At 56.1% G+C, this 69,054-nt stretch overlaps 3 protein-coding genes across 5 annotated transcripts; all 3 read right to left on the bottom strand.

Annotated features, from left to right (window-relative positions):
- Positions 1-29,361: 29,361 nt before the first annotated feature.
- On the bottom strand, positions 29,362-29,637 carry SMIM41 (small integral membrane protein 41; the record flags this gene model as incomplete). Its single annotated transcript, XM_080811802.1, has 1 exon — positions 29,362-29,637. The coding sequence occupies one exon, from the start codon at positions 29,635-29,637 to the stop codon at positions 29,362-29,364; it is 276 nt and encodes a 91-aa protein (XP_080667928.1).
- A 1,893-nt stretch (positions 29,638-31,530) lies between these two features.
- Positions 31,531-37,642, bottom strand: ATG101 (autophagy related 101). Of its 2 annotated transcripts, none has more exons than XM_080811644.1 (4): positions 37,517-37,642; positions 37,131-37,236; positions 34,085-34,337; positions 31,531-32,232 (listed from the first exon to the last, which is right to left on the bottom strand). In XM_080811644.1, exons 3-4 carry the CDS (start codon positions 34,334-34,336, stop codon positions 31,828-31,830), a joined length of 657 nt encoding a protein of 218 aa, XP_080667770.1. In that variant the 5' UTR covers position 34,337; positions 37,131-37,236; positions 37,517-37,642; the 3' UTR covers positions 31,531-31,827. The 2 variants fall into 2 exon arrangements, with proteins under 2 accessions (XP_080667770.1, XP_080667771.1); XM_080811645.1 differs by having other exon boundaries at positions 34,085-34,424; positions 37,517-37,638.
- Positions 37,643-46,819: 9,177 nt separating this feature from the next.
- Positions 46,820-61,895, bottom strand: NR4A1 (nuclear receptor subfamily 4 group A member 1). 2 transcript variants are annotated; one of them, XM_080811603.1, is made up of 7 exons: positions 61,697-61,895; positions 50,860-51,737; positions 49,956-50,085; positions 49,483-49,634; positions 48,930-49,132; positions 48,657-48,835; positions 46,820-47,666 (listed from the first exon to the last, which is right to left on the bottom strand). In XM_080811603.1, exons 2-7 carry the CDS (start codon positions 51,733-51,735, stop codon positions 47,410-47,412), a joined length of 1,797 nt encoding a protein of 598 aa, XP_080667729.1. In that variant the 5' UTR covers positions 51,736-51,737; positions 61,697-61,895; the 3' UTR covers positions 46,820-47,409. The 2 variants fall into 2 exon arrangements, with proteins under 2 accessions (XP_080667729.1, XP_080667730.1); XM_080811604.1 differs by lacking the exon at positions 61,697-61,895 and adding an exon at positions 54,573-54,686.
- Between the last annotated feature and the right edge of the window lie 7,159 nt (positions 61,896-69,054).

Genomic DNA, 69,054 nt, shown 5'->3' with positions numbered 1-69,054 from the left:
GGCAGGTCAGCAAGCTGAGGGAGGCCAACCCACCTGGAGACTGACCAGAACTGTTCTGGAGCCTCAGCTTTCTTGGAACAGTGAGGGTTGGCCCTTGCCTAGGGAGCCAAACAGTGGCAGGGAAGGAAGGTCCTGGGCTTGGGGAAGGTGTCAGAGACTGTGACCCAGAGTGGCTGGTGTGGCCCAGTCTTCTTAAGTGCCTGTAAGTGAAGGGACACTCCATAGGGCTTAGGATCCCCAGGAGCTGATTCATAGCCTCTAGTGCCCCCTCCCCCATGGCACAGAAGAGGAAACAGGCTCAGAAAGGAGCAGTCACTAGCCAAGGTCACACAGCAGCCTCTCTGACGCTGGACTGCCCCTTCTGCCTCCCCGCTCCCACGTGGGGAGGGCCAGGCCTCCCCCATGCCAGGTGCCCACCCCACTCTTGGCCCCCAGAGTCCTGGCTGGTAGCAGGGGCTCCCTGAGCTGAGGGGGTGGGGCAGGAGGACACCGTCAGGCTCCAGGCCAGACCTGGGATACCCACCCCAAGCGTAAGCAGCCCATCTGCAGGGTGGGGCAGGGAGGCCTGGAGGCAGGGAGGCGCCGGTCCTCTCCACCTGGCGGACCATGTTTGTTACCTTATAAGGCGCTTTCTCCTCTCCCTCAAACAGCTCCTGACAGAGAACTGGGTGGGGCTGTGGGTGGAGGGGGTGGGTCCTGCTCTTAGAACTGCACCCTATTGACATCCCAACCCCCCACTCCCCCCACCTCTGGAGCACCCTCTGGGGCCTGCAGCCCCCAAGGCAGCCCCTGGTCTCTGTTGGAGAATATCCATCCGCTCCCCTACAGGTGGTCTCTGAGGACCCGAGCCCAGCCTGGAGACAGGACCCACGGGTTCTCTGCTTCCCCCCTGGGGGAGGGGGCTGTCCCTCAACCTGCACTGCTTGCCCCTCACACCTGATTTACAGCCAGCTGGCTGTCCTCCCCGCTCCCATCCACACAGGACAGGCATGTCCACGCCTGTGGGCAAGGGCCAGCGGTCACATAGAAACCACACTTCCTGTCCTTCCCTGGGAATGGGGAAGTTTGGCTCCCCAAAGAGGGAGCTGGGCCCCAGGGCCCTCTGCCCCTTGCCCAGAGAAAGCAGTTGGGCACTGCCCAGGGGTCCAGCGGGGCATGTCTGTCTCCACTCAAAGCTATGGAAGGGCTTAGAACCGAGGCCCGGTGGCTGGGAGGGGCTACTTGCTTGCCCCGACCCTGTGGGAGCCCCGCCTGAGGCTGATGGAGAGGTGGTATTGAAGGGGTACTCATGATGAGCTGCCCTGAAGCAGGGGGGAGGCAGGCCATCATCACAGATGCGCCCACACCTGGCACAGGGCAGGCCACCGTGAACACCTGGTGAGGAGGCTTGGGAAAGGCTGGCCACTGACTTGCCTCCTTAGCCTCCCACAGCCCCAGCTCCTTCATCTGTAGTGGGAATAATCATTTCCTCCACCCAGAGCTGTTTTCCGGGTCCCTTGGGTTGACAGTCTGTATAGTAGCACATAGTGACCTGCAAATGTTCTTGATCCGGCAGCTGGGGAAGGGGCAGTGTGCCCCTCGGGGTCTTGGGCTGTGGCTATTGGGGCCAGATCCCATTCCAGCTCCTCCAGGGCTCTAACTGGAGGGAGCTCCAGAGGCACAGGGCCCTTGGTCAGCATGGAGCCCCTTGGGAAGTGCCCACAGCACCACTGAGGGAAAGGCCCCGGGGAGAGGGCCACTGCACTGGCTGTGCATGGGGGGGGGGGGGGTGTTCGTGTGTGTGTGTGTGTGTGTGTGTGTCTCTCTCTCTCTCTCTCTCTCTCTCTCTCTGGGGAGACTCCAAGCCAGCTGGGCCACACCCCAGTGACTCACAGCTGCTTTGCGCACACCCTCCCAGGCCAGGGGGAGAACAAAGCCACCAGCTCAAGTCCCCGGCATCCAGCCTGAGTCACACACAGACACACCCAGCCACCCAGCCACCCAGCCAGGTGCCACCACACCTCCCGAACCAGACCCACCCCCAGGGACCTACAGTGGTGGGGCAGAAGCCTCACCCCGACCACCTGGTCCATGGCCCTGGTCCAGGCGACTGATTCTCAGGAGCCGAGCCTAGGGAAGCCCGGGGCTTTCTGGCCCAGACTGGACCACCAGCCCACCACTAGGCCCCCAGCCTCCCACTCAGTCCAGGTGGCAGAGTACAGCCCCTAAGGCGCCACAAGCCTGAGGCTCAGGAGGCTGGCTAGGCTCAGGGAGGGCTACACAGTTCAGGGGAGTGGCCACGGGACCTGGGCAGTCTGGGTTGGAGGCATACTGTGGACATAACCCTAACCCTGGGCTCCCAAGTCTGGCGTGGACATGTGTGGGAAACCATGACAAGGTGAGACAGCCCGGCCCCCGGGTAGCACTGTGGTTAAGGCCAAGGGAGGAGCAGGCAGAGCTCTCACCCCACCCCCGGACCTGGAAGGGAGGGTGGTCGGGAGAGGAGCTAGCACTATGAAGACCCGCAGCCAGCCAGGACTCAAAGACGCCAAGGTCTCTGACGAGCATCTTGGGAGAAAGAGGAGGCAGGAAGGCAGGCAGCCAGCAGAACAGGCTGGCAGCGCGTCGCCCTAAACCCAGGCCTGCTTCAGTGTGAAATGGGGCCCCTGTGTCAGCAGCTACCAGGCCTTAGAGAGTTCGGGGCTCAGTGGCAGAATGCTGCTCCCCCAGGCCCTGGCCTGGCTCAGAGGCTACAGGGGGACCTGCCACTATGGGGGCCAGAGGACCCAGTCATGGCTGAGAGTGGCCCACTGAGAAGGGAGAAGACAGACCCAGCAGGGGCACCACAAGGCGGACAACCAGCTCCCCAAGACTCTCGAGAGGTTCTAGCCAAGCCTAACCCTAACGTGGCAGCCCAACGCTGTCCCCCCTTTGGCCTAACCCCAAACTGTGCCTCATGTGACCGTGTGCCTGCCCAGCCTCACCCCTGAACCCATCTCCAGACCTGACATTTCACTAACCCAAACCAGACTCCCAGACCCAAACCACACCCTAACTCTACCCTAAATCCCAATCTGGGTGCTTTCCCACGGCCAAAGCCTCTCCATCCCAAACCACCAATGTGACCCGCACCCACCTTTCAGACCAGACTTTTCTGCCCACAGCTGGGCCTCAGCCCTGCCTCAGCCCTAAACCCATAACATTCCTCCAAACCCTGCTTTCACGGGCCCTCCCTCATCCGAACCCCCAGTCCACATCCCAGTAGCACCCTACACGTGCCTCTTTCCTCCCCCTAAGCCTCCCCTAAGCTCACCACCAACCCGCTTCTACCCCAGCTGTCCATAGTGCCACCAGCCCATGTCCCCCACCCGATGACCAGGGACTTCTACGGGATCAGGCCTGCCTACCAGAGCAGTGGCTCAGATCCCACCTGGCCAGATGGCCAGCTGAGGTGGTAGGGCAGGGGCTGGAGTCAGGACCCCCTCGACCAGGATCGAGCATCAGGCCCTCTGCCAGCACCACCAGCCCCTGCAGCTGGCCGGCCCCTGCAAAGACTTGTGTGGGGATCATTCAGGTCCTGGGCCTGCCCCGGCCTGCCTCTACTCCTGGCGGTGGAGGGTTGGGGGGCAACTCAGAGCAGTCCAGTGCCTACCCAGGTCAGGAAGGCACTGCAGCACAGCCCCTGGCCCCCTGGGGTAGGGTACCAGCACCTCCAGGGTGGGGGAGTCAAACCCAAGCCCCTGGAACTTGTGCCCACAACTCCCAGTGGGGAGACCCGGCCCCTCTCCCAGCACCCCCATTCCCCGCCCCTGGTCTGGAGGCCCAGCAGGCTTCCTTCAAGGCCCTCCCTGTGCCATCTGGGGAAGGGGGAGCAGAGCTGGGTGGTGGCACCCCCCCCCCCACCCCGGCCCAGGCTACATTCCTGGCAAGCCAGAACTCGCCACTCAGGATAAACAAGCAAGCTCAGGGCCCTCCTCCGCCTGCCCTCCCAGCCTCCACTGGGCCGCTCCAGCCCGCTGAGACCTCTCCCTCAGCTCCCCTTGCTGCTGCAGGACTCCCCGTGACCCCTCGTTGGCCAGGTGCAAGCACCCCCAGACCATCAGGCCTGCCTCCTCTCGCCCCTGTCCCCAGCCCTGGACCCACAGCAGCAGGGAGAATGGAGTAGGTCCTTTCCTTAGCCTGCCAGCTGCCCCCCAGAAAGGCCGGCCCATGGAGTGGAAGAGTCAGGAGCTGCAGCACCACGTGCCCTCATCCACGGTATAAGGGTGACCCAGAGAGGTCACAACCAATTCCATATCACCCAGTAGAGTCAGGGCCTGGACTCCCTTGCCCCACCTCGGGCCTCAGCCAGTCCAGGCCAGAAGCCTGGATAAACCAGTGAGGCATCTGGAGGCAGTGGGAGCTAGAGAGAGGCTGGGGACTCAGGGTAATACAGGGCCAGGCCCAGACTGGGGGCCAGGAAGTCCTTCCAGTCATCTAACCCAATTCCTCGCAGTCCAAAGGGAGAAGGAGCTCTCCTTCCTCTCCATCCATCAACACTCAGCTGAATCCAGGCCCAGGCACCTCTGGCCTGATGACCCCTCTGCCCCACTCCCAGCTGGGGTCCCTCCCTGGCTCTGGCCCTGCCCCTCCCCACTCCAGCCCCAGAGCTGAGCAGAGGAATCTAGCCCTCCCTGCTCCAGGGGCCCAGGCTGCCCGGTCTTCCCAAAGCTCAGTGCTATCACGGTGCCACGGCCCCCCACCCCAGACACTTCTTGCGATCTACCGCCTGTGGAATTCACAGCAGGACTCACCACTAGCAGCCAAGGACCCCCATGACATCTCAACCCCCTCCCCCAGCAACCTGACCCCCACTGCTCTCCAACCACACCCTGCCCCAGCCACACAGGGCCCCTGAGGCTCTCCAGGGGACCCTGCTGATTCAGCCTCTGGGCCCAGCCTCAATTAGACCTCAAAGCCCACCCTCCAAAGAACTGAGGTCCTGCCCCAAGCAGATGTGGAGATGGCATCCCCTGGGAAAGGGACAGGAGGGGTGACAGAACCAAGGCAACACTTTCACCTAAGTCCTTATAACCCTACCATGGGGTCCCCAGGCCCCCCAAGTACAGCCAGGACCCCAAGTTTCCTCCATTGCAACCGACTAGGCAACTGATGCCCGGTTCCAAGCTCCCCCAACACACACACACACACACACACACACACACACTCCCAGCCGCATGCACAAACCCAGCACTCACACTCCCACACCCCCTCACCCCTGCCCCCACTCCTGGCCTCTGCTGCTGTCAACACCCAGACTAGCCAGACCAGCTGGGCCGGCTCAGACAGAGAGACAGAGACAGAGAGACTCCAGACACTCCCCGCACCCACCTGGCGCTGGGATGCAGGGATTCTGTGGGGCAGGAGCGCCCCCAGCTGACCAGTGTGGGACACGCAGGAGACGGGGACCCGATCCAGGCCCCAGGCTGGAAAGGAGTCCCTTGTGCCCCAGGACCCTTGCCCAAACGCCATTTCTTGACCTTCTAGGGCACCCAAGGCCAAATCAGAGGAGGTGGTCCAGGAGCAGAGGAAGGTAAAGAGTTGGCCTGGGAACCACATAAGCACAGACATTCAGGAGAGGAACAGTAGGCCAGAGGTCAGTGGGGGTGTCTGGAGCATGGTTTTCAGCCTTGGACTTGGTGATGGATTAGGCCAGGCTGGAGAAGGAAGAGTCAAATATGATTCCCAGGTTCCTGGGACCGGGTGGATAGTGAAACCTAGACTGGAGCCACAGGTGAGAACAGGTGGGAGCGGGGGCAGCCGAAGGGCTTGTCTTGAACCCGTTGGCCTTGAGGGAGCAGAGCAACATCCAGCAGAGACCAACAGGAGGTGGACAGAAGCTCTGGAGCATCTGTGGAGGTGGCATGGAAGGAGGGATTCTGTTCCAGTACTGTTCCCCTCTCTGGCTTCTGACCCGAACCTTGGGCAACTCTGTTCTCAAAATGGGCTTGGTGTGGAGAAGTAGCTTCTAAGGGCCCTTCCTACCCTGTACTTGCCATTCCCCAGGCCTCAGTCCCCTGCAGAGCCCTCCTGAGAACACACTGGGGACACAGATAATGTTGTCTCCCATTTATTGAGCACATACTAAGGCTCTGTACTGAGATGGCCTCCCCAGCCTGTGCGGAAAAGTGACCACTTCCACGTCACTGCCCAAATCAGAGGGCTCCTGAGCCCCACCTGTGTGTTGCAGGGCCTCATGCTGTCCCTTGAAAGTCCCCCCAATTACTTCCAGTCCCAGCCAGAGTCAAGGGTCCACCCACACACACCCCCACACGCACTCGAGCTCATCCATTCCTGGGTATTGACAGGGAGGGTAAAGGCCTGGAGCTGCCTCTCCCCTTCTTTCCCCCTCTTCCTACCCGCCTCCACCGGTGATGAGGGAACCTGCCCCTCCTATTACCCTCTGGCCTTCCCAGCCCCTCCTGCCTCACTCACTGTCTCAAGAGGGTGCTGGCCCAGCAATAGTTAATCAACATCCCACTTAGAAATACCACCACCAGCAGCGTCTGGGGGGCCCAGACTCTGGGTTTCTGCTCAGGTCATGATCTCAGGGTCATGAGATCAAGCCCCGAACTGGGCTCCGCACTCAGCAGGGAATCTAGTTGAGATTCTTTCTGAGCTTCTCCCTCTGCTCCTATGCCCCCCACCCCCGAGGTCATGTGCTCACTAGCTCTCAGATGAGTAAATAAGATCTTAAAAAAGAAAAGACAAGACAAGAAAAGAAAAGAAATACAGCCACCGGACAAGGCTGCCCAGAGCAGGTGCCCTCCACCTGCACACCTCCAGTGCCCCGGAGCTCACTCTCTTTCCAGGAAGCCCATACCATGTGTGGACAGCTCAGACGGTCCACCAGCCCCTCACCCGCCTCTCTGTAAGTCCCCACCTGGAATTCTGCTCTGAAGCCACATGGAACACAGAACCTTGCTCCTCCGTGAGATGGGAGCCGCTGGGGAGAGAAACATCTGCGACTTGCCAGGCACTTGGGGTGCAGAGGCGAGCAGCCAGCTATAGCCCCTGCCCTCAGAGGGTGTGACAGGTGTCCCTGCACTACACACAGAAAAGGAAAAGAACAGAGCAAATTTTATTTGAGCACGTGCTATGTGCCAGACCCTGTTCCAAGCACTTTATGTGAAGTCATTTAATTATCCTAAAAGCCCTCTTATTATCTTCACCTATGCAATTGGCCCCAAGTCCTGCAGACACAATGCTGGGCCAGGATTTGAGTCAAAGGAGCAGGCAGCTGGAATTAGCAACTACCTCTGTAATAAGTGTTGGCCAGAGTTCCACTTCTCTCTTTAAAGGGTTCTTCTCTTCATCATTTCTGAAGGACAGAATTTGCCTGTACTCCCCAGAAAAGCCTGTGCGGTGAGAAGGGGGCACCGCCCAGTGGCCCCATCTAGAGGCAGAAATGTGCATTGCAGCAGTGTGAGTGCAGTAGAGAGGGGGGCCAGCACATAGGGACCCGTGAAGACAATTGCAGACAAAAGTCTTATAACGCCAGGGCCGACTCCTTCCCCCACCATGTGTGTGTGCCGTTCAGAGCTGTGATTACTGCACACCTGATCTGCTTCATACAGCTCCCAATCAGGAGACCACTCCCTGTAGAACTGTCACTAAAACGTCATGGTTTCTTCAGAGGTCCCAAGTTATTTTGAGTATGAATACAGGTGACTTCAAGAGCCCTGAAAGCTGGGCTCCTGGGTGGCTCAGTCAGTTAAGCATCCACCTCCCACTCAGGTCGGGGTCCAACTCCCTGCTCCGCAGGGGTCTGCTTCTCCCTCTGCCTCTCTCTCTCTCTCTCTCTCTCGGTCTCTCATGAATAAAGAAAGAAAGAAAAGAAAAAGAAGAAAATTAAAAATGAAACAAATATATTTTTTTTTGAAACAAATATTTTAAAAGGCGGGGGCACCTGGGTGGCTCAGTTGTTAAGCAGCTGCCTTGGGCTCGGGTCATGATCCCAGAGTCCTGGGATCAAGGCTCGCATTGGGCTCCCTGCTTAGCAGGGAGCCTGCTTCTCCCACTGCCTCTGCTGCTCCCCCTGCTTGTGCTCTCTCCCTCTCTCTCTCCCAAATAAATACATAAAATCTTAAAAAAAAAAAAAAAATTGAAAGCTGAGTATCTGCCAGAGGGCTCCATACAGTCCCAGAGCACTGTTCAACTGTCCCTGTTTCTGGAGTCCAGTAGACTTGAGACCGTGCCCTTACTGGGGCCTGTAAGGGAAGGGGCATCACCTACAACATGGGCAATGTTCTCCTCCTTAGGTTGGGTGGTGGGTATATGGATGCGCATTTTATGATCTGCTAAGTTTTTCATATATTTTTGTAGATATGAAATATTTTACTTAAAATGTATTAGGTCTTTAAGACAAACTTCCCAACGTTTGAGGCCGACTCTGTGTCACCCAGTTGTTGGTGATGAACCACAAACGGCCCTGGGGGAGAGGCCCACCCTCTCAAGGAAATGTCAGCCACCCAGAGAAGAAAGGAAGCTCCAAGGTCAGGACCCTGCATGCAGCTCTGTCCTGAGAACGCTGCCCCTTGAGTCCTGGAAGTTTAATGGGCATGAACTACAATGGGTATTTTACTCATTTGAAAAAGAGTAAGCACTCCCTTCGTGCTCAGCACCATGTGGGGCCTGGGAATCCAAAAGTGAGCTGGATGGGCCTCCGTGCAACAGGCAGCTCTGTATTGGAAGTGGGTCCTGACCAGAAACAACCACGGGACAAGATATAGGGTGGGAGGTGTCCTAAGAGGGACACAGGGACTAAATGTGCACTTTCACCTGGAATTAGTTCCTTGGAGGAAGAGGCATAGAGCTGAGCCTTTCGAGGATTTGCTGAAGGGAAAATACTTGTTCCAGAAGGAGAGGGCGGAGCCAGGAAATGCCAGAGAGTAAGGAGTCAGGGGTAGGTTTGGGGAACAGCAAGCAGAAGATAGATCTCAGAAAAGGAATCCTGGATTCTCAGGCCAGAGAAGGAGCCTGAGCCCCCAGGCAGCAGGCCTGGAAGGAGTTTAGACTTGACTCCCTCGGGCGAGGGGAGTCGTGGGAGGTGTTGGAGCAGGAGAGTGCTCATCGGCGTCTCAGTGGTGTCCTGGCAGTCAGAGCAGGGAGCAACTCGAGGCAGGGAGACCACTAGAGCTGACCAGCGAGCCAGCAGTGTGGGCCTGTGCTGGGAGGGGAGAGCGGGGGAGGAAAGGAGTCCCACCCTAGGTCTGGCTCTGTCAGTGAGTCTGTCCGGGGTGAGGAGTCAGTTGGCCGACTCTCCCACCACCAGAGGAGGTAGAAGTTAACCAGGCCAAAGTTAAGCACACCATTCCTTTCCCGCCTTCTCCACCCACGCCCCCTTCTCAGTCCTGCTCTCTCAACACCTTCTTGCTCCCTCAGCCTCATGCTACATCCGGTCCTCTGAGCACCTCAGACATTTTCTGGACAAGCCAGAGGGGGCGCTATGGGACAGCTGGCATCTATAAGGTGGAGCTTTTAGAGTACCCTCTCCTCCAAAAAAAAAAATCCTCCCACTTATCCGCCCACTAAGGACTGGTCTCACCACAAGAGATGCTTTGCTTAGATCCTCGTAGTGGGTTGAATGGTGGCCCCCAAAAAGAGAAGCCCACATCCCAGAATCTGTGAATGTGACCTTGTTTGGCAAATTGTCTTTGCAGATATAATTAAGGTCACCATCTCGGAGTGAGATCATCCAGGATTATCTGGATGGAACCTGAATCCAATGACAAGTGTCACTGTAAGATACAGGACACGGACACATAGAGGAGAAGGCAATGCGAAGACCCAAGCAGAGTCTGGAGTGATGCAGCCCCAGGCCAGTCATTATCATTACTATCCTGATGCACAGAGAGGGCAAGCGGCTCACCCAGGGTCACACAGCTTGTGAGCAGTGGAGCTGGGGTCCGTGCTGTGCCGGGGCTCCTGCCCTCCCCCGGAAACATTGCAGGGGCCCTTCCCACCAGCAAGCTAAGGGCTTGCTGCTTTGCTTCTCTTGCAACATTGCTCTGCTTCCTTCTTTCTGGAAACAGCCTTGTAACCACCCTTTCTGCCCCAGCTCTTGGGAAACTCCGGTCAACGCCGACACTCGAGGACAGTGATGGTTCTACCCCTCCCAGCCTCCGGTTTTATTTTCTTCCCAATGAAGGAGTCCTAGTTTGCTATGTTATCATTAATGATCGCCTGCTTCTTTCTAGACACGATGTAGGCGGCAACACGTGTCGAAGACATAACAGTAAGACCAATACCTAGAACGGGCGTGCAGGGCCCACGGAAAACAGAGACGATCAAGGTTGTCTGGGGGCACAGCACAAGCCGCGATTAAGCCTCAAGGCAGCTGGGGCCAAAGAAGTCTGATCTGTTTCTATCTGCAGGAAGTAGACTCTTTTCTCCATGGTGACAAAGTCTTCCCCTTATAAGAAATTCTGAGGCGCCTGGGTGCTCAGTCATCAAGCATCTGCCTTCAGCTTGGGTCATGATCCCAGGATCCTGGGATCGAGCCCTGCATTGGGCTCCCTGCTCAGCTGGAAACCTGCTTCTCCCTCTCCTACTCCGCCTGCTTGTGTTCCCTCTCTCACTGTGTCTCTCTTTGTCAAATAAATAAATAAAATCTTAAAAAAAAAAAAAGACAGAAAGAAAAAAGAAATTCTGATGGAGATTGCTTATGTGGGCCTTATAGAGGAGGTGCTCCGTGAGGCAGTGGGCGGCCTGTGTCCCAGAAAACCATTTCTGCTGCAAAAGGAAAGTGTTATTTCCTGGGACCGCTGACCAACATGGAGGGCATTGTACACAGTGACCCTCGGGGAGGGGCAGCCCTCCAGGAGAGAGACCCACATGGTCCAAGGACAGATGCTCCCACGGTGGGACAGTCGGGTCAGGACCGGAACTTGGAGCCCAGGCCTGGCTAGACAACACAGCCCTTCACAGCCCACACACCCCCACCGGCTGTGGTTTGTCAGGAACTGCTTGTTCCCTGAGGTCAGGGGTCTGTCTTCCTGTGACACCCTTCTGGCTCAGGGCCCTCAACAGCCCAGCTGGTTGGAAAGGTGGGCTGATGGCGGGCTGAGGCCCCCTTCTCGCCTAGTGTGACAGCCGCTTCCCTGGCCCTGTGTCCCTATAGTCCCGTCTGTAGAAGTCGAGAAGCTTCTAGTGGATAGTTTGTAATCGGGCACCCCAGGCATCTGGGTGTAGCGCTGTGACAATCTAGAGCCAACAGCCTGTGAGGGGAGGTCATGAGGCCAACCCCGCGGGGCGGGGGGGGGCACGCCGTCTTCCGGCCTCGTCCACTCCCCACCCCAGAGGTATTGGTGACCATCCACTTAGATCAAACCTGCCTGTCAGCCCGGGAAGCAACAAGACAGAGAAGCCGCTGCCCCTCCTGGAAGTTTCCGGCCAGGACCGGTAATGGAGGGAAAACCGAGCTTCTGTCTTGTTGAAGCCATTGCTACCTTGAGTCTCTGATGCCCTCCACCTAGTATCTCCGGGAACCGGGGAAACTACCATGAAAAGCCACTGCCTTTCTTTTGTCCCTGGGCACTCTGGGGGTCAACCGTGTGGTCTCCCTGCTCCGCTATTCCACCCTCAACCATTCCGAGTAGAAGGCTGGCCAGTCCCCCAGGGCCATCACTGCACCCAGGGCTTTTCACAGCAACCCTGCAAGAGACTTCCTGTTCCTGTTTTGCAGATGGGGAAACTGAGGCTCAGATATGACCAAAACTCTGAGAGCTCGGAGGCAATAATTGTTGGTGGAGACAGCCTCAAATCCAAGTGCGCCTGCTCCGGAGTCCTTGCCCTCCCCGACAGATTTGACAATTGTTCACCCGCTCAGCCGAATGCAGGATGGTTGTTTTCGTAGCCAAGAGAGGGTGTCTGTGGGGGAGGCCTTGGTAAGCCTTCGTGGAGGCTAAGCTCAGACCCCAACGGGCAGAGGCAAGCTCCCCTTCATCAGACAGAAAACCGGGGACCCAGGAGGAAGCTGTAGGGGGAGGGGAAGACAAGCTTGGGGTAGGGGGCTGGGCGGACCCCCAAGACCCATGACAGGGTGCTGCCTACCACCCACTACATTTCAGCAGGGTCCTCCATAAGCCACAAAACACTGGAAGGAGCCGGCTTGCTTGTGGAAATGGGGGGGAGGCACTGGCCCTGTGCCAGGGTTGAGGACCCAGCTGCCATGGTGGCGGGGGTGGAGGGGACACCTGGGTTCTGCTCTCGCCACAACCTTGCCAGTGGGCCAGTCGGCAGACCTCCCAGAGTGCACCTGGGCTTTGCGACCCTGAGGAGATGTTCCCACAACCGCCCACTGAGCATGGCACTGGGCAGGGACCGACCACCTGGGAGGGCCCTGCACGAGCAGTAGTGGCTGCAATTAGCGACTACAAGGTATCAGACCCCCTCCAACCTAGTGGCATGAGCAGCGCCCATTTTATTATGCTCACAGAGCCCGTGGGTCAGGGCTTTGGGACAGGGTGTGTGTTGGGGACCTAGCCCGGAGCCTCAGTGGGGAGGGCTCGACTGGGTAAAAGTGACTCAGACAACTGGGGCTGGAACCTTCCTTTGCTCCTACTCCTTCATGCACATCTCTTTGCAGAAAGCAGCTGTGGCTAACACTGGAGGAGGAGCTCCTGGGCCAGTCTGCTCTCCCAAGCATCCATCCTGACTAGGTGTCCAGGAAGAGAAAGGGGAAGAAAGAAGAGGGGACGTCTCAAGTCCTGAAGGTGACCTTGGCCAATGTTGCCGTTCCGCCAGTCTGGTCCTCCCACGAGCCTCTTCCTCACCCCCACCTACACTTTTCCTGCTCCCATCCCACTGGCCTCTGAAACAGGACTCCCACCCAGCTCTGTACCTCTGAGGGGTCCCTCCACCTCCCTCAATCCAGTGGGTCTCAATCCGGTGGGGCTGTCTCTCTTTTAGAGCCAAGGCCCTGAAGACATGTTTTAAGAGCAGATTCAACATTCTATTTTCATCCATTCAAACCAACCTCATCTGCACGCCTACTGCACCAGCAGTGCAGGAAACAAACCATTCTAGGTAAAAAGAAGAAAAGGTGGGGGACAATTCAATTCAAGGGAGTTAGGTGCTGGTGAAGTCATGTGTGGAGGCAGCAGGGGGGCAGCTGGACAGGCAGGAGTCAGGAAGCTTCCAACGCAGTTGCTGAGTTCAAGGAAACACCGACACACCGACATACCGACATACCACCATACTGCCACCCACAGACCAAGAATCACCGTGGTTGACACTGCCACCTACCATCGGATGCCCAAGGCAATCGTGACCAGACACTGGGACACAGAGACCAGACGCCACAGCAGCTGTGGCACAACCTTGCTGGTTGGCAGAAGATGCCCCTCCCCACCACCGCACCTCCAATTTACCAACCCTGCCCAAGTGCGTCTATTTGGAGGTATGGCGTGCCCTCTCACAACAAGGGAACCTGAGAAGTGTGGGGTCTGGATCTGACTTCCTGGCCCCCGCAATAAAGAAGGGCACACGGAAGGATGAGGGAATGGATGCTGAGCCCAGACAAGAAGGCAGGAGTGCCTTGGACCGTTCTCCCAGAGGTGGGGGCGGCAGAATTCTCTGTTCTCTGGGCAGGGAACCATCGCAAAGTTGGGTCTCATCTGCCCGGTACACATCTTCTGGTTTATTCATGCTGCCATTGCTTTGCCACCTCTAGAGCCACCAATCACCCATGGACCTCTTGGCCTCAAGAGGCCGACATCCTCCCTGCTGGAAAGTGGAAGGAGACAGGAGACAGGGTGGGCTCCTGTGCCACCAGGTCCCTTGAATCTCCTGCAAAGGCACATTTACTCCATATGCAAATTTCTTTACTGACGTACTTGCAGAAAAGGGAATTACCTCTTCTGAGAGAAACCGTTAAAGCCCCAAGTGACCTGGATTTTCCCTTGTGTTTCACTAAGGAATGTAGTTAAAAACAAGGGCCTTTCTAAGGAAGGGACTCCCGCACAGAGTTCCCCACTCCTGGATGCTCTCCTGCCTCGCCCCCCTCTTCCCTCTAGGTCGGGCATCTGCCCCTTTCCTCAGGATCAGCCCCTTCCCTGCCTTCAGGACAGGTCTCAGGTCTAGCTCCTGCCACCCTAAATGGGTCCCAAGGCTGAGGACCGGCTTGGAGGAGGTGGGGTGCAGTCCCCAGGGGACAAGGACGGGAACCCTTCCATGGGTTTCCTTCTCAGGGTTCCCACTAAGGGAACCAGAGACACCGCAGTTCCTTCTCAGGCGGCTTCAGGCTAGATGACCATTGGAGCAACTCCCAGGGACAAGAAGTGCAGACAAATGTGACTGCAGGAAGAGCATTTCCACATTTGCAAGACGCCTGTTCTGCTCCAGAAGTTACTGGGTCCCCATTATTCTGCCCAGGATCCTTCAGTGTTTCCTGGTGCCCCCAGGGCCCACTGGCGTCAGGAAAGGGCTCTGGCCTGGGTGACATTTTTTAACCCAGAATTTCCCTATGAAGAAATGAAGGGTCTTTCCACCCGCCTCGCACACTTTCCGGGTGCCTTGGGAGCTTATACAAGGGAGTTGAAGCTGAGACAGCAGCCCTCCCCTCCCTCACTCCCACCCACTGCATAAGTAAGGGGGTGGGGAGGTGGGGTTTGGTAAGGAGAGTGTTCTTGGCAGAAGTACAGCCTCTGAGAAGGCCTAGAGGCTGGCAAGGGCTGGTGGCTCAGAGGAAGAAAGAGACGGTGGCCAGTGTGGCTGGCCCTGGGTTGGGGGGCAGGGAGCCTCTAAAACAGGCTCCCAAGACACGACCTCCCCAGACTTCTCCATTAAGTAGCTGTGGACTGAGGCTGTCCCTCCCTGAGGCTGGGGGAGGGAAAGAATGGGGTGCCTACCCAATTTTCACCCACTCCTGCATGGGAAGCTGCTGCCACCCTCTGGCTAACAACCAAGGGGAAAGTCTGGTGGGCTGCAGTGACCCTCAGATACCTCTCCAGAAACCATTCCCTTTTTTTGGAAATGACCCTAGTTTTATTTCAGCTGTACGTACTTCCCAAGCAACCCATGGGGCTTTGCGGGGAACTGACACCCCATGGGTTCCAAGGTGGGCACCCAAGACCGGGGAGCTGCCGTACCTCTTTCGGCCACACGGGGGCACCAACCTCAGGCGGCTGCGGCGCCGCACCTGCCTGTGGAGAGGCTTGGCCCATCTGAGCCACAGAGGACAACACAGGTCTTGACTAGCCCCGCCTGAGTCAAACCAGCCCTGAGGTCCATCTTACTTGCACTAGCCAGCTGGTTGAGCTCCTAAACCTTTTTTACTGCTCAGCGCGGCGTGAAGGAGGTGGGTCCTTGTAAATGAAAGCCTCCTGCTAACTCTAGTTTGCTTCTCAAGATTGTGTTCCCCAGTCTCTCCTACCCACCCACTCCCCCACCCCACCTGTCCCCCCACTCCCTAATCTACTCCCCCTCCCCCAGAACCTACTGGGTTAGGCCTAGTGAGTGCAGATAGGAAGGAAACACAGCTGGACCTCACAGAGAGAGAGAGGTAGCCAAATTATCAACCAGAACTGAGAGCTGTACTAAAGCTGGTCCCAGCAGGGGTGTTGTGTGTGACACAAACTTGCACATGTGTAGGCCTGGGGTGGGGCACTACCAGACTCCAAGCAAGAATAGTGTTTGAAGTGAGCCTGGGGTTTTCCAGGTAAACAAGGGACTCCAGGTGTCAAGGAGCAAGGGTGCCCAGGCGTGAAGGCAGGAGAGAGTCAACATGGGCTGTGAGCTGCCTGGGGGCGGGGGGGGGGGGTTCTGTATGGGAACAAGATGGGAGGTGTGGATGGGTAGGTGCCCCTGGGCGAGGGGGAGGTGTAAACTAGGTGAAAGAGACAGAGGGAAATGGACGACCAGGGAGGTTTGAGGGAGTAATGTGATCACAGAGCAACACTGTCCCATCAAATTTTCTGCTGTGTTGGAAATGTTCTGAATCCACCCTGTCTACCACGAAAGCCAGTAGCCATATGTGGCTGTCGAGTATTTGAGATGTGGCTACTAAAACTGAGGTACTGAATTTTACATTTAATTTAATTTAATTTTGTTAACTATTTTATTCATTTATTTATTTATTTGAGACAGAGAGAGAGAGAGCACAAGCAGGATGAGGGGAGAGGAGTGGAGGGGAAGAGAGGGGAGGGGGCAAAGACTCTCAAGCAGATTTGGAGCTGAGCTTGGAGCCCGAGGCGGGGCTCCATCTGCTGACCCTGAGATCGTCACCTGAGCCTGAGCCAAAAACAGGAGTTGGATGCTTAACTGACTGAGTCACCCAGGCACCCCCATTTTATTTAATTTTAAGTGATTTATACATAAATAGCCACAGATGGCTAGTGGCTACAATATTGGACAGCACCACTCTAGAGGAAGGACTGGAAGGGAGCGGATTTGGAGGGAGGGCCACCTGTGGCAGTGGCCCGGGTAAGAGAGGATAAGGGCGGGAAGACAGAGGCAAGGAAATGGGGAGGACAGTGTGCATGCTAGAGATAAATAACTAGAATCAGGAAGAAAGTCACCCGATGAGCTAAGTGTGGGGAGGGAGGAAGGAGAGCCTCGGGGGCTCCCAGGGTGACCTGGGTGGCCGGATGCTTGCTGTGTCATCACTAAGAACAGGAACTTGGCACAAACAGGCATGGAGATGATGAGCTCTATTTCAGACATGGGGAAATTGACATGCTTTGGGACATCCAGGCAGAGGCGTCTGGTGGAATGCTGTACGTGGCTCTGGGGCTCAGGAGAGGGTCAAAGCTGGAGATAGATTTGTTGATCACTAGGGCTCACAAACTCACTTTGTTTTTCTAATGGAAACTACATTTTAAAATCAGTAAAATTTATATGACAATCTGTTCTTGAAACACCAGAAGTGGGGCACCCAGGTGGCTCAGTCGTTAAGTGTCTGCCTTCGGCTCAGGTCGTGATCCTGGGGTCCTTGGATCGAGCCCCACATCGGGCTCCCTGCTCAGTGGGGAGCCTGCTTCTCCCTCTCCCACTCCCCCTGCTTGTGTTCCCTCTCTCACTGTCTCTCTCTCTCTCTCTGTCAAATAAATAAATAAAATCTTAAAAAAAAAAAAAAAAGAAAGAAAGAAAGAAAAACCAGAAGATCTGATACCATCCGGCCTGAATTCCCTTCTGAAACGGTCATCTCCAGCTGCCTAGCGGCCCCTCCCTCAGAGAGGCACCCTACCTTTCCCACCTAGCCCCCTGGGCACACAATATTTGACAACCCCTGATAGAATAATTGGCAATTGTGGTAGATTGTTTCAAAAGAGACTCATGACAACACTTCACCCTCCAGCCTACAGCCCCTTTACAATGCAATTTGCCCCACTTGGGTCATCAAAAAGTGCCATCTATGTCCTCCCCTGGAATCTGGGCTGACTTGGTGACTTGCTTTGACGAAATGCAGCAGACATGACACCAAGTAACTTCCTGGGACCCAGCACCGCATCAAGAAGCTAGGGCCAGATGACAGAAGGACAGATCAAGAGGAGAGAAAAGTGTTCTCCTATTCCAGCCCCCACCCCCCCCAACTGGGGCACCAGTCATGGGAGGGAAAGCAGTGCAGCTGCCCACCACCCCCTTCAGAGCCCTGAAGAAAACTGTAGAATCGTGAGCAGATAACAAACCAATGGTGGTCGTCGTTTCAGGCCACGACGGTTGGGGGTAGTGTGTGGCGCAGCCATAGAAAATTGAAACAGTAGTTACAAACCGGGGCTGGACAAGACAAGGCAGGAAAAGGAGAGTGGGGACATGGCAGGGTATGACCAGTAAGTACTCAGGGAGGGCAAGGCACAAGTTACCAGGTTGTGCTGGCTCAGAGGACACTCTCTGAGTGAAATCGAACTCAACAAAGTAAATGTTTCGTGAGAAATTTTCAAGCTGAATTCTTCCCCCAAATTACTTACTTTTTAATAACAAAAGGGTTTCGTAAAGAACCTGTTAACTTCCATTTTTTTGGCACAGCAACAGAACCAACATGACAACCTCCAGCCATGACCTCGTCAGCCAGAGTTAGGACTCAGAAATTAAAGTTCAGAATGGGTAATATGGTAAGACACAGCAGGGTAAGCTTAGATTCGTCTAGTAAAACATTCCCGACCTCTCAGCCAATGCAGCCAACTTCTCCACACAGAGTATGTCAGAACTTCGGGCTTCCCCAGAGCTCCCCCCCCCAACCCCAGGTCCCCACACCTCAGCCAACAGTCCTGGCCACTGACCCCAGTGTCCGGGTCAGGCCACTTTAGGCAACGTGGTGGCTAGAGTTTGGTCAAAGAAGCAAACAAAATAGCTCTCCAAGGAACGGACTTTCTTGGAGGCAAGCACACTGAAGGAAAACCAGCCAAAATCTATTGCGTTGCCGGAACCACAAGGTAAAGTCAATTTTGGGTAAAAGAGTTGAGGCAAAATTGAAGTTCTGGGATTACATTTACATCCTGTATAAAATTCTTGAACATATTTGGCCATTGCTCCCTGTAGAGGTTTGTTTCACATAAGGAGTAGTTCCGAAATGTGTTTTTTAAAACACTCTTTGGGGAAAAAGTGAATTTAAATTTAGTAATGTGGCATTACAGTCCTTGGAAGGAAAATTAATTTTATACTGTTGTTCTGACAAAGTAAAGGAAATGCACTATCTGAAGTAGCGTGATCTAATTTTTTCCAGAATTGTTCTTCTTTTCTAAAAGGAAGATTTTAAATGACGTTTCCCAAACTATATTGTTGGAATGGTGGTGTCCCATGAGATACTCCTTTAAAAAGAAAAGGAAAAAAAAAAAAAAAAGGGAGGACAAAGGGGGGAAAAAGAATTATTTGGTCCCATCTACTTGGAAATCCCCCGAGCCTCTCTCAGACCCACCATCACATCGGCATAGTAAAAGAAGCGCAATAAAGAACCCTATTTAATTTTGCTTAGCACAATACCCCCCAAATTGATGAGACCACGGAACCCTTTTTTTCAAGTGCCACCCATTCAAGGTCCTTGAGGCTGGAATAGGCCCGGAACCCACTTTAAGAAACACTGCCTTTGGGGCGCCTGGGTGGCTCAGTTGGTTAAGCAACTGCCTTCACCAGGGAGTCTGCTTCTCCCTCTGACCTCCCCCTTCTCATGCTCTCTCTCTCTCTCAAATAAATAAATAAATAAAATCTTAAAAAAAAAAAAAAAAGAAAGAAAGAAACACTGCCTTAACCATGGCAGGAGGGGGGCGGCACATCACCCCCGCGTTCTGCCAAATGGTTTTGAAATATTCATCAAATAATTCATTTCGCCTACAATTCCTGTAACATTTGGTATCTGATAAAGAAAATTTAAACTAGAAGGTACATTCAAAATTGGGAACCAACAGGCAGCAAACGGTCCCATTCAGCAGCCGCCTATGCGTCTGAAGCAACTGGTTCTGCTCCCACTGTTTCCGTAATGTCTGGAATGCCCCCCCTTGTCTGCCCCCCATACACACCCCCACCCCATACCAAAGTGTGCTGCTCCAATCTTCCTTGTAACTCACTGAGCACGTCACCCAGCTCTGCCCCTCTCCACCCTGTTTGCACGCTGGGGAAAAGGTGCTGATCTTTTTTGCAAACCCATGAAGAGTTTTGCGGCTGACAATGTTGAAAGCATTTTGGAGTTAGATTTCCTCCCAAAACTTCATTGTTCGGGGCGCCTGGGTGGCTCAGTCCGTTAAGCATTTGCCTTCGACTCGGGTCCTGGGATGGAGACCCCTGTCGGGCCCCCAGCTCGGTGGGGAGTCTGCCTCTCCCTCTCCCTCTGGCCCTCCTCCCAACTCGTTCGTGGCATGTTCTCTCTCTCTCTCTCTCTCTCTTAAATGAATAAATAAAATCTTTTAAAAATATTATTATTGTTCACTGGTTTACTATGGCTAAATCCAAAAGGTGAACGTGACGATATCTGGAAATCTACCAACTGTCCGCCTTAAATTTTGCTGTCCTTTCTCCAAAACTTCCATTCATACCAGCAGCCTATCATCTGATCACTTCCGGGGCCCCTCACTTAGGTTCTAGCGTATTTCCGGGACTTAACACGTTTTTTGCTTGAGAAAACTAAGGGGCTATGCTGTATTTAAGGTTTCTCCCTCCTCCCCACCCTGTGATTAAAGAAGGAATTTAAGAGACAATGCCGCTTATTCAAAAATAAGTTTCCTAATGGCCCTCTACGTGTAGTGAATAAAACAGCAAAAATCCCTCTCCTGACAGAGCTGACATTTGAGTAGATGGCTCGGGCAGAGAAGTTTCCGGCTAATATGGTGGCTCTTATCATGAAAAGCTGTCCGAGAAGGAGGCAAATCTTTGCCTTTAGCCAGGTTGTTGTTTTGCAAGGAAGGGGTTCGAAGCTGTGAAAATAGGAAGGTAGGAAGGTTCACAGAGACTCTCCACGGCACGTGAAGGGCAGCTCTCACCAGGGCAGAGGAGTCCAGGTTGCCCAGGAGGAGAAAGAGCCCGGCTGAGAAACGGAGCTGGGCTTGCAGGCTCCTCCGAGGAAACAGCAGAGGCCCAGGCTGAGGACACCCCCAGGGACACCCCCCCCCCCCGGCCCCGAGAGTGCAGTGAGTGAGGGAGTTACGTCGAGCCCCTGGCACAGTTTTGGAATCCCCACCTGATTCTTCACAAAAATCCATCTGGGGCCTTTAGACAAGTTCAGTGTGTTCTGGGTCAGGGGAGAGTGGCAGCCAGCGACAGGGACAGGATTCAGGAGGAAGCTGTCCCACTCGCTGGCCATAGGGTGGCCGTCGGCTGAGGAGAGCACAGGTTCCTGGGCCTGAGAGCTCGGGAGATGGCTCCCGGGCTTCCCAGTCTCCCAGAGTGTGGCATGGCCCAGGGCCAACATTCCCGGCTTACTCTTTAGTTTGGGTACAGCACATTCTTCAGTGCTTCCTAAGAAAACACACAAGCAAGGTGCATTTTTCTGACTCTCTGTGGAAGAGAGCCACACTGGCTCTCACTCCTCCTCCCTGTGCAGGGTAGGGAGGTGGGGGGCCTCCACAGTCGTCATGCACCCCAGCTCCCTAGGCCTCCTTGCCCTTTGTTAACTACACAGGTGTGCTCCTTTCCAGGGTGGTGGGGGGCAGCACTATCTCTACCGATTCTCTCCCTCAGGTCTTTGGTCAAAAGTCACCTTCTAGGTGATACGTCCCCTGATGACCACAACTTAAAATTTCAACCTTCCCCCCATGCCGTTCCTGTACTCCCTCTATTTTTTTTTCTCTCTGTAGCACTCAGTACCAGCAGGTATGGGTTGAATTGGGTTCCCCTATCAAAAAAGTTAGGTTGAGGCACCTGGGTGGCTCAATTGGTTGAGCGTCCGAGTCTTGACTTCAGCTCAGGTCATATCTCAAGGTCATGGGATCAAACCTTGTACTGGGCTGCAAGCTCAGCATGGAGTCTGCTTCTCTCTCCCCCTCCCCTCTCCCTCTGCTCCTCCCTCTGCTAGCGCTCTCTCTCCAATAAATAAATAAAATCTTTAAAAAATATACATAGACATTTGAAAAAATGTTGCAGTCCTAACCCCCCAGTGCCAGAATGTGAACTTATTAGGAAACAGGGTCATTGCAGATGTAGTTAGTTAAATTAAAATGAGGTCACACTGGAATAGGGTGGGCCCCTGATCCAATATGACTGGTGTCTTTATAAGAAGAAAGACATTTGGAACCGGGGACACGCAGGAGAACACCACGCCCTATGGCAACGAAGCCAGCTGACATTTCAGAGTTATGGCAAAGAGGTGGCAATTTAAGCTCCAGAAGGTGGGGGGAGCACCCCAGGCAAGAGGGCAGGGTAAGAGGAAGGCCAAGGACAGAGTCCTGAGGAACCCAGAGGGCATGGCTGGGAGGGGAAAGAGAAGGGGCTGGCACAGGACTCTTGGAGAGCAGTGAGACAGGACAGGGGCAAAGCAACACTCTCCCAGGGGCAGGCAGCTGGGAGCTGGGGGGCCTGGACTCAATCCAGGCCAGTGCTCCCACATGCTGGGCCACATAATCTCAGAGCTTCCCCAAGTGGGTATTAGCATTATCCAATTTTACTCATGAGACAGAGGATTTCCATTACCGAGTAAGTGGCGGACCCAGGGGGAGCTCACAGTCACAGCCTCCCATCTCCAATGCTTCTTGCTGAAACTGGGATGGGAGGTGGGGGCGGGGAAGGGGGTGGCAGCCGTGGGGGAGGGGGCGGCAGCCTCAGGAGTGGCCAGGAGGGTGTTGAGATAAGAACCCAGGGGTTGGTAATCTCCGGGGCCACCAGCTTGGACCGAGCCCAGGCTGGAGAAGAGTTGGGGGCTCACAGGAGGCCAGGACATGGGTGCAAGTGTGGGCAACCTCTTTGGAGAAGTGTGGCTACAAAGACGAAGTGAGACTCAGGGTAGTAACTGAAGGAGCAGTGGGTGCGGAGGAGGGCTATTTTAAGCTGGAAGAAACCTGAGTGTGTCTCAGAGCCAGAGCCAGCACAGAAGGAGCCATGGAAGGGGCATTAAAGAAAGCAGCAGAGGAGGACCATCGGCAGCACCTGGTGACGGGGTGGGAGGGGCCCAAGGGCACCCTCAGCGCAGGCTCGGGCCTCAGAAAGCCCCCAGCTCCCAGCAGGTGTGCTCAAGATCTGGGCACCGAAGCAGAGGCCACGTCTGCTCGCACGTCTATTCTGCTCGCACCTCTGTTCTGTGAGAAGCAGGAGGCAAGGACATCCAAGCAGAGTGCGGGGGAGGAGAGAGGGCAGGGGCTGAGAGAACTGGGCTGGGAGACAGAGCCGGCTGGAGTGAGGGCCAGGCATGGCAAGGGTCCACTGCATGGCCATTCTTGGTGCCATCAGTCTGCCTGGGGCTGTGGCGTTCCTTGGAGGCACTCTGCAGTCAGGTGTGAGCTCAGAGAACAGAGAGCAGCATCGCTCCAGGGCTGCAGTTCTACCAGGAGGGCCCCATGCACGGAATGAAGTCAGGAAATGGGCAAGAGTGGGATTGAGATGATGCTCAAGGACTGGAAACTGGAGGGGCAGGCAGTGGGGGGCAGGTGGGACTGAGGAAGAAGGAGAAAGTCGAGAGGGCAAGGTCAGGAACCATCTTGAAGACATCTGAATGTGCAGGTTGAAGACACAAAGCATAAGAGCACCTGAAGTCCGGGTCTCAGAGACAGAGGTTCTGAGCCACGTCCGGGCAGACAGAGGACTCACAGGTGTGGGGCTCAAGGCTGAAGCCTCAGCTCTCCTGGCAGATGTGAGACTCACATTAGTGTGTCCGCTGTGCCTTGCAAGGGAAGCCCGGCCATGGAGGCAGAGGACATTCCTTTGCACGTGTTTGTTTGGTATTGTTTTATTTGCCTAGGCAGGACATCTGTGTGGCGCAAGCATTCGCATAGTACAAGGAAGGGTGCTATAAAAAAATAAAATAAACCCAATCCCCTCCCGACAGTGGGTTCCCTGGCCCAGAGGGAACCATGTTCCCACTTTCTTCTGAATGGGGGCTCCTTTCTTCTGAGGCAGAGGGTAATGGCAGGGTAGCTCAAGTTGGCTGTGTGGCCTAGGGAGAAGCCTTCCCCACTTGCTCCCGGCAAGGTCTCCTCCCAGCACACCACGACTGCTGGGGCACGGGCGATCCTGGCCACCCACTCGGTTCCCAAATTTTTTCTTCTCTGGCTGCCAAGATAGCCCGTTCCCCAGCTTCCCACCCACCCCCCTGGATTCTTGTCCTCTGTTTCCTCGCCAGCCCCTCCTCTGCCTTGCCTTTAAGTGGTGTCCTGCAGGTGGCAAGCTCAAGCTCCTCCCATCTTGCCCCAACCACCCCACCGAACCTGACCATTTCCCACAGCTCTGTGTTCTTGTTCTAGCAACATCAGGATCCAGAATGCTCTCTGTGGACCCCCAGCCCCGTACACCAATTGTCCACCCGACAGTGCCCCTTCAAACTCCACACACCAGACCTGGACTCGCTGGCCGTCCTCGCTGTCTGTGGCCCCTACCTGAAGCAGCCTTGAGCTGGTTTATGGCCACCCTGGCTCTGTTCGGCCCAGGACTGAACCAGGCCTAGATTTGGTGAGGAGACATCCCCTTACTTTGGGTCCTGTGGTTTGGGATGTCTTGACAATCCCCCCCTCCCCAATACACACACTGTGAGTCGAGCGTGTGACTGAGGCCTAGAACACTCTATCCTCGAGAGCATAGTACTCCAGGATGAGTACAGAGTCAAACAGGCCAAGTCTTTCAGCTGCTCCAGGGGTTTGAGCTAACTGACCTGAGGGATGACCCCTCTCTTTCCTGACAGATTTGAACCTGAGAGGCCATAAGGCCAGCATCCGGCCTCACTCGGAGGCTGAGACTAATAATGCGCACACTTACTGTGCATTTGCTCTGTGCCAGGCCCCCTCATGTGTGAATCTCAGCCGTTCTAACAAAACAAGGCAAAGCTAGGCCCTGCCTTTGCCACTCTAAAGAGGAGGGACTCAAGCCACTGAGGGATGAAGCATGTCGCAGAGCTCACACTGCTAGCGAATGTGGGGCCGGAGTACATATCCAGCCAAGTCCCTGCTCTGACCACTAGACCCCCGACCAGAGGCTGACAGCAGTGAGCAGACCAAGCCCCAGAGGAAAGAGACACCAAGGCCACTGCTCTTGTTGTCTGAGACCAGAGTCACAGCAGGCCTGAGGCCAGAGCTACCCCTAGGCTTTCCAGTTACATGGGCCAATCAATTCCTTCTGCCCAAGTCAAATATCCTTTGGGTTTGCAGTAAATTCTGACCCAAAAAGTCCTAACTGATAACACGTCCACCCCCTCAGTAATCCAGAGCAGGAGCAGAAGCTAGACCCTCCCCTCCTCCTTCTCCCTCATCCCTCACATCCAACTCGTGACCGAAGTCTGAACCCTGAATATCACTCTGATCTGTCCCCTTACTTTCCACCCTCGTCCAGGCCACTGTGACTTTGCTGGCTTGGGGGCTCTTGGGGTTTTTTGGTTTTTAGATTTCATTTCTTTATTTGACAAAGAGTACAAGCAGGGGGAGCAGCAGAGGGAGAGGGAGAAGGAGACACCCCGCTGAGCAGGGAGCCTGACATGGGGCTTGCTCTCAGGACCCTAGGATCACGACCCAAGCTGAAGGCAGACCCTTAACCTACTGAGCCACTCAGGTGCCCTGACTTTGCCGGGTTTTGATCACAGCCTCCCTGCTGTCCAGCCTGCTCCCACCTACCAACTTCCCTCCCAGTCCCCTAAGATCTAGATCTTACCATGTCACTTCACAGCTTGAAACCTTCTAGATCCCTCCCTACCCCAGGGTAAATGCCACTCCTCTCCACCCCTCTGGTCTCATCTCCCTCCATACCCTGCTTGTAGGGCCCCCAGCCTCACACCCCCCGCACCTTTGTCCAGAATGTCCTTCTTCCCACCCCCACCACCCGCCCCATGAGGAACCTTTCAGTACACCACCTTCTCTACGACACTCTCTGCTCTCAGCTCTGCTGATGCTGGGCATGACTGACGGTCTATGTTAACCTCGGCTCTGTGAGCAGCGCTCTTTCCTGGACTGTGAGCTCCTCGAGGGCAAGGGCTCTGTGGCATTCACCTCCTCCCCCCCAGGCCCTAGCACCTGCCTGGCACAGAGCAGTCACTCGGTCAATACTCGTGGAGAAGATGAATAAGTGAAGGGTTCTCAGGAACAGGGTGGGTGGTTCTAACCTCTCCTCGGGATGGTGGGGTTCAGGGGAAGAAAAATAGCATCACATGGTAATTACAGTGTAGAAAATCTTTTTATCTATGGACAAGCATATGACCTGTTTGATCCTCATAAGGACACTGCTGCCCCCATTTTATACATGAAGAGATGGAGGCTCAGGATGTATTACCATCTAGAATTCAGGACACACACTCAAAAAATCTGCTCTCATTTCAAAGTACCTCGGGTTAAGGCTGGGCTAGGATTAGACCCCAGAACACCAGTTGAAGGAAGTGGTGCTCTGGCCCACACTGGCCACTGGGGGGCAGCCAAGCGCCGGCATGAGCGTCACTGTGGGCCCCACTTCCTACCCTCCCTTGGAAGGATTTGGTTCTGGGTGTCGAAGGGAAGTAGCCACCACTGAGGAGACGCTAGGGCAGAGGGGCCATGGCCGGTGATGCTCTTTCAGGATCAGCTAGAAACAGTTCAAACTGGAGGGAGGGTGGGAGCAGGTATACCACCAATGCCAAGAGTCTAGAACTGAAACATAGACTGTATACCGGACACTTGCATTACCAGCGTATTTAATAACAAGCCACGCGAAGTGATAGGCATTGCTGGGGTGCCAAGATCTCCAAATAAACGACACTGACCCACAGCCCTCAGCAGGGACAGGTCACTGACCTGTCGGTCCACAGCAGCCCAGTATCAGAGATGGGAAAGGGGCAGCACTCGTGTTGTCAGAGGCCGGCCAGTGAGGGGTGTAGCCAGCATCGGCTGCACTGAGCATCCAAGGGAGTGTGTCCACTCTGGCGCCCCGGACATGCAGCAGAGGCTCAGGGCGCTTGCTCATCCCTAGAGCGCTGACCCCCCAGCCCCACGTCCAGGGGTGCGGCAGGAGGCAGAACGGAGCAAAGGAGAGGCGGGACTGAGCGCAAGGATTGCAGGTGGACGCCTCACCACAAGCCAGCTTTCTCCCGGTCTTGTCTGCACAGCTCAAGGATCAAAGGCAGCAGGTCCCCCGGTGCTGTAGGAGGGCGGCAGAGCTCTGGGAGACACACCACGTGAGGCTCAAGAATCTGTAACAGAGAGCCCCACCCCCCCATCTTTGCTGAGGAATGAACTGGATCAGCCCCCAACAGCCCTTTCCAGTTCACGGTGAAACTCACGAGCCACAGGAAAGTTAAGGCAAAAATCACCCATCTGTGGCCCCAGCCTTCCCTCAGCGACAGTGCACGATAATGGAGCCTGCTGGGGGTCCAGATGCCCTAGCCTTACTCCATGCCGCTCAGACCACACCCACTGCCCCACCTGTCGCTCCAAGCCACAGTCTGAGAGCCAGGAAGACAGCAGCACTCATTCTCCAACTTTCTAAATCTTCTTCCTCCCCACTCAATCTGACAGCCTTGGCCAGAGTTCCATAGTAAACATCCCAGTATCTTCCCCCAGGGACATCAAGGTCCCCGGCACAGGCCAGAGCCCGGCTCTCCAAGCACTGAGCTGAAGGGACAGCAAAGGCAGGAAGTTGAATAAAGAAAGCCTTTGCCTACCCCCTCGGTCCCGTCACTCCAGCAGACACAGGACGCTGGGGACACGGCCCTTCCCTCCACCAGATCTCTCTACACCCCTCCACCACTCAGACTTGAATCCAAATGCCAGTCCGGAAGTCATCACCCTCCCCTTGGAGTGTCTTCCACAGATGCACACTCCCGCTGACCCTCTGAGCTCACGTCCACCCTCAGGCTCAGGCCAGAAAGCTGAGCCCAGCTGGCTGGGGGACAGCTGCCAGCAGCTGGAAGGCTGTGCCCAGCAACAGAAGGCTATCTAACAAGGCCGCTGGGGAAGAAGGGTCAGGAGGGAGGCAGTAACCTGGGGGCTTGGGGTTCTGGTCCCAGATACCATAGGCCAAATAAGGGAGTGTGTGTGAAGGTTCATTCTTTCAGAGAGAGGTCATGTTTTGCATCAGCATCTCCAAGAGTGGTGGGAAATCAGGGACAGAGCAAGAGGAATAACCCGAGGAGGAACCTCCTTGCACAGGGACGCCCCCACCCTCTGAGCTCAGAATCAGGAGCCTCAGGCTTCAGTTCCCGCTCTGTCATTCACTGAAGCCTGTCACTTTCTTGTCTCTGAGTGTCCCCATTTGCAAAATGAAGTGTTCGGAGTGGATATGGAAATTCCTCTATCCCGGGCCACAGAAGAGCACAGGGTGAGGAAGGGTCAAAAAACAGCAGAATGTTATCAGGTAAGGGGGCAAAGGGACCTAGATACAACAAAAAGAGAGCATTCTCACCCCTCATCCAGCATGCTGCAAAGGGAGGTGGCCCAGGTCCCCCAAGTCCAGCCCGCTGCCCTGATGCCAGGGCCAGTCACACGCACACAGCCCTCACTGCCCTGGCCAGCCCTCTCTCCCAGGGGTGACAGCGGCGTCCCTGAAGTGAGGAGTCCACAGCTCAGCAAGGCCAGTGTGGCACAACTACCCGGGATTAGCGCTAAATCCTGGGCTGCTCCATGCAGGGATCACACGTTGTCAGCTTCTCAAATGCTCAGCCGCGGCCCGCCCACGCCATCACCCTCCCCTTACCAGCCTCCCTTGACGTGCCCCAACTTCCTTCTCAGGCAGAAGCTAGGACTGTGCCTCTGCGCTTGGCAAGCAACAGGTCAGAGGAACCCCCAAAGAAGAGCCCCACAGAAACCTCCCAGGAGCCCAGAGGTGCATCACCAAGCAGAGGAGAGAGACAGGGAAGGCTTCCCCGCCCATGGCTCCACCCAAGATGGCCTTGGCCTGGAATTACCTTGTCTTGAGGCCACCCAGGCCCTTCCCTCCAGATGGTTCTTGTCCTTGGAGAGACAGAGACAAGAGAGCCAGACAGAGCCCCCACAGCTGGGAATCCTCAGCCCCAGCTTCCTCCAGCAGTGCGCTCATGAGGCCCCCCAGCTGTCAGGAACCTTGCCATCCACCACCTTCCCCACTCACGAGGCAAAGCTCAGTGCTTTGGGCCACAACTGGCCCCCCACACACATACCAGAACAGGGTCTGGGGGAGGGGAGACCCCACCTCACCTCCCCATCCCCTAGAGTCATCCAGGCCCCTGGATCTGCCATAAAACAGGACCCACACTCCCATCTCTGCCTTCAAAGGGAGGCCACAGAGAGGAATCTTACTCAGATTTCCTTCTAGGGACAAGACTTCAGGAAGGAGAGGAGGTGGAAGCAGGAGCCAAAGGTCTGGATCGCTGCTGTTTCTGGGGCAGTGTGTCTCCTTTAGCCTCCCAGTGGCATGCGCTGGAGCTGGGCCTTAGCTCCAGGTAGTGCTGGGGCAAAGCCAAGGCTGGGTACGTGCAGGGAGGGGCTCCAAAGCACACTGCGGCCCCTTCAGACGTCCTTCTCCCATCAGCCCTGCCTCCCCCTCACACCTGGTGACCCTCACACCTGGTGACCATCATTCTAATAAAAGGACACGGATGGGGCACTGCTGCAGGAGAGACACAGAGGGTGGCAGCCTCTTCCCTTAGGTCCCAGCACACCCAGGGTAGCCGCAGGGCCCACCCGGTGGACATGCAGAGCCCAACCCCAGGCGCTGAAGAGCTGTCCCCCACCGCTCTCACCTGAGCGGTTGCCAGCCTCGGGAAAGGACGTGGCGCCTCCCGCTCCGCAGCCGCCGCCGGGCGCCCACTCCCGGGCCGGGGACCCTCGAGCGCACAGGCGACTAGGAGTCGTCCTCGCCTCCACTGGCGCTGCTGGGCTCGGCCTCGCGGGACGCGCGCCGCTCGCGGACTAGCATCGCCGTCAGGCCCTGGGCGCGGAGGAGGAGGCCACCGCCCAGGAACAGGACCCCGCAGAGCACGAGCAGCGACAGCACTCCCAGCACCACCGCCTGCACGACGTGCGGACCCTCGAGGGGCTCCGGCGGCTCCCCGGACTGGTTGCAGCAAGAGCTCAGCCAGGTGGCGGGGGCCGCAGTGCCCGCTTGGGAGCTGTTCATACTGTGGCGCCGCCAGCTGTCCAGATGTGTGCGGAAGGGCCAGATGTGCGGGAGCACAAGCGGGCGGGCGGGACTGGGCTGCATGGGGGAGGTGCCCGAGGGGCGGATCCCAAGCTCCGTTCGCGCCCACCCTGCGCGCAGAGCTCCTCCAGCCGGGACTATGGCCCAGACTCCCCAGGGGCCGGGGTATTTCTTCCTGTCCCAAAGGTCTCCACACCGATGCGCGGTAATCCAGCCTATGCACCCATCCAGTCAAATCCAGAGTCAGAAGCTTTCCTTCTCCCATGGCAAAGGAACTCAAAGAGATAGCACCTCCCTTCGAACTGAAAAAAAATCTTCCAGGCCCCACCCCAGGTGCTGATGGTGGGGTGCTGCCCCACTAAGCAGGATACAAGATCAGCAAGCATTCCTGGGCTGTCCCTGAGCCAAAGCTCAACACTGCAAGTGGCCCAGGTGCCCACTAGAACAGGAGGCAAATGAGCAGCCTCCAGGACCTGAGGGGCACAAATGCTTACTCTTCCATCATCCCTTCTGGGAACCTCTTGGAGTTGGACAAGCAGGCCGTTGCCTCCTTGGGCCCATAGCAAGGAGAGATGCAGGGTAGGAGAACTTCAAGTCCTACCCTCATTCCTTTGCTCAGGCCCCAGAGGTCAAGTTACCTATTGATGAGCAAGCAAAGTTGAGTCACCAGGGCTCCTCTTCTGACTCTGAGTACATCAGTCTCCTACCTCTGGGAAATCATAATGCCAGAAAAGAATGGAAAGGTTACTGTCCTATCCCCCCAAGGGGAGCTCAGTGCCAGCGGGGTGTCCCATGGCCAGCCTGGGCTTGGGCATGGAGCAGACTCCAGCTGCAGTAAAGGAGAAAGTCTCAAAAACCTGGGATGGAGGGAAGACCCTCCTGCTCAGGTCTCCCGAAAGACAGCAACCTTGAGCTCTCTTTTTGAAAAAACTAAGTCACCGCCAGCAAACAACTCTGTCAGCCAACCAGCCACTCAGAAAGGATTAGCTGATGGCCGGCTAGGAAGAAAAGATCCCCAGACTCCAGCAGGCCAGGTAGGGATTACACACCATCAAGGACCTGCTAGGAAACGGCCTTCCCCATCTCCCAAACCTTGAGAACCTCCTGAGTTCTCCCAATGCCCCAGAGATCAAAAGCAACACTTCACGATCACAGGGCCAAGGTGCCTGGAATGGGAGAAACGTGCCAACACTTCCTGGCCACGCTGGCCACCTACCTGCTCCAGGACCATGTGCAAGACCCTCCCACCCCGCACTCCATTTAGCCTGGTACAACTGCCCACATACAACCCAGAAGTATTACAAAAGAGGGAATAAATCCTTAAGAAGTATATAAGGAGTTCGCAGATTTTGAGCATCCTGTTGTAAAAATGAGTGTGTTAACAAAGCAGTGTCCTAACAACCAGCAAGGCCCAGCCCAGTCTGGAAGAAGTGTCATCAGACACCTATCTCAAGTTGGCCAATCTCCCTCCAGAGAAGGAAACCCCCAACTAAATGAGCTTTCTGGTACACATAGGGACCTGTATGTACACTGTGAAGACACAGATGAATTCTCTTTAAGAATCATCGTGAAGCCAGTCCAGATAAAATAAAAGCCAGGACATCACAGCTTCCTCAGGGAGAAGAAACAGCAGTCATATCCAAAAGCAACAGCTCCTCCTCTGTGTCATCATTCACAGAACTGACCACAGTGACACCCGGGTGGTGAACACCTGCTTATGTGAACCCACAACAAAGTACCAACTGGTCAGTTTTAATCTATCCCCGCCCCGTTCCCTTCGTGTTGGAATAATGCCCTCAATGCACACCTGCATCTGCACAGGTCAGAGAGTGGTGACGTTTCAGGGCAGGCACAGGCCCAGGGAGAGATGGCTCAACCCAAACACATTCTCAATTTTATTCACCATCCCAGCGATGGCTCTTCCATACAGTGGAGGAAGGGGGACCCCCACAGGGGTGCAGAGAGACAGTGAAGGCCAGACTTGACCATGAGCAAAGGTTAAAGGGATGACCAAGGACTGGCAGCCACAAAACAAGGAAGCCAGGGGTGGCCATTCCAAGTCTCACCAAGGAGCCTGAGCAGGCTCCAGAGCCCCAAAGGCCCCACAGTACGATCCCTGGAAGCCAAGGTCTGCAAGCCATCCAGGAGAGCCCGTGGCTCCAGTAAGGCCTAGAGGGCAAGAGTGTCTTTGATGAGCCTGCGCATGGTGGTGGTGACCGAGGTGCCCAGGGCATCAGTGATCTGGAAGGAGATCTTGTATAGGTAGGGCTGCACATCCCGCAAGCCTGTGTCGAACACGTTGTCCACCTCCGACTGCGTGGGCATTTTGGGCAGGTACTCATGCCGGTTCATGACCTCCACAATGTTGATGACCTTCTCGCAGAGCTTCTCGCCCACCTTCTCCCGGCAGATCTGCCGCTCCTGCTCTGTGGCCAGGGCGACCACGTGCACCTTCACTGTCCACACTTCCCAGGGGATGCACTCATCCGAGAAAGGCCAGCGTGACTTCTTCTTCTGGTAGAACTCCAGGGACATCTGCCCCAGCCCATCACCTCCAGAGTTTCGCAGCGCGTCCTGGAGAAGGAAGAGGGGTAACAGATGAGAAGGCCGAGTCACCCTGTGAGTGCCTGCTTCCCACGCCCCAGAGAACTAGGCTCTCCTAGCTTTACTAGTCCTTCAGGGAAGGTAGGGAATGAGACGCACAGGGGGCAAAGGATTCGTATGAAGTGACACAGCAAACTGCCACCTAAACACAAGTGTTCCTAGCAAGCCAACAAGATCTGTCTCTAAAGAAAAGGAGAAAAGGGGATTAAAGCCCAATGATCCTTAACTAGAAAAAAGGACACCAAGAGGGGCACCTGGGTGGCTCAGTAGGGTAAGCATCTGCCTTTGGGATTGAGTTCCGGGGGAAGGGGTTTGCCGGGGGTGTGTGTGGGGGGGGTCCCTGCTCAGTGGGGAGTCAGCGTCTCCCTCTGCCCTGCCCCCTGCTTCTCTAATAAATAAATAAAATCTTTTAAAAAAGAAAAAGGAAACCAAGAAACAGAAGGGGGAAGGACAGACCAGAGCTGGCTTCTCCCCTTTCTCTGAGAAGCAAATGAGACCATCTCATCCAAGAATTCTGCCTAGCCCCTACCTCCAGGGGGTGTGGTGGCCCCACACTCGTCCTCCTAGAGCAGCTGGGAGCATGAAGCACCAACTCGGAGAGTAAAGGTGCTTCCCTCAAGTCCTGAACTGTCCTTCAAGGGATAATTCTCTCCTTTGTGGACAGAGCAAGGTCACGGGACCTTGACCAGTAGTCATGATGGCTAACACTTTTACAAAGCTCACGGTAAAGCCAGGCTGGTTCAGGCACTTGGCGTATTTGACTCATGTAATCCTCATAGCGCATATGCCTATGAGGCAAGTAGGACTATCCTTCCAGTTTTACATACAGGGAAGCTGAAGGCCGGGGAAGTGGAGTCACCTGCCCAAGGTCACACACCTGCTGGGGGGTACAGCCTGGCCTCTGAATCCATGCTCTTAACCATTATATGCTACGTGCTTCTCATGGGGCGTCTATAGCCAGACTTAGGACAGACGGCCGACTACCACAGCCTCCCTTGAAGATGGACTGGGAAACTCTAAAGAACTTACCCTGTCTGCTCTCAGAGGGACAGGGGAGTGTGGAGAGGGGGAACACTGTGCTCTGGGGGAGGGTCCATGTCCCGCCATGAGCACCTGGCACCCAGCACCATGTAGGGGCTCTCCAAATGTTCGTGGAATGGAAGTCAGACAGACGGCCCTCCTCCTCTCACCTCAGAGATGGCACCTTAAAAAAAATTCCCCCTTACTTGAAAATTCAAAATAGCCACTCACTGAAACAGTGAAACACTACCGCCCTGAATGAAAACAAATTCCCATTGCCCAAGGTGACCAACGTCAGCAGCCTGGTGTGTCCCTGCCACCTTCCTCCAGGCCCACACAGGCACGTACAAACCTTGGCCACACTGCCCAAAGGGATGCTCCGCTGGATGGTGAGCGCCCGAGCCCAGCGAGCCTCCCTCTCGGGGAATTCCCCAAGGGATAGGAATTTCGTGAAAGGGCAGGTGGAAGCCGAGAGGAGTCCATAGGAAGGGAGAGCTGAAGAGTCAGGGAAGAGGTCCAGCCTAGGGTTGGGGGGTGGGCAACGGGCACCCGAGGGAACCCAATGTCCACGCCGCCAAGGGCTGTCTGCTCTCCCTCCCCGAGGGGTTCTCACCAGCCCCTTCCCCTGCCCCGTCCAGAGCCCTCCGCCCAGCAAGGAGCACCGAACACACGTCTGTTCCTCAGAACATGGAAGAACCCAACAGGAACACTCGTGAAGGGAAGGCCAGTCCAAGAGTAAGCCGGGACGGGGCAGGGGGAGACATTCGTGGTGCGCCTGCCACCCGCCATGCCACACCCCTACCTTGAATTCCCCGACAACCTTGCGCAGGGCACGGTCCAGCTCCTCTGAGGAGACCCGAACGTAGGTGAAGTCGATGAAGTCACAGTCCACATCCTGGGTGCCCACAGTGCCGATGGAGTAGGTGCCTTCCTTCTTGTAGTGGAACTTGCCGGTGCTTCGATGCAGGAGCACCGTGTGCAGCACGGCCAGCATGGCCTCCTCCACCTGCCGCCCCTCCACTGATACCTCCAGCACCTCCGAGCGACAGTTCATCCTGCAGCCAGGAGCCCGCACCCGAGGGCGGGACAAGAATGAAAACAGGAGCTGGGGTGGGGGGGCTTCACCCCAGCCAGGGGCCACCCTGCAAGAGCAGCCGGGTAAGGGCACAGACACATGACCCGTCCGCTTCCTTCCTGGCCCCACCAGCCTCTGCCTCCGTGGCCCTTCTTGGCATTCTGACAGCACATACTGCCAAGGAAGGCTCTCAGGATCAGAAAGGGAGAGAGCTTCCAAGTTACCAGTCCAAATAACCGGTCAGGACTGACTTCAGGATGGCATCGAGTGCCATGTCCTGCAAAGGCTCACCGCCCCTGTCCACCACCAGCCACTGAAGGCACACAAGGCCCCTGCCCCCGAGAGGCCACAGGCCTGGAGAGAGATGCAGGTGAAGGCTATCCAACTGGCCAGGACACGAGGCAGGAGTAAAAAGCAAAGGAAGGTAGGAGTCTGACTTCCTAGGACCTTGAATGGTTAAGGCACTTGGACCCTGTGCTGAGGGCAGGGAAGAGCCAATGCATCACGGTGCCAAGATCAGATCTGTGCAGCAGAAAGTGAACAGGATGAAAGGTGAAGGATGGCTCTTAACTATCTTGTGGCCAAAAACTGCTCTGAGAAATCAATAAAAACTATGAAGGCTGGGGGGTGCCTGAGGGGCTCAGTGGGTTAGGCCTCCACCTTCGGCTCAGGTCATGATCTCAGGGTCCTGGGATCGAGTCCTACATTGGGCTCCCTGCTCGCCAGGAAGCCTGCTTCTCCCTCTCCCTCTGTTCGTCCCCACTGCTTGTGCACTGATGTTCTCTCAAATAAATAAATAAATCTTTTTTGAAAAAAATGAAGACTGGGCTCTGACCCCTGACTAACAGACACACGCACCTCAAATCTCTCCTCATGCCAGGGCCGTCAACAAACTCTGGGGTAAAAACTTTCAGATTTAAGGCAAAAAGGCTGGGCAAGAAGTCCAGTTAGAGGCCACAACAGCAGGAACAGTTACAGAGGCAGCACAATGGGATGTGGAGGGGTAAAGTGCAAAGTGTGGGGATTTTCACATCCAATAGTCCTGGGTCGAACCCCAGCTCTCCTACATCTTATTCTGTGACTGCAAGCAAATCACTTAACCTCTCTGAGTGTGTTTTATCTGTAAATTTGGATTCTTCTGAAGATCAAATAAAATGATCAAATAAAATAAATTTAAAAATCAAATAAAAAAATAAATCAAAAAATTAAATAAATCAATCAAAAAATTTTAATTAAAAAATCAAATAAAATGATCAAATAAAATTTATAGTCACTGGTTTTATCCACTCTTATACAGTAGAAGAGTGGATAAAACCAGTGACTCTAAAGCCAGACAGCCTGGGCTGCAACCCCAGCTCTACCACTTGCTCATTGGGTGACCCTGGGCAAGCTACTTAACTCCTGTGTGCCTCAGTTTCCTGAATCTATATAAAGGGGATCTATAAAAGCTACCCTGGAAGGACTGTCCCAGGGAGTGGATGAGTTAGCATCTGTAAAGCACTTAAAGCAGTATCTGGCGAGTAGTAAACATAAGTATCAGCCACTATCATTCACAATGGTATCATTGTTGCTGAGAGAGGACATAGGCTATGATACAGCACTGGTGGACCGAGGAAAAGAACATACCTGAAGACGAGACCCTGTAAGTAACTGAATATGAGCCCCAAAGGAGAAGAACAGTCACATTTCTTGCTGAGCATTCAGCTTACAAACCTGCCCTGACGGAGAACTTACCACCTCTCACAGCAAACCATTCTGTCTTTGGACAGCTCTACTCAGGTATTCCTTCTCCAGAAGGAATCCACCCCTTAGCGCTTCAAACCCCTGGTCACAGTTTGGATATCAGGAGCACACAGAATAAGTCTCCCTTTTCCACTTATGTGCCTTTCTGATATCTGGAGACAACTCTTCCATTACCCCTCACCCCTACCACAGGTTAAAGGTCCCCAGTCCCCATACATGTCACATCTTCTGGACATCACATCTTCTCTGGCAGCGTATTTCAGTCTGTCTCAATCCCCATTAAACAGCAGTGCTCAGCAGTGAACACAGGGCAGTCGGTGGACAGCTCAGAGATCAAGCTGGCTCTGCCTCTCACTCGGCTACCAGCGAGGGTCCACCCGACCTAGCAGTCATCCCTTCACAGGTATTATCCTGTCTTGGCTCTCCCCCAGACTGAGAGTTCCTTGACGGCAGGGACGAGACTCTACTCATCACTGGAAACTCCATGCCTGGAACCTAGTACAAAGTAACTGCTCAAATCACCCTGATCAGAAGCCTCCAGGTGCTTCCAAGGGTTGCTGGATCAGTTTCTCCCACATCCGGAGGAGTCAAGCTCTGCCACTCATCTCTGCTCTCTATAATATAATTCCCTTCAACAGCCTGCCATCTAGAGGCTCCCAGCTCTGGCCCAGCTCTCCCTTCTTCCACCACTTCCCCCACAGGGGTCCCCCACAAACGTTCACCCAGGCCACTTCTTTCTTTGGCCCCACGCCCAGGCTCTTCCTAGGAAAAAGCTGTTCCTGGTAGCACTCCTTCAGGAAGTCGGTACTGACCAACCCCAGCCTCCTTCCCAGAGCAAGCCACATCTGGTCTGTGATGAACCTGTCTGTCCCCTTCCCCTCACCCCTGCCTCCTGTGCGCGGGGAGTCTTCTAGAGCAGAGCCTGGGAAATCTCATCCCTCTGATTCCCCCCCACCCCCAACGCCCCAAGGCCCAGGTCTGCAGAGCACAGCGCCAGCTTGGAGCCCAGAGCATCCCCATGCCCACTTACGTGTATAGATTTGAGTGCAGGTCCTTCAGGTTCGGACCATGCCCTTGCTCCTCCTCGCGCGCAGATGCGCCTCGACGTCCGCGCCGGCGACTGAGCCCAAAAGAGACTAAAAGCCAAAACAGACACTCTGTTTTGTCAAAAGTCAAGACACTCTGGCGGGCCCCAGGAAGGACCTTCCACCCGGGTCCCGTGTCTCCCACCGCCACCACCCGCGACCCGCCGAAGTCCAGGGTCCAGGGAAGGAGCTGCCTCCTGAAGTCCCGGGAGGTGCGCGGGGCGGGGGGCGGGGGGCGGAGGGGGGGGACCCTCCCCGCGCCCAGCCTGGCCGCACTGGGAGTTCCAGACGCGCCGTCCCTCCCGCCGGCCCGGAGAATGCCCGCGCTTACACAGGGGAAGGGGACAGACGGTTAGCCGAAACGGTGCCCCACCAACCCAAGCCTGCGTCCCAGACCCGACGGACAGCGAAACCACACTCTCGGAGCCGCCAGACCACCGCGGCAAGAGGCGGTGCCGGCGGCGGAAGTCCGGGCCTCCGCCCCCCGCCTGCCGGGCAGGTTCCACCGGCTCCATGGGCCTCCGGCGGGGGCGCGAACACGTCCGGCCGGGCCCGACATCAGCGTAGCCGCCCCCCCACCTTACAGCCACGCCAGAGGACACATAGGGCCACACACTGCTCCGTGAAAACCTGCCTCTTTTTGTCTTGATCACCTCTCGGATTTTTTTTTATTCGATAGTAAAAAGTATCTCCCTCGTTTGGACGAGTCCATTCAGCCCACCACCGAGAGTGTTGTTGTGTTTCGGCTGGAACCACGCACTTCCGCCATAGAGATGGGATGGAAGGAGAGGCCCATGGGCTCTGTGCTGCCTCCTTAGACGGAGAGGAGTCATCGGCGATGACCCAGCCTCTGGGACACAGGTCTGGTCCCCAACTCCGGGCGCAGAGACCTGGATGGGACACCGATTCCCCCAAGATGAAGGGAACGCCATCTGGAGACGTGGCCTGGAGATGAACCCGGGTTGGTGCGCTGCATGATGCTGAATGGATGGCAGAATTAGCTTGTCCAGCGTGCATAGTAGAATCCCTGACCCCACGATGCCAGAGAAAGGGGCTTAACCTTACCGTGTTATCTTCATACAGAAGCGCTACTTGGTGCTTGACCATGACCGATCTGGTGACAGTTCTTGTAAAGCTCATTCTGCCATTGCCCCCTGTGTGAGCCTCTTGACGTCACTTCTTCTTTCTGATTTTCTCCTCTATAAATGGGGTGCTGTTGTGAGGATCACAAGAGATAATTCATATGAAAGATCTTTGTGGAATGTAAAGTGTTATACGAATGAGTGCATTTTTAGTGTTCTGTAACTTCCAGGAAAATGTTTGGTTTTCCTGTAGATCGTGAGCCTAGGGTAGGCAGAGGTCTGTCCGTTTTTTGTTAATGCCCACAGAGCCTGGGATGCACCAACTGAGACTCACTGGCCTGAGTTGTTTACTTGAGGATTAAGATGCTCATTTTCCTAACACACTCTCCCAAAATAATAATATAATATTTATTGAGTGAAATGTAGAGAGCATGATTCTAAGTGCTTTATGTATGTTAATTTAAGCTTAATAATGATCAATACTAGAAGGCAGATAAAGACACTGTGGCTGGGAGAGGTTAAGTAACTTGCCCAAGGTCACCCAGTAAGTAGCAAGCCTGGGGTTCAAATGCAGAATTCCATACCTCTACAGAAGTTCTCTTTCTGGTTTCTCCATGCACTACCATTCTCCAATACACCCCACTCAAAGCCTTCTCTCTAGTGGGATGATGCTCTGATGAGTAGTGTTTGCTAGTTTTCTACAATGGCTGATTTGACGCTATGGGACACCCCTGAATGCAGTCTAAAATGAATGAAGGATTACATTTTGATCATCAGTAGTACAATGGGCTCGCCAGCACTGGTACCAGCAGGCTCCAGCACACCCTTTAGGACTGCCCTCTCCCACCAGCTTTTCTTTCTTTCTTGGTTGTTTTTTTTTTTAAGATTTTATTTGTTTAGTTATTTACTAATTAGTTATTTATTAATTTGTGATTGATTGATTAATAAACAAAATAAATTCATTTAATTATTTATTAAAAATGGTAGAGATATGGGTGGGAGAGAGACTGTGAAGGGAGGGTGGGGGAGGGATGGGGAGAAGAAGAGGGAACCTCAAGTCAACTTGGCACTGAGCACGGGGCTCAGTCATGTGATGCTGTGATCCCCACCTGAGCCGAAATCAAGAGTCTGGATGCTTTAACTAACTGAGCCACCCACGCGCCATCCCACCAGTTTTTCTCAACCCCAACACAACTCCTTTTCTGGCTGACATTCCCCTCCTCATCAGTTCCTTATTCCCTCACCCTTCTCTCCATAGCTGGGCCCTGGTGCAGCCTTGGTCCCTCTGGTTTGTCTCTGTCCCAGGTGCAGCCACCTGTCCCCTGGCAGCATCAGAGTACCCCCAGGGCCTCAGGAAGGAGAAAGCCACCTGCCTTATAGACCAACATCTTCTGGAGCCTGGACTTAACCAGGAGGAATCAGCATAAAATATTGAGAGAGTGTCTGAGGAACCAGAAGAGGGAGACCGAAGGAAGTAGAACCAGCCCTGGATGGGTGGGGGGATCAGAGCCTAACTCCCAGAGACTGCCAGTCAGGGAAGGGAGTGGCTGATCTCTCCTCTACCCCTGACACCCTTCATCTCAGGGACCTTCAAGACCACAAGCCTGACATCATCATCACTACTACCCATCACTGGGCCTTATTAGGCACAACGCCAGCACTTCGAATGCACAATTGTGTTGATTTCTCCAACTACCTTTGAAGGTAAATGCAATTTCCCCCCCAATTTACAGATAATGAAACTGAGGCTCAGTGATATGTAGTAATTGCTTCAATAGCTAATTTTATGTGTCAAGTTGCCTGTGCCTCAGAGTACCCAGACATTTGATCATATTCTGGGTGTGTCTGGGAGAGTGTTTTTCTTAAGGAGATTAACATTTGAATTGGGTAGACTTGAGTAAAGGGGACTACTTCCTCCCCTAATGTGGGTGGGCCCTGTCCAATCAGTTGAAGGCCCAAATAGAATAAAAGCTCTGACCCTGCCATGAAAAAGGAGAACTCCTGACTGCTTTCAAGCTGGAACATTGGGTTCTTTTCCTGCTTTCAGACTTGAACTGAAACACCTACTCTTCCTGGGTTTCCCGCTCGCTGGCATTTAGAACCATACCCCAGCTTTTCTGAGTCTCCCACTTGCTGACTACAGATCTTGGGACTTATCAGACCTCCATAACCGCATGAGCCAATTCCTCATAACAAATCTCTTTCTATAGATACACATCCTATTAGTTCTGTTTTCCTGGAGAACCCTGACTAATACACTTGCCAAGGCCACACGCTCCTCTGTCCTCATTCCACCCACTGTTGTCCCTCCTCCAAAACTCACCCTGTCCCTGGAGCCTTTCCTGCCTGAGGCTGAAGCTGAGCCTCCTCACCTTACTTGTCTCTGGCCAGATGCTGGCCAATCCTTGCCTCCTCTTACCTCCCCAAATCCTTACAGGGCTGTTCCCACTGCACCTCAGACCTTGGGTCCTACGTCCACATGGGTGGTCCCGTCAGGGAGGGAGGGTTCAAAAAGCGAGACTGTGTGGCAGCGCGTGGGTGGCTCAGTGGGTTAAAGCCTCTGCCTTCGGCTCAGGTGGTGATCCCAGGGTCCGGGGATCAAGCCCTGCATCAGGCTCTCTGCTCAGCAGTGAACCTGCTTCCCCCAACCCCTGCCTGCCTCTCTGTCTACTTGTGATCTCTCTCTCTCTCTCTCTCTGTGTCAAATAAATAAATAAAAGCTTTTTTTTTTTTAAAAGTGAGACTGGGGGCGCCTGGGTGGCTCAGTGGGTTAAAGCCTCTGCTTTCGGCTCAGGTCATGATCCCAGGGTCCTGGAATCAAGCCCCGCATCAGGATCTCTGCTCAGCAGGAAGCCTGCTTCCTCCTCTTTCTCTGCCTGCCTCTCTGACTACTTGTGATCTGTCAAATAAATCAATAAAATATTTAAAAAAAAAAAAGTGAGACTGTGTGGAATGAATTATCCCACCCTATGACCCTCTCTTGATGATCAAGATATAATCTTTTTTGTTGTTTTTAGAGATTTTATTTTTAAGTGAGCTCTACACACAACAGGGGGCTTGAACTCACGACCCTGAGTTCAAGAGTCTCACGCTCTACAGACTGAGCTAGCCAGGCACCCCTTCAATCATTTATTCATCTACTTATTCATTCACTCATGCCAGACATATGTAACTGCCCACATGCCACGCCCATGTCATATCAAGGGGGACAGTGTGGCCCTCTGGAAGCTCAAAGTCTTGCAAAGGAAATGGACCAGGGGCTCTTCCTGGACTGGAGAACACAAGAGCTGGTATGAAAGAAAAGGCAGCAGGCTTTCCAGGGCTGGGGATGGAGGCTACTGCTGTCAGTCTTGACTGGGGCCTGTGGGAGAAGTGATACATTGAAGGTGGGCAGTGACGAGACACTGGGAGAAAAGTGGGACAGCTGCAGAAAGCACAGGACAGCGAGATGAGGGATGGGCCAGAAGAGGTGAGTGGTTCCAGAAAGAAGTGGAGTTACCGGGAATTATTCAGGAAAGGGGGTTCCTGGAGAAGGGGAAAGAAAAAGGCTTGGGGGAGAGGTCTCCTTGAGAGCCGAGGGTGGAAAGTGAGGCTTACGGCGCAGGAGAGGCAAGGACGGAGAGAGCAGACTTCTCAGTCAGAGCCCGACGCCACAGCCAGCCAGGCAGCCCGGCGGCTAGCTGAGGCCCTCTGAGCCAGGCCGGCAGCTGAGGCCCATGGAGGGACCTTGAAGGCCAACCCAAGACCTTGGGAGTAGGCAGCTGGCTTTGCATGGTGACTGTGGCCTCGGATGGCCCCACCCCATCCTAGTGTGTGCCCTGGGGAGAGCTGAGCCCTGAAGCTGGGCCTACAGGCCACCCCCCAGTCGCTCCGGAGCTGACCCCAGTGCCGTCACGGGGAGTGACTCAAGCCCCATCAACAACAATGAGTGGGACTGACGTCAGGCCAGGGGCTCCTGACGGTGCCTAGCCTGGCTGGGTGGCCAGCACCCTGTCTCCTGACCCTCTCACCCTGGTCAGGCTGCAAGGCCACCAAGGATCAGCTGTCCCCTTATAACATCTGCCCCCCTGGGATCCGGAGCAGGGACTCCTCCATCGCCCACCCCCACACCCCCTCCTCCGAGGCAGAGGAAATGTCTGGGCTTCCGACAGTGTGGCAGAGAGCGTGAGAAAGAGGCACCTCCCAGCCCCGACCTCGTCAGGCGGGCTCTAGACCTGGCCTGGTCTGGGAGGTAGCATGTCTGCTGCCTGTCCGGGGGACATGGGAATCTGTGCTTTGCTGTTGGGGAGCAGGGGTGGGTATTTTTCTCCGGGAAGGTCTATGTGTTTGTCTCTCTGGCCAAGTTGGGGTAGGGAAGGGGCTTAATTTCTGTGTCTGTCCTCGGATAAGGGCTCTGTCATCTCTCTGTCCTGCAAGGTCTACACATCTGTTCCTTTGGGAGGCATGTGTGTCTCTGTCCTCTGGCCCAGAGGAGTCTGTGTGACTGTCTTTGCAAAAGAAGAGGGTATTTACCGCCCTAACTCTAGTTTCTCTTGTGACTCTGGCCGGAGACATCCGTCTATCCTCACAGTACCTCAGTTATCCAGGTTGGGGTCCAGATCTCCAAGGGCTGGGCTGGGTTAGGGCCTCATCCCTCTGATGGGCCAGACTAGGAGGGCAGGGACAGTCGGCACCCTGCCTGGCTGGCTTGCACTGGGCACTGCTCCCTGCTAACACAGCACGTACCACACCCCCGCCTGGGCACTCCCCTCCCAGCCCAGCTGCCACCCCCAGCCCCTGTGGCGGTGCCTGAGTAGGGGCCAGACAATGCCTGGTGCCTGGGTCAGATCTTGAGGAGACCTCAAGGGCCCCCTCCCAAGCCTTATAGGGTCAGAGCCCAGCAGGAGGCGGAAGGAACCAGGGTGGTAGGGAGAATAACCAAGCACAGGCCTAGGGGTGTGGGAAAAGGGGCAGAAGCCAAGGCCAAAGCCTCCAGGGCCTTATGGTCCTCAGGCCAGCTCTGAGTCTAGCTGGGTGCCCTGGAATGGGTCTCCTGCCCTCAGAATGTCCCAGGCTATGTAGAGAAGGAGATACTGGGGGAGTGGAGGGTACTTTGGCTCAGCCTTGCACTAACTCCTTCCTGCCCTCACAGCTAGAGGCTGGAGGTTTCCAAGTCCCACTAGCCAGCCTAGACCCTACCCCAGCAGCCGCCAACCTGGGGCCAAGGCAGGGCAGGGCAGCAGGCTGAGCCTGGAGCAGGACTGAAGGCGGAGGTTTGGCACTGGGCTCTGGCTGTTCCAAGAAGGACACAGCAGCTGGCAGCTGCAAGGCCAGGCCTGGTAGGGCTGGACGGTGGATGGCCAGAAGTTCTCCACCTCAGCCTCTTCTTCTGAGGAGGCCAGGTGGTTCTCGGGTCTCCAATGCAGTCGGGGACTTTGGTAGGGGCTGAGGCTAGTTCAGATTTAAGCTAAAACTCCCTGGGACTCCCTAGACCTGGCTGTCCCATAAAGGGGACCCAGCACTCCCCTCAGCCAAGACATGCCCGACACAGCTGCCTCAGGCCTGCGGAAGGACATCCCTAACCACCTGCTGACTGTCCAGCCACCACAAGCGGCCTCCCACCTCTGACAGCCTCTCACTGGCTTCCCTCCGCAGCCCTACAGCAGGCTACCACATAGCCCAGCACCCTGGACACCCAGAGTCGATCATGTGGCACAATACAGCTCAAGTACAGGGTGGCTGCCTGTGACCTTCAGAAGCTCCTCAGCCTCCTTGAGGCCAGCCTTTGCCACCTCCTTCCATAACCAAGTGCCAGTGGCCAGAGCCCAGGTAAGAGGCACTTTCCTCCATTCCAGGCCCCTGAGGAGGGTCATCAAGCACAAACTCTGGGGTATACAGAGCCACCCCAACCCCAGTCACAATGGCACCTCAGGGCTGGGGAGGGGGCCAGGGCCTCTGGGCATAGGGCCCAGCGTGGGTGGGGTAGGGGGGAAACAGGGAGGCAGGCTTCCTGGGTCTCCATGTGAGGACAAACAGCAGGCTTTGAGGCCTTGGAAAATCCCGCCTGGGATTCCAGGCCCTGCCGGCGTCACTGCCTTTTGACTATTGTCCCCGTCGGAAACGGGCCCAGCCCCCGGCTAGCCGGGACAGAGCAGCCATTGTGAGGCCCCACCAGGCTCAATACCCCCTTGTTCGCCCTCCCAGCCCCTAGCAAGACTGGGAGGCCAGTTCTTCCAGTTGCACAGTGGAAAAGAAAGAGCCTGCCTGCAGGCTCCAGCCCTTGGGCGGGTCAGGGCGGGGCGGGGCGGGGCGGGGCTGGAGAACTCGGCCTCCCACCCAGTACCCCAATCACCAGAGTACTGGAAAGGGGCCACCATCCCCGATGGAGCTTCTTTCATCTACAAAGCCCCTGGGCAGGGAGACCTAGGGGTTAGGTATCTAGACACACCCTGCACTGCCACTTAGAAGCCTAGTGACCTTGGGAAAGTCATTTCCTTTCTCTGCCTTTGTAAAAGCTATAGCTATGATTTATTGCTTGTTGCACACCAGGCACTGTTTGAAATACTTTGTATACATGCATTCATGTAATCATTGTAGTCACTTTATGAAATAGATACAATTATTTCCCTATTCACAGATGAAGACGCTAAGGCACAAAAGTATCCTAGTGGAAATTCTCCAGCTAGAAAGAGCTGGAGGCAAGATTTAAAGCCAGGCAGTGGGGTTCCAGGGTCCTTGCTCTCTACTGCTCTGCTAGGCTCCCAGCCCGTGAGGTGGGGATAACCACACTTTCTTCGTGGGGTGGTATTGAGGGTTAGAAAGGACAAATATCATGTGAAAAGAACTTGGTGGGTGATGGAACCTTGTATATGGTAGCTCTTATCATCGCTATGGGTCTTAGATATCTACACAGACCAAGAGTCTCCAGGGCTCTTCCCATACCCAACCCCTGCCTCTAACTCAAGCCCCTAAGTGGCCCTTTTGCCTTCCCCAAGGGCCTGCCCTGTACTCCACATCTGTATCCGTGCTAGAGTCGGGGGTATGGAAGAGAGTGACCCAAAGGGAGAGGCCTCAGTCCAATCCCACAGCTGGTGGGAGATTTCCCAGCAAGCTCTCTGTTTCTAACCAGAGTACTACTCCTGGACGCACCTCCTCACTGAGTGGATGGGGAAACTGAGGCTCAGGGAGGAAGAGTAGCTTCTCAGAGAGCAGCATGGTGTTGGGAGGCAGGGCTGAGAATAGAAGCAAATCTCTGAACTGCTCCCCACTCCCGCCCCCACCCCAGTCCGCCCCACACCTTGCCGAGTGTGTGCTTTGACAAAGGCTCATTCAGGGGCTTGGACGGGGGGTACCAGGGACGCAGGCTGGAGGTGGTAGTCACCATGTGCACAGCCCAGGGCTCCCCACCCCAACCACATGTGGACCCTGCAGAAGGCCTGGGGCTGGACTGTCTTCCTCGAACCCAAGCAAGGGCATGTGGTTGATAGCTCCTTGGGGAACCTGCAGGCTGTGGCTGGAGCACTGGGAAAGACCCTTGATTCCATCCTCAGGAGCAAAGCCCTATATTGTATGACTTCCATCCAGTCAGGGGCCACCAAGGTGGAGCCTCAGAGTCCCGGGCCAACGATTATGAGGAACAGGTGTAAGGGGCAGTGCTTTCGGGTCTCCTACAAGGTCCTTGAGAAGGACTCCATGCAGCCAGCCAGATACTGAGCTCAATGAAGGGGGCAGGACCCTGCTAGGCTGGCAGCTATCTGGGCCTCAGGCTGGGGTCCATCTAGGTTCCTGTTTCTCAAAAAAGTGGCCCTGAGACTCACACAGGCATCACAAGCACTTGGTAAAAGTGCTTGCTAAAAGCGTGGACTCCTGGGCCCTCCCCCTCAGCAAATCGGAGTTTCTGACATCAGATCCTAGGAATCTGCCTTTCAAGCCAGCTAAGCAACTGATGAGCTGGGGAGTTGGAGGACCTATGTAGGGGCACCTGAGTACAGATAGGAACCCCAGAACGATCTTCTTCCCGAGAGGACAAGGGCCACCAGCAACCTGGATCTTATTGCTGTGGTGCAAGGCAGGTGGGGAGGATTGTAGAAAATGCAGATGGAAAAAAACTTGTACTAAAGCTAACGCCATCTCAGGGTACCCTGTACCCAGCCCCAGGCACCTCTACTGACGTTCCCGGACTCCCACAGGCAACGCGAGGCAGGCTCTGCCCCTCACCCTGTCTTACAGATGTGGAAGTCCAATCAGAGACCATGGCCCCGAAGGAACAGTGACAGCTGGAGTGACCCTCTCGTCCCTCAGCTCACCGGCCTCCACCACGAGCCTCTGTCCACGAGGCATGGGCTTATCAGAGCCTTTCCACGTACCCAAAACTAGTCTGAGTGCTTTGCATAACCACCCCAAGAAGCAGGGGTCATGATTATCTACCTTTTAGAAAAGTGTAAACTTAGGCCTGTGAGCTCAGGTTGGTAACCTGAACGATTCAGCCAGAGTTGCTTCTGTCACTTCAGTAATGATGGGGATAGGGGTGGGGGATGTGTGGGGAGGAAGAAAGCATAAGAGACAGTCAGGCTCCTGGTTTCAGCTACAGGCCTATTTTTTATTCAATATATTAAATATATTAATCAGAAAAGTCACATACTATAAATCCAGGAAAATACACAAATATAAATGTCAGAATCTGTCATTTGTCTTCCTCCTAGAGTAAGGTTATGTACATGTGGAAAGAGGGCGGGAAGAGAGAGCAGGTGCAAGGAGGGGGGAAGGCTTGCCCAGGCTGGTGGGGGCCGTCCCTCCCTCCCAGCCCCCACTCCCATCTCGGCCTCTTCCTTCCTGTATTTACAGCGGCATTTGGCTTATTTACAGCACAGCGGTGTGTGTTAAAAACGGTTTATCTTACAAAAACATGAAGGCCAGGGCCAGGCATGGGGGCGGTTAAGACAAATAGTAGGGGTCCCCCCTGTGAATGCATCCCCCTCCCCTGGGGTGCGAGCTCCCTGCCAAACCACCCAGCCCAAGTGGGGAGGCCGGCCGGTCTGCAGCTCAAGCCCAGGCCGGGGTTTGGGGGCGGGGGTGCTCCGAGGGGCCGTGGGCCATGGGTTAAAGGCACGTGGGGTGGCGTCTGAGTGTGCACACGCGTTGCACGCGTGTTCCTGGGCTGGGGTCAGAAGGGCAGCGTGTCCATAAAGATCTTGTCGACGATGGGCGGAGGGGGCACCAGATCCTCCAGCTTGAGGTAGAAGATGCGCTGCAGGCCCTGGGTGCCCAGGGTCCGCAGCTCGGGCAGCTTGCCCAGCAGGCGCGACAGGCAGCTGGCCGGCTGGGGCTCTCCTGCTGCAGTCGAGACGTGCTCCTTCAGGCAGCTGGCGATGCGATTCTGTAGCTCCTCCACCCGCCGAGGCTCCTGCAGCCCATGCCGGTCTGGAGGGGTGCGAGGAAGGTGTGGGGGTCAGCCACCTGGCTGAGGAGCAGCCCTCCACCTCACCCCCAGACCCCGCCTCGTCACCCCGCCTCACTCCCTGCTGGAGAACTGCCCCGCACTGGCCATCTTCCCCCAGTCCCCGGGGAATTGACAAAAGTTCACACACAAACCCCCACTGAAGTCTAGGGGCTGTAGCAGTCACACTCATTGTCCTCATCTTCCAAATGAGAAACTGAGGCCCAGAGAGGTTAAAGGAGTTGCCCAAGGTCACAAAAAAAACAAACTCAATCCCTAACCAGATTTTCTGCCTAAGGCCCAAGGTTTTCTCCCAGGCACTTCCTGAGAAACCCTGGAGAGGAGACATGGTTTTAGGGATTCCAAAACCCACCACTTCCCTTGGCCCAAAGTGCCTTGGATTTCATCCTCTATGGTTGGGTCCCCTGTGAAATTTAAGTGAAAAGGGAAACAGGGGCAGATGCTGGTGCTTTAAAATTTTTAAATAAAAGAGATCTGAAAACCTCTGCATTTAACACAGAAAAATCCACCCTGAATAATTATACCTACATAAAGGACACACCAGGTACAGTTAGCCTAGTGTTGGAGGTTGGGACCACAGTTGCCCTTGGGGGAGCTGAGGGCTGTAAGAGGATGGGAGGCAGGGTTCTGTTTCCTGATCCAGGTGTGAAATTTTCTCATTTGTACATTTTCCTGCACGCGACATAATTCAAGAAGGTTTTTAAAAACAACCCCAAATCCCAGGCAAAAACCGCATGGTGTGCATCCTGGATAGTATGGGATAATTCCAACTGCCTCGGGCTTTGCGATCAGATATGCCTGGGCCCGGACCCAGACCCCAGCTCTGTTGTCTACCAGCTGTGTCACTCGGAGCACAGGCTGGCCACTCTCTGCCTCGGGGCGCCCTCGCTTCACTATGTGGGGGCCGAGGGCCAGGCCCTCAAGCCCTCCCCAACTCCCCGGCAGCCACTCACCCGTGATGAGGACAAGTGCAGAGAGGCAGGCGAAGGCAGGGACGTCGACGACCAAGCCATGCAGGGACCGAGAGAAGGCCAGGATGCTGTCAATCCAATCGCCGAAGCCACGGGCACACTGCAGCCGGTGCAGGACCAGGCCGGAGCAGAAGATGAGTTTCCCCTCGGCAGGCTTCGACCTGGTGCAGAGGGACGCAGAGGCCGGTCAGGGTGGGGAGCTTGAGAATAGGGCACAGGGGAGGAGCCCTGAGCAAGCGGACGGCGGCGACTCACCGGTACGCCAGGCGGAGGATGAAGAGCTCCAGGAAGGCCGACTCCAGCAGCAGGTCCTGGTCGCTGGGGGACAGCTCCGCAAAGCCTGGGATCTTCTCGGCCCACTTGCGAATCACCTCTAGGGAACCCGAGAGCAGGTCGTAGAACTGCTGCACGTCCCCAGCATCCTCCTTCCCGAAGTGGGGCAGCACCAGCTCCTGGAACTGAGGGCGGGCAGGGGGTTGGAGGTCAGCAGCCCGCTAGGGGCCCCATACTGTAGCCATCACCTGAGGCCATGTGACACACTCGGAGGATCCCCAGGTCCCAGAAGCGAGAGAGAGAGCCTGAGAGTCCGCCCATGCTCTTGCTTACCAATTCTCAAACATTAACCCAGGGCCGAGGCCGGTGGGAGGAGCACATTTTTCTAATTGGCCACCCACGGGGGGAGGGGGGGGTACACTGTCCACCTGGTCAGCCCCAAAGGGGGCTCCTCTTTTTTTCCAGTGTGTTGTGCCCACGAGGGGCCTTCTCCAAGATGCCCAAAGGCAATGAGTGTGGGCAAGCGGGGCCTCACCTTGGAGTAGTCCAGTTTGGCGGTGCTGGGCCCAGAGTCCAGGTGCGCCCTGACCAGGGAGGTGAGGAGGTTGGCAGGGGAGGCATCTGGGGGCTGCTTGGGCTTTGAAGGGAGCCGCCCCCGCCGCCCCTTCAGGCTGTCTGTCCGGACAACTGCAGAGAAACGGGCAGGGCTAAGGAAGGGAGGCAGGGGTCCAGGGAAGGGACTCTAAGCCCAAGCCGTGTGCATCAATGCTGGGAAGTACCTCGGAGTCTAAGGACCTAGAGCCCAACACCCTATAGAGAGCACACCCCGCCCCCGCCCCCCCCCACCCCCCGGCCCATGCACCAGACAGGTGGACCAGAGTGCGAGTGCACATAAGGCCTGCTCGTGCCAGCCACTGCAGCCCACCAGGACAGAGGGCAGGGGGGCCTCTGTCTGCCCCACCCCACTCAGGCCCACCTCTGTCCCGCCAGCCCATCCCAGCCGCTCACCTTCCTTCACCATGCCGACGGCCAGGCACTTCTGGAAACGGCAGAACTGGCAGCGGTTTCGCCGCCTCTTGTCCACAGGGCAGTCCTTGTTAGCCAGGCAGATGTACTTGGCGTTTTTCTGCACTGTACGCTGGATGGGGGGGCCACACGGAACAGGCTGTCAGAGTTGGGCGGGGGGGGGGCAGGGGAGGGGACCGTCCAGATCCTGCTGCCATCACAGACAAAAGCACTCTCTGTTCACAGCTATTTTTCTAACATTTGGGTGGCAGGGGAGGGAGAGATGGCAGGGGAGGTGGGGGGAGGAAGAAGAAAGTCTTGGGGACACTGGGGGAGGTTTATGCCCAAAAAGGGAGACCCCCAAGCCACAAGATTAGGATCCAGGGGTTCGGGGCTCCCTAGTAGCCCAGACACCTGGACTTCTCAATGTGCCTTCCCTGGGGCTGGCGAGGGAGGGCAGAGGAGGGCTGGGGGGTGGGGACGGGAAGCTGAGCAGGCACCCAGAGCTGGGACAAACATACAGCCTGTTCCCCAGTCCGCCCCCAGCCCTCAAGCACCAAGCCCTCTTCCCAGATCCTTTTATCTCATGCCAGGAACATGAGTGCCTGGGGCCCCCTTCCCACCAGGACCTTGAGTTGGGGGAGGATGGGCAGAAGAAAACCAGAGGCTGGCCATTAGCAAGTGCCCTCCGGGGGACATGCCTGCGGCCCCCACCCTTGCCTGTACCTCACTATCCCTCTGTGGGCAGCCCCCTGCCATCTATGGGTCCCCAAAAGGGCGGCCCACCTGCAGTTGTGACCCCTCCCAGAAGGGCAGGACAAGGTGGGAAGAGAACCCCACGAAGGCTACCACAGAGACCAGCCTTGCCCACTTCCCATAAAGAGCCACACCCAGGGCAGCCCAGTACCTTGAAGAAGCCCTTACAGCCCTCGCAGGTGCGGACTCCATAATGCTGGCACGAAGCATTGTCCCCGCACACAGCACAGCGGCCCTCGCTTCCACCTGGAGCCCCACTCCGGGCCTTGGCTGACGGCACGGGTGCGTCCAGCATCCCTGGGCCGTCCACGTGTGGAGAAGTGGGCGCCAGCCCTGGGAAAGCCGTTGATATGGAATAACTCTCTCTCTCCCCCAGCTGGCAGGTGGCCTGTGAAGGGAACAGCTTCAAGGGGCTTTGGGCAAGGCTGGGGCTGGGGCCAGTAGGGGGGCTGAAGGAAAAGAAGGCTGGCGGCTGGGCGTGCCCGGAAGCTTTGGGCAGTTGCTCTGTCCATGCCCGCAGGCCTTCGTATGTCTGGCTGGGTGAGAAGGGGCCGAATGAGCCATCCCAGGGAGAGAGCTGGGATGGCTGGAAGCTGGGCGTGGACGGTGATGGCGCCGAGCAGGGGCTGCCGTAGTAGTCAGAGCCGCTGGAGGACAGCGTCTCATCCAGGGGGGCGCTCAGGGGGCCAGGGTAGCATCCATACACCTGGAAGTCCTCAAACTTGAAGGAGGCAGAGGCAGGGGAGGTGGCGGAGGATGAGGATGTGGAGGAGGCTGAAGAGGAGGCCGAGGAGCACGGCTGGGCTGTTCCTGGCAGCTGGTAGAGGAAGGTGTCAAACTCCCCTGTGTAGCCATCCATGAAGGTGCTGAAGCTGGGCAGGGCGGTGGGGGCCGTGGGGGCTGCCTCAGGGCTGGCCAGGTCCATGGTGGGCTTGCTGAGCTCGGGGGTCAGGGGGTCGCTTGCCAGGTGGTCTCGGGGTCCTGGGCTCGGTGCTGGTGTCCCATATTGGGCTTGGATACAGGGCATCTCTGAAGAGGGAGGAGACCAAGATTGGGGGAGTGAGAGTCAAGGTGAGAGAAGCCTGAAGCCTGGCCTTGAAGTCTAGGTCCCTGAGCAGCCAGGTGGCAAGAATCCCAGCCAGACACAGGCCAGTGAGGCCTTAGCACTGTGGCCCACCACAGAACCCAGAAAGCTCGGTCCCCAGCCGGAACACCATCTCCACCCCCATGTCACAAAGCCCCTGGGCAGTGGCCCAGCAAGAGTGGGCTCAGTTGGAAGGCCAGCCACACCCCAGTCAGCTTGGGAACCCTAGGGAAGGCATCCAGCCAGCATTTCTCTGCTGGAACAGGGGGAAGCTGTGTTCCCCCAACCCCCTGCCCTACTGCACTGGGTGAGGCGTGGGTGGGGGCTGGAAGAAGGGTGGGTGGGAGACGCAACCAGGCAAAGTCCTACTCAGCCCACTCTCTGGGTGCAGATAAGTTGTTTCTCCAACCTGGCCCTTCTGGGAATATTCCCAGGCACGGCCCAGCCTTTGCAAAACCCCCTCTCCTCCTCCCCCTCCCCAGTGCCTGGGATGGACATCCTGCAAATGCAAGAGGAGCCGAGAGCAAAGGGCCCAGCTGCCTAAATCAGAGGCCCAAGCGGCCATAAGACTGCCCCCCCGCCCCCACCCTACACACTGAACAAAGGCTGCAGCTCCCACGCGCACCCCAGTCCTGCCATCTGGGGACAGGCACCCACTCGGCACTGCCTGACTTGCTCCCAAAAGCAAAAAGGAAGGGAGCCTGGGCCTCTTCAGCAGTCCCCAGCTCCCCAGCTCCCCAGGGGATCAAGTAACTGGGCTCCAGACCTTTAAAGGCTGTATGCTGGAGAGAGGCCGAACGGGGCCCGGAAGAAGGAGAGAACAGCCCCCCGGATGTCCAGGAGAATGAACAGTCCCTAAGAAGAATTTCTCTGCTACCCCCAAAGCACTGCTCCTTGCTATTTATACAAGAGAACTCTCAGAACCCAGCAGACTTGAGGTGCCTACATGGGGAGGAGAAGGTGTCCTTGCCTGGGTTTCTCCACTAAGGGGTATCTACATCCTGCAGAGCCCAGGAGCTCAGGCAAGGAGGGTTGGTTACACCCTCAATCATGAGAAGCCTCAAGGAGCAGAGACAGCACCATTCGAGGGGAATCCTTAAGTTTGCAGACTTGTCAAAAACTAACACAGAGGTGGCTCTGGGACACTTCCCCATCCCACATCCACATCTGGGGTCGGCATGGCTCCGGCCCTTCCAGTCGGGGAGGGAGGCTGGGTAAGAAAGCAAGCTGGAACAGAGAGTGCCATAACCCAGGGAACAGAGAGAGGAGGCAAAGGCTGGCACCACCTCCTGGCCAAGAGCCCAGGGAGTCCTCTGGTTCTAGCCTTTCTCCCACCTCCACGGGCCCTGGACAGGGCAGCTCCACCCCTGGCCTGACACTCCCACAACCAACCCAGGCCTTGGAGCCCCTTGAAGCGCTGGCACCGCCCACCCGGGAAGTGCCTGTCCACAGACAGAGAGCACACCTGCGAGAGATAAGACTGGCCACGTCTCCCTGCCCTAAGACAGCCTAGGCGGGGATGGGTTTGGGGTGGAGAAGAGATGGCAGCCACCTGGAATAAGGCTGGGTGTTCCAGCCTTATTCAAATCCTGTTTCTCCACTTGGACGTCCCACATCCGGATCAACCCCCACCAGCCTACCCCCCCCCTTTGCCCAGGTACTTAACTACACCAGATACGAACCTACATCTAGCGTTAAGGGGGGTGGGGGAGAAGCAATCCTACAGGGAAGAGGAAGAGGAGGCGGGGTTGAAGGAGGGAGCAGGGAGAATCCGGCTTCAGGCAGGTCCTGGCAACAATGTGGTTTGCACCTGTTATGCCCAACAAGCTTCAGGCTGCAACCTACCTGTATGAGCCAAAAGGGACTGGGGGGAGGGGGGCACAGATGTGATCAGCATGTGGGGCTGGAACGGGGTGGGGGGGTGGGGGAGCAGAGGGGTATCCTTCAGTTACCACACGGAGACTCCAACATTAGCAACTCCCACCCCGGATCCCCAAGGACCAAGATTTCCACACCTCTCTCTTCCTCTCAAACACACACACACACACATACCCCACAGGATCCAAGCAACAACTAAAACAATGTTCCCTGCGCTTCCAGAGACCCCGCCCCTAAGAAAACTCGTTTGGCGGAACACAAGCAGGACCCCTCCACAGTCCAGCTCTCAATGCTGGCCATTTCCTTCAGCAATTCAGAAGTCTCCTGATAGAGTTCGGGCAGCAACTTCGGGGATCCCTGCAAACTAACCACGGGCTCTAAAGCGTTAAGAAAACAATTAAGGGAATGGGGGAGGAGGCAGACCTGCGGGGAGGAAGAAGACCCTTTTGGAAACCCAATCGCGGCAGGAGTCCGATGGATCCCAGCAGTTAAAGTTCTGTGTATCTTTCCCCCCACTGTACTGAGCCCCCATTGGCACCTCAGTCCGGGGCGTCCTGTGCCATTCGGGTACCCTCGGAAACAGAACTACAGCCAGCCTCCAACTGAACAAGTCCCCACTCCTGGTGCCAACTGTAACCCCCTGCGGCTTCCACCTTGCACAGACACTCCCCCCACCCCACCCCCGTGCCCGGTAGATTGAAGTCCGATCCGGATCCACATCCCGCTCCAATCGCTCTCCTCCGACGCCAAGGCTGCACCATACACCCGCTCTCGTGCACGCTGACCCTACAACATCCTTTCTGCCCGCGCGTACGCCCATCTCCTTCATGCAACACCCCTGAAAACCAGAGCAGAGAGCGCCGCTGAGATGCACGCTCCCCCTCCCCCCCGGGGCCGCCTACCTGGCCGGCTCCTGCTCCCCCTGCCCGGGACCGGCACCCCGAGTCGCAGTCTGGTCCCTCGTGCGCTCCCCCGGGTCCTGCACACTCCCCCAAGTTCCGCAGCCTCTGCCACTGGGGCTCCCCGGCCCAGCCCGACCCTCCTCTTAAGCGCTCCGTGACGCACGGGGAGGGGCGGGGGCGCCACTGACGCACGCGGCCCGGCGAGCTTTGGCCATACAAGGGCGCGGGGGGCGGCGCGGTTCCGGCGGGAGGCGGCCAGGGGGAGGCGCGGGACGGGGAGCCCGAGGGGGCGGGGCGAGAGGGGGCCTGGAATGTCTGCGCGCGTGACGCACGCGGGGTTCCATTGACGCAGGGAGCGCGGATTGTTTGATCTATAAATAGTCCCCTCGCGCCCGCCGCGCCGGCTAAAAATAGCAGCTCGCGGACTCCCGAGGCTCCCCCCGCCGGACCCAGGACCCGGCCCGGGGCCCCCGGGTCCGAAATAACCGGCCTGGAGGGCCAGAGTCCACGAAGGGGGCGCTCTAGAGCCGCGGCCGCGGGGCTTCCCCGGACTTGGATCTCTCTTCAGCCTCGGGCTGCTTCGGGGAGCCACGACCGCGCCCGCTCCCTCCCGCTCCCTAGAGCTCCCTCGGCGCCCGGCTCCGCCTTTGCACCCTCCCTGTCCTTCCTGCAGCCCTGGGGGGTCGCCCTCTGCCGCCGCTGGGCTGCCAGGGCAGGCCTTGGGCCGGGGTGGGCAACTCAGGGACACAGCCCGGACAACGTGCACCCCCACTTCAGCCCAGGGCGCAGCTAGTGCACTTGACCCGTCTTCTCCAGCGGGGTCACTGGCTGAGAAACTGGCCCAGGAACGTCGGAGTCGTGTCTCCCCGCGCACCCACCCCCCCACCCTGGCATGTTTCCGTCCCTTACTCTCCCAATGCAAAGTACCTTCCCAGGACAGGGGTTTGCCAGGCCCAAGATGAGCCAATGGGCTCTGTTCCACACGCTGAACTTGATTTCTTCCCAGGCCCTTACAGGGTGGGTGCACTATAGTTGGGAAATAACCGAATTTCAGAACCGGGTGGAGCCTGAGAAATCTTGTCAAATTTGTCCCGACTCTTCCCCATTTTATAAACAAACAAGCTCAGAGAAATAATGGCACTTGCTCAAGGTCACACAGCGTGGTGGTGGCACACTGGGGTGGAACCCGGGACCTCTGGCTGCATCTGTAGGGGATCTTCTCACGCCCTCCCCTGCCCATGACTCCTACCTCACCTCCAGCACCTGTGGAGAGAGCAGCTGCAGACCACCTAGAGCCTTCCCTGATCTGGCTGTCACCCCTCCACCCCCTTTCTACCCCAAACCTGGGGAGCCAGCACTTGCTAAGTAAGAGAGAAGGGAAATGAAGCTAACGTTTACAAGAAGAAACCACCCCCCCACCCCCCAGGACCCTGGGATCCCACCCAGCCCCCTTCTCCCCAGTAAGTCAGCTTGAAGTATTTCTGCTTCCACTGCCCCTGCGCTGGTGGCCCCACTCTCACCTCATTTGGTCACCCGACAGCACTTCCCCCTACATGAGGCACTTCCTGTTCCTCACTTCCACCCTTAACCTCCCATCTCAGGTCTCCCACACCCCTGTCTCCAGCCCCCACTTCTGCCCACTCAAAGGTCCTGCCAGCAACTCAAACTTCACCCATTGCTGACAGAGCTTGTCATCGCTGTACTCTCTGCCCACCACCCCATCTCTGCTCCTGATACCCCACCAGCAACTTCTCATTTTCCTCTTACAATTCTATTTTGGAACATCTCTTGGATCCCCTTCCTACTGCCAACCACAGCCCACGCCTCACTGGTGCGTGAAGACAGCCGACCAGCTGAGTGAGGCCGGTGACCTCCACTTCTCCTTGCCCACACCCAATTAGGCCACTGCCCCTTTACCAGCTTGTCTCCTCTTTCCAAATCCCCCTACCCGCCAGTGGAGTAGTCTTCATGCAACACGAGTCTCATTCAGAACCCACCTCTGAACCTGGTCAGAACCTGCCATAGCTCCCCCACTTTGGCATACAATCTCAACACGGACCAATCTTCAGACCGCTCCGTTTTTCCCCAAACCATCTTCCAAAGACCCCAGGTGAAGGTGAAGAAATATGGGCAAAATAATGCAAGGCGACCCATCCGAGATCCCCACTCCACTTCACACCAGTTTTGTTTTTCTTTGTGTTGGGCTTTTGCGTAGATTCTGCTTGGAAAAGAGATGCCACACACACACACACATATACACAAAACAACAAAAAGACTTTAAAACTGCTAATATAAGGCTCTTGGGTGGCTCAGTCGGTTAAGCATCTGACTCCTGATTTCAGCTCAGGTCATGATCTCAGGGTCATGAGATCAAGCCCTGTGGCAGGCTCCTCACTCAGTGGGGAGTCTGCTTTTCTTTCTCCCCCTCTCTACTGCCCCTCCCCCCACCTGTGTTCCCTCTCTCCCTCTCTCTAAAATAAATAACTCTTTTTTAAAAAATAAGCATTTACTGGGTGGCTCAGTGGGTTAAAGCCTCTACCTTCAGCTCAGGTCATGATCTCAGGGTCCTGGGATCGAGCCCCGCATTGGGCTCTCTGCTCAGCAGGGAGCCTGCTTCCTCCTCTCTCTCCGCCTTTGCCTACTTGTGATCTCTGTCTGTCAAATATATAAATAAAATCTTTTAAAAAAAACACTTAAAAATAAAATAATAAAAAAGATAAACCTGCCAATATCGTTCACATCCTTCCATTTTGCAGATTAGGACCCAAGGGTTCCCAGAGTACCTGCACATTGCTCAGAAGTACACAGCAAGTTTGGGCTGGTGAAGCTAGACCTTCCTCTACCCCGGCAGGGCCTTCCTCCAAAAAATAATCAATTAATCAATTAATTTAGTGTCAGCAAAACATGTAGCTTGATCAATCTGTGCTCAAGCCCAGCTTTACCAGTTCTTTGTGAGCTGAGTCAGCCTTGGGCCCTGGTGCCCACCATCTTCCGTACCACTTTCCATTTGTAAAAAGCAACACAGACCTTCTCTACCTTCCCACAGGGCCAGATCACCCAGCAGCCCCAGGGAACTATGTGTGGTGAGCAGCTGCCCAAGGCCCTAGCCTAAATCTCCAAATCTCAGCATCAGCCTCCAGATGTGAGCCTGCAGCCCAGCGACCCCCACCCCCACCCCTCCCCTTCATCGCCAGGATGTTGCAGTTTTGGAGGCTACCTTCTCACTGCCCCAAAGGCAGAGGGAGGGGAAAACAACCACAGCTGCCACTTGGCCATGTCTGTGGAGGCAGGGATGCTGCAGGGTTTGAAAAGAAGTAAATAAGGAGAAAAAGGCAGAGTCCATCTGTGGGAGCACAACCAGGGCCACCCATTCAGGCACCCACATGGGACACCTACCTTAAGGCAGAGGGGAGAGAGGCACGAGGGCTTTGGGACCCCTGGTCTCATCCCTGCTGGCCAGAGGCCCTCCAGGGTGTCCTGGGGCTCTGAGGCGAGTGGAATCTGGCTAAGGTGGAACTCTGGGGAAAGGCACCATTCATGCAGACCCTGGGAGGCCTGGAGCATAAGCTGGTCCCAGGCTCCCAAGGGATCTCCAAGTCTAGCCCTCAAGAGCAAGGTCAGAGTGAACAGCCCCTTGTTGGGGGAGGTGTGGGGTGGCAGGGGATAGGTAATGATGAAAGAGGTAATAATGGGAAAGATATTCAAAACTAGAGGCGAGGACCAGAAGGTAAGACAGGGCCATAACACAAGAAGCACAGGGAGAGAAGATGTCATGTTGGAGATGAGACGACAGTCTTCACCAGGCTCCCACAGCACAGCCTGGCCGAGTGCATCAATCTGCCCTCATCACCCTGGGGCTCCCAGCTACTCCCATAAAAGGACCTTGGGCAAAACTTCCCACCACTCAGTGGGCAGGGTGACCCATCTTCCTTCCACTCTAATCCCGCCCATCCTCCAAGACTTCGGGCCATACCCCTCCCTCAGCTTAACTCTTAGTAACAAGCCCCTTCTCACCCGTGAGGGGAGTTATGGGGAATAACCACCAAGGGTCAGACCTCAGTCCACAGCACTTCACATGCATTCTTCCACTAAACTCTCCCCTCAACCTTCCAGATTTAGAACTGACCCAAATTTTATAATGAGGAGATGGAGGCTCAGCGCTAGGTCCTCTAACTCCCAGGTCTGTGCTGGAGCCATGGCCCCCTCTGCGGGCTGCAGGCTGTGGCTTCTGGCCCACTGTGCCTGGCTTCTTCTAAGTGTACCTTAGAACCAGGTGTGCGCAGGTGCGCACACACAAGCGCGTGCGCGCAGCCTGTAAACTGAAAACAGCAGTGCCCGTGAGGGGCTCTCTGGTGGGGCTGGAAGTATTCAGTTTCCAACCTGGACAGCGATCAGCCAGGTGTGTTCACCCTGGAAAAGCCATCACACTATATGCTTAAGATTTAATACCTACGATTTGTATACTTTTCCGTATGGGTATTTTCAAAAACAAAAGTTTATTTTAAAAAAATAGCCATGCCTCAACGGGAGAGACTTATTTATTCACAGGGACACAGATGCTGCTGGGAATCATCGAGCACAGATTCATTCAAGTGTGTGTTGCTGAAATCAGAGAATGGTGCCTGTTTCCCATTAGGGACTTGTTCTCCCAACACACGCAGGGCACAGCTACGGCCAGGAGCTGATCTCCCATTAGACAGGGGTCTTCACACAGGATGTTCTCTGTCAACACTGGGTGTTTTCTGAAGCACTCACTAGGCCCTTGTCCCTCTGAGGCAGATCTCATGGGGCCCAGGGACTTAGTGCTGACTCATCCCTCCTCCAGCTGTGTGTGAACACGAGGGCAAGGCCCTGTCTCCCCAATCTAAGCAGGGGGGGCCTTCATGCATCTTCAATAGTAACTAGCCTAGGGCAGGCCCCAAATGGGCAGCCAATGTCCACCACCGTTCACCAGCCAAGAGGGTGGGTGTGGATTTGGGTAAATAGGGGATGGAGGAAGTGGAAAGGCACAACCCCTTTCCCACACTGCCCCCCCACTCGGGCTGCCACCCCCCCACACACACCCCCCAGCAGAGGGCAGGAACCTGCCCTACTTTCACCAAGACCATCCCCACCCACAGGCCTCCACACCCTTCCCCCGTGGTGGGCAGAAGAAGTGAGCTTTGCCTCCTCCCGCTGAAAAGTGGCCATGGGAGCTTCCCCTCCTCAGCCCCAGGACTTAGCACCAACCCTGACCTGGCCACTTCCTCTTCCTGCTTCAGCAGTGGGTAGGGGGATTTGTGCTATGGGCAAGGAAGCAGTGCCTAGAACCCCAGGGGCTTGCCATGGACAGGTCTGGCAATTACGGACGTAGGGTCAGGCCCAGGTCTCTGGCGCTGATCTCCTGGCCCTCGCCCAGGCCCTGCCACGACCACACAGGTTGTCACCTCCCTGACAACAGACTGCCAAGGACGTGGGCAGGGAAGCCACTGACCCCCACCACTCACCCAAGGCCCAGCAGGGACAAAAGAGGGAGGGGCTCACAGAGCCATCACTAGCCAGAAGCCCGCAAGCCTGATGTGTGACCTGGGGCCAGTCCCCTGCCCTCTCCAAGACGGTTCCCCGTTTGCCCAATATAGACAACATCACACTCCCGGGGACTGTGAGAATTCAATTGGTTCAGGGAAGGGGGAGGCTCACCGGTGAAACGGAGCCCTGCCTGGGAGGCTGAACTCTATGGACCTGCAGCAGGATCCCGGAGCAGCGAGAGCAGGCATGGAAAGGAGATACCTGGGTCTTCAGCTAGACTAGGGAGCCAGCACCCCCTTCTTCAAGAAATGGAGAATAGTAACCCCATCCACACCTCTTCCCCCTCCATGGCTGAGGAAGGAAGTGAGAGTGTGCCCAGACCCAGCACTGGGAAAATTCCATACTCTGTATGCAGCAAATGCTCAATTAATACTCTGGAGAAAGCTTGCATGTTAAGGAGGCCAGGCCTCTCTCCACAGAGGCTGTCTTTAGTCCAGGGATTTCTTGACCCTCACCTCCCTCTCAGGCTAGGGGGAATTAACATACAGCACAAAAGAGTAAGATCAGACTTCGGGGAAGAAGAGCCAGACAGCGCTGGAAAAACGCAGACAAGATCATGGAGTGCCTTTGGGAAAGGTCAGCCTCTGCCTTGTTTGCACCCTCCTCAAACCTCCTTCCGTGCCCCCCAGTCTGCTCAGCTCCTGGCCAGCTCCTCTCCTCCACCCTTGGAGGGCCTCCCACCACCTTGCAGAACATCACCACCCACCAAATTCTCCTGCCCCTGCCCAAGGTCTCCACCCAGCCTCCTTGGGCAAAATTTCAAATTCCAAAATAAAAACCCTCTGATAACGAGCCCCAGCCGGAAAGACTGATGCATTTTCCTATTGTTAAAGTATTTTTAGTCACAGGCTCTGGATTCATTTAGAGACTCACGTTCAGAAAGGGGAAAAAAATTTTTTTTTGAGAACCAAGAAGGAGAGCACAAGAGCCTCCCACGTAAGGAGCTGCCACTTATTTCATGCCGGGCTGCAGCCCCTGGCCCAGGGCCCAGGGATCGTGTTTGCGGCAAGATGGTTGGTGGACTTGCCAGACCTCGCTCCAGCCTTGCTTTGCAGGCACCAAGACCATCTGGGGAGCCAGGCAAGGAGAGCAGGGCAGGGGCTGAGGTCTTAGGAAAGCCAAGTCCCCAGTCCCCATCAGCTGGGGGGCTCAGGGACCCTATTCGGGGACCAGTGCAGGAGTCCCCGGTGGGCCATCCAGCTCACTCCAGCGTCCCTCCCCAGCCCGAGCAGACCAGTGCCTCACAGGCCGGGTCGACAGGAAAGGAGGACCAAGAGCATGGTGGAAATCTCCGAGGAAGGAGAAAGATGGCAGCACCTGTCTCTTCCCACATCTCCCAGCTCTTGATCACGGCTTGTGACTCCCAAGTGTGACTCCCACCCACCCAACTCAGGTCAAGCTTTACTCTCACTCCTCGGGAAGGTCAGCCACCCCTGTTTCCTCCTCTGTTCCCCCACCTCTCAAGACCAAAGAAACCACAACACAGATGGTCACAATGGAGAAAGATCCAAACAGCCCAGCTCCCATGCCTCAGTTTCCCCATCCCTAAGACTCACCAGCTATCTCCTCACGATCTGCTTAGACTCTCAGAGATCCTGGACAACTGCACCAGGCGAGAATCCTGGGGTTGGTCAGGGGCTCTTCCTGGCAGCCTCAGGGAGCCCTGCGGGAAGAGACGGGACTGCCTGGTCAGCCCGGCCTGTCCGGCCAAGGCTATGCACCAGCTGAGCAGACTTAGGACGTGGAGCTGTCTCCAAGCCAGCATATCCTCCTCTGTTTATATAGCCGAAACCAGAGCCGGCCTCTGGGGACAGAGGGAGCTGCCTCGGGGCCCTCTTGGCTGAGGCCTGACTTTGGCCCAGGTCAGCAAGAACCCAAAATAGTCAGCTGACGGGAGCCCCGGCGTGAGCGTGACCCTGGGCCCGTGCCCAGGCCTGGCAGACAGGTGCCCACGTCACAAGACCAATAGCTCTAGCACTCACGGGGCCCCGGCTGGCAGCCCCTTGGGGTGGCCCTGGCAGTGGATATGGCATGAGACATCCACCCAGTACCACCACCACCCAGACAACGAGGTGAACGCAAGGAATTCTGCCCATGGGGGCCACTCTGTACCCAGAGGACAAGGCTGGGCTCTCAGGAGGCAGTCTGAGCTGACGGGAGAGGTGGGGGCCGGGTTGGTGGAAGCCATCTGGCCTGCTGCTGTCATCTGCACTCACGTGCCTCCTGAGTCCAGATCCCCAGCCGACAAGGGACACCTGCCTCTCCCACTTACAGTAATTCCTCTCCCTGCCCCTCAGCCCAAGGCTGGTGGCTCCGAGCCTGCTGCCAGCAGGAGGCCAGGTGCACGCCCAGCCCAGCCCCTGGAACGGGAGGGCCCTGCCCCCCAGGGCTTCCCCTCCTTCCACCTGGGCTCACACCAGCTACCTCGTCCTCCACCATCACAGCCACCTCCGTGGGAATCCCTGTGCCCTGAACACCCACTCCACACGGGGCAACAGTGTCTGGGGGGCCGGGCAAGATACAGAGCCAGCTCCTCCTTCATCCAGGGATCTCTCTCAAGGCCTGAAGGGGGCTGTGGCTCGGGGACAGCCCTCTGTTCTGGGAAAGGAGAAAGGCAATCACAGGTCCCTGGCCAGGGTGCCAGGCTGAACTCCAGCTCTCTCGGGTAAATATGGTAACCAGGACCGTGGTGCCCTTGGCCCCATCCTAATATCTGAGATCCTTTGGGAAAGACCTGGTGGAAATTCCATTCCTACACTCCAACCCTCACCAACCATCTGCTGGTACCTTCTCCAGAAGCATCCTCAGGCAAGGAAGGCATGTCCTCTACCAGCCCACTGGGCCTCTAGGAGACCTTGACTCTAAGCTTGGCTCTACACGTCCTCACTAGAGGATCTTGAAAAGTCACTTCTCCCTGCTGTAACTCAGTTTCTTCATCCATAAGAAAAGAAGGTGAACTCGATGGCCTAGGATCCCTCTGGACATGGCCCCAAGTCTCAGATTTTCCCGTTCAGGGATGGTGGGTGAATTGTGGAGGGTCTATCTGTGCCCTTTGTCGGCAAATCCTCCCCCTACAGACCCACCATAGTAGGACGGGGGTGGTGTTCGCCCTTTTAGGGGGGAAATGATCCCAGCCTCCTCCGTGCACTCCCTTGGTACATGCCCTCAAAACAAGCCAACTTCCCACCCCCTACGCCTGCCCCGCTCTATTACCAGCCTGCCTTGAGCTATCCAGCCCCACCCCATCAGAACCAGACATGAGCTGCCTTGGTAATAGCAGTCACTGACCCACACCCTTGCCCCCTCCTCCCACACCAGCCCATGCCCACAAGGCCCACGGTCCCCCAGCCCATCCTGCTAAGAAAGCCAGGCTTCCCCCTTCCCCACCCCCACATTACCCCCACCACTGAAGAAACCAGATCTCCCCAAGCTGAGCAGCACCTCGCCTGCCACCTCTGCAGGGCTTCCCCCTCCATCCCCCAAACCACATCCGCTTAGGGCAGCTCCACACCCACCTCTGCCCCCCAGCCCTACCTGCTAGAAGGCTCCAAAGGCATACAAAGGACAACAGTAGAGTACTTACCAGTCTGGATGAACCAAGAGACCTCGGACAATAGTCAACCAGACCTCAGGCCTCCAGGACCTGGCAGAAGGAGCTGGGACACCAGAGAGGGACCAGGGCTGGCTTCTGTCCATGGTGGAAGCCTACAGGAGGAGAACCAGTGTGAGTGCAGAGGAACCCGCTGGCAGGGACATTTCCTGGAGGAAGCACAGCCAGGAAACTCAGGAGTAGGACAGGGGCAGGACCCAGGCCATGAGAGGCGATAAGCCAGCCCAAGGACTTCCCTAGGCTGGGCAGCTGAGCCTGGGGGCACACAGAACCCCAGGCAAACAGCTCTTGCGGATGTGGGACATGACCGGGAACTGCTGAGAGTACCTGGCCATCTCAGGGCCAAGGAGACACATGCCAGCATCCAACCCCTCGGCCTCTTGCCCCAATCCTGGGTTTGGGGGTGGGTAGCAACTTCAGTCCAGCACTTGGTCCTGATGCACACAAAAGGGCATTTTGTAGGCAGAGAAAAGGGAGCCACTGTGAGGACAGGGCAGAATACCCCTCTCTCCTTAGAGGGCTCCAGCTTGGCCCCTAAAGCCTCAGAGGACCCCACAGAGCAGGGGCTCAATTGCGCCATCCCCAGGCAGCCCAGCCTTCTAACCAGAGCAATGGGGACTCCCAGGGGCGCCTGTGAAGGCACTCCAAGTCCTCAAACACAAAGATCCTGCTTGAAGCGAAGTGGTTAAGGGCACAGACGCTGGACCCAGATACCTGCATTCAAATCCTGGCTCTGTCACTTGTCATCTTGGGCAAGTTACAGAAACTCTCCATGCCTCCTGTTCCTCAACTGTGAAAATGACAATCTGTAATCAACATCTCTGAAATTAACAACCACAGGGCTATGGTGGGGCTTAAAATAAGTTCACACGTGTAAAGGACGTAAAACAGTACCACGTACACGTATGATAGCACTATCATTATTAGGAGAAATTACATGAGGACACATCAGAGCCAGCCCCAGAACCTGGTGTTTATTCCAAGCCACTTCCGGGCACCTGCCCTCCACTTCCAGAGCCAACTGTGAGCACCACCCTTCCAGCCTTCTTAAGCTCTCGCCTATCCTCTCACCAGTGCCTCTCTCCTTCAGCCACGGTACTCTAGACCCTACATCTCTCCTTCCCTTTTTCCACCCTAATTCAGCCCTCTCCACTCTCAACTGAGCCTCAGAGTGACAGTAGGAACAGGTGCCCTTCAGGTTAAGAGGAGGCGTGGGAAAAGAGAAGTAGATGTTCCCATGCTGGGAGGTGGAGGGAATAAGGAGGAGGGGGGCCCCAGAGGGTGCATGATGGGCATAGTTGCCCTCCTGACCTCTGCCCCAGGGTTCACAGGCTAAAGGGAGCTACTCTGGACCACAGTATCCGGATTCTCTTCTTACACAGCTACCAGCAATCCCATGCTCCCGTAGTACACATGTAATGGAGAGCAGAGGGTGAAGGTGGCAGAAAGGGAGGGGAGAGGTCTAGAACACCTGGAGGGCTCCCAGCCCCTAACAGAAGGCAAAATCAGGGTGCAAACCTGCCCCAGCCCACGGGCTACACCTGCTTCCTAGAACGACACTGTCATCTTCCCATATCCCTGAAAGAGGTCTGCAGTAAGGCCCCGGGCTCCCTTCCACAGCCTTCCCTTTTCTCCCAATAGTCCGCAACTGAGGAGGAAACGCAGGAAGGGCCAATACTTTCCACCACAGTCAGGCCTGCCCTGAGCTCCCGGGTCAGGGAAGGTCCTCTAACCACCTTCCCCTGTCTCTGAGAATAGGCTCCAGAGTCAGAGACCCAGGTCATACCCACAAAGTGCTTTATAACATCTGATCCCATCTTCTGTCTCAGGTCAAAATTCTCTCCATGAACACTGACTGAGGGCCTACTGTGAGCCAGGCAGTGAGGCATGAACAAGAGGCGATCCAAGAAGGAGCAAACCCACATCACTGGGCCCCAGGAGGTTACAATGGGGGAATGAATCAAGGTCAGTTACAGTCAGCACTGTGCAGAGGGCAAACCTAGGGCCAAGGGGGCTTGGAGGAGAAGAGTGTGATGCCTCCTAAATGGCGTGGGAGCCTCAGGCCAGACATCAGGACCCAGCTCTCGTTCCCCCAGCTCCAAGCACATGGGCATTCTCTCTCCAGTCAGGCCTTTGCTTTGACTGTCCCCTCTGCCAAGAAAGTCACTGCCCCATATGTCTGTATGGTTAGCCTCTTCTCATCAGACACCTCTCCACCCCCACCACATTAACCTATTTTTATTAGCTCCTTAGGACTAATGCTGTTCAGCTCTTCACCCATCTGTCTCCATCACACAGACTTCGGTCTCCCAAAAGGAGCTCAGCACGAGTAGGTACTCGGTAAGTATTTGAGGAATGCGGGAGAAGAGGACTCATGCAAGCCTGCAATCAGAACTGGGCTGAGAAAACCAGCCAGCTGCTTGGAAGGAGGTGGGGAGAATGTGGGAGCTAAGGAACTGTCCCTTCCACTGGAGGGCAGATCCAAAGTCTGACGGTTTGCCCCTATGCCGAGCTACAACCCTGACTCCAAGAGCCCCAGGCCTGGATCCCAGCTCTGCCTGGGTCTGCCTGAAATCTCCTTCCCCTCCTTCCTCTCAAGTATTTGTCTTCTCTTAACTACACTCCAGCTCACCACAGGACAAGGCTGGCAGACAGGCACCTTCTTGGATTGTAAGCTCTAAACTGGCCAAGTCCCCACCCAGAAATGGGCATATTACTGGTATTAACAATAATAACAGAGATAACATATACTGAACACCATGTGCTAGCTACATTATCAAGCGCTTTATATGCACTTTCTCATTTCAGCCTCGCGACACCATGAGGAAGAGGTTACTATAATGAACATTTTACCATTGGGGAAACTAAGGCACAGAAATGCTAAGCACCAGGGCACCTGGGTGGCTCAGTGAGTTAAGCCACTGCCTTAGGCTCAGGTCATGATCTCAGGGTCCTGGGAAAGAGCCCGCATTGGGCTCTCTGCTCAGCAGGGAGCCTACTTCCCCCTCCCTCTCTGCCTGCCTCTCTGCCTACTTGTGATCCCTCTCTCTGTCAAATAAATAAATAAAAAATCTTAAAAAAAAAAAAAAAAAAGAAATGCTAAGCACCGTGCTGAAGGTCACACAGCTAGGAAGTGGCAAAGCCGGCATTAGGACCAAGGGAGCCCAACCAGGGAGCCCCAGGCTAGGCAGCCATCTCTTCCCCCACTTGGACTCCTCTGGTGGGTAGAGGTCTCCGATAGCAATGGAGCAGTTTGACAGCTAACACCAGAAAGCAAGTGGGAAGCTCCGGGCCCAGGGCTGCTGTGCCTTAAACCCAGGCACTAGGCCTGAACTCCTGAGCTAATTTTCTTCACTCCAGCACAGGCCCCAACATTTATAGTCAGTCACATTCATCTTGTTCATCTTGGTCCATCCTTCTGCCTGGCTGCCATCATTTGAAATCTTGATTTTATCCTATTGTACACCTGTCATTCCCCTTGGCTCTAGGCCTTTACAGAGTCAGCTGGCTTCCCTTTTACGTTTTCATTCAAGTCACTGATCTAAACATTCACTTGGGGTGGCTGTAGGACCATGGCTGTAGCTCTCACTGAGGACCCTGTCCAGGCTGTCATCGGCCCCCTAATCCATCAGCAACCTTTGGGCACCACTGCTGTGAAGACACCTATCTCTACCAGCCTTCCTTTTCCCGGCATGCCCAAACACTAACTAGCCCCCAATCCAAATTAATGCTTCACTGTAAACCACTGTAAATGCCGTATCTGCAGCATTTCTAATCTCAGGTCCGTTCCTTCCTCTACAAGACCCTCTCCGGGCTCGGTTTCTTCACTCAATACCATGAAGGGGTGCACCGAGCAAGTCTCGTCCCTCCCCTCCCGAACTCCTGGAACCCATTCCCCGCAGCCAGCGGGGAAATGGAAGGAATTTCTCCGGCCTGGCCACCTCCTGCGCCCCTCGCGGGCCAAACCCCACCCTTGGCGGGCCTGGGAGAGAAAGCCTTGGCCGCCGCACTCGGGGGCTGACTGTGAGCGAGCAGGTTCCTCTGGGAATCCAGGCCTTCCCCCCCCACCCCCCAGCCCCACACACAGCCCCGATCCCCAGTAGGACTCCCACGGTGGCTCCCGGCCCTCCCTATTGCCTATGCCGAGATCTCATTCTTCCCGGACCTCTCCCAGGGACCCCCCTCTCCTCCCCACCCGGCCCCCCTCACCTGGCCCGCCAGGCTCCGCTTGCCTCTGCACCCCGCCTTCCGGGGTCGCGCACCAGTCGGCTGGGAGCCGCTCCGAACCGCAGGGGCGCCCATGCCTGGAGGCCTGGGGTCGCGGGCGCCGCGCGGGGGGTCCCCCACCAGTTCCGCCGCCGCCGCCGCGCGCTCCTGCAACCGCGCCGCCGCGGTTCCGAGCCCCCCACCCCGGGAAGCCCCCCGCCCCGCAGTTCCGGCCGCGGCCGCGCCCCCCGCCCCCGCAGTCCGCGGCCGCCAGCGCCGCCGTCCCAGCCCCGGGCGCGCCTCCCCCGGTGGGCGGGCGGGGACCGTGACGCGAGCCCATTGACGTCTCCGGAATCCCGGCGGCGGCGGCCGACGCAGCCTCATCAATGGAGCTAAAAATAGCGGCGCCCGGAATAGCCGCGAGCGCCCCGCCCCGCGCCGCCCCCCCCCCCCAACACACACGCCGCACACCCAGTTACATAATCCGCCCCGCTGCGGCTGGGGTGCGGGAGCTGTTTTTCAGGTGAGGGTTCTGTGGCCTTGCTAGCACCTTCCGGGGCAGCAGACCTCGAGCTGGGTTCTAAATAAATTTACCCCGGGGCTTCCCCGGAAGAAGAGACAGGAAAAGTGAGGCCCAGAGAGGCCCCGCGGTGGCCCAGGGTCACACAGCAATTAGGCTGGCTTAAGAGGACAGGGCCCCCGGCTCTCTGAGTCGTGTGCCCCCCCCCCCCACCCGCATCGACTGGTTGGTCTGCATGCCACCCCAAGGACAAGAAATCCAAGTAGCAGGGTGCCCAGCTTCCACACAAGACGGCATCTTAGGGAGAGAGGACTTCTGAAGAGAAGCATTCCCAGAGGCGGGGAGTACAAGGCTGGGGCAAGGCTGGGGCAAGGCTGGTGGTGGATTCACGGATCTCGCTGTTCTCATACTGCTGTTGTGACCAAGGGCAAGTCACTTCACCTCTCTGAGCCCAGATGATAATATTATCCACCTTCTCTGGTTATCAGGGGATTGAACAGCTGTAGAGGTGCCTGGCACACAGTAGGCACTCATAGTTACTGTCTTCTTGCTCCCCTCTAGGAGTCAGACTTCCCCCA

The sequence above is a fragment of the Martes martes genome, assembly GCF_963455335.1.
Source record: "Martes martes genome assembly, chromosome: 8".
NCBI lineage: Eukaryota > Metazoa > Chordata > Mammalia > Carnivora > Mustelidae > Martes > Martes martes.
This window is presented reverse-complemented; position numbering and strand designations above follow the sequence as displayed.

What these genes read in the sequence shown, in the direction of transcription:
- ATG101 (XM_080811644.1), bottom strand. Translation starts at nt 34,336, where the DNA reads ATGAACTGTCGCTCGGAGGTGCTGGAGGTATCAGTGGAGGGGCGGCAG. An exon ending in AGGTTGTCGGGGAATTCAAG is followed by an intron (nt 32,233 to 34,084) that starts GTAGGGGTGTGG and finishes TTCCTTCTCCAG; the next exon opens with GACGCGCTGCGAAACTCTGG.
- NR4A1 (XM_080811603.1), bottom strand. Translation starts at nt 51,735, where the DNA reads ATGCCCTGTATCCAAGCCCAATATGGGACACCAGCACCGAGCCCAGGA. An exon ending in GCTGTAAGGGCTTCTTCAAG is followed by an intron (nt 50,086 to 50,859) that starts GTACTGGGCTGC and finishes CCCCCCATCCAG; the next exon opens with CGTACAGTGCAGAAAAACGC. An exon ending in CCAAACTGGACTACTCCAAG is followed by an intron (nt 49,133 to 49,482) that starts GTGAGGCCCCGC and finishes GCCCGCCCTCAG; the next exon opens with TTCCAGGAGCTGGTGCTGCC.